General features: G+C 50.1%; 2 protein-coding genes across 2 annotated transcripts; both read right to left on the reverse strand.

Annotated features, from left to right (window-relative positions):
• Nucleotides 1–2,120: 2,120 nt before the first annotated feature.
• Nucleotides 2,121–21,598, reverse strand: E2F2 (E2F transcription factor 2). Its single transcript, XM_069477457.1, has 7 exons — nt 21,347–21,598; nt 15,832–15,937; nt 13,508–13,727; nt 12,537–12,695; nt 11,352–11,466; nt 9,000–9,192; nt 2,121–2,416 (listed from the first exon to the last, which is right to left on the reverse strand). The coding sequence occupies exons 1-7, from the start codon at nt 21,596–21,598 to the stop codon at nt 2,121–2,123; spliced, it is 1,341 nt and encodes a 446-aa protein (XP_069333558.1).
• Nucleotides 21,599–40,228: 18,630 nt separating this feature from the next.
• ID3 (inhibitor of DNA binding 3) lies at nt 40,229–41,760 on the reverse strand. Its single transcript, XM_069477459.1, has 3 exons — nt 41,421–41,760; nt 41,230–41,312; nt 40,229–40,704 (listed from the first exon to the last, which is right to left on the reverse strand). The coding sequence occupies exons 1-2, from the start codon at nt 41,718–41,720 to the stop codon at nt 41,253–41,255; spliced, it is 360 nt and encodes a 119-aa protein (XP_069333560.1). The 5' UTR covers nt 41,721–41,760; the 3' UTR covers nt 40,229–40,704; nt 41,230–41,252.
• Between the last annotated feature and the right edge of the window lie 28,720 nt (nt 41,761–70,480).

The raw sequence follows: 70,480 nt of genomic DNA on the forward strand, positions 1-70,480 counted from the left end.
CGGCTGCTCAGGACATAGGCCGTGGGCCTGAGGGCAGCCCCTGTCTAGCCCTGTGGATGGGCATTTGGGGAATGCGCTTGAATTCCAGCCAGACACCAGCATTAAACTCATCCCCAATGGGTCCTGCAGGCCTCTTCTCCCTTTTCTCCAATTTCGTTCTAGGAGAAAGCTCCAGACAGAGCCCAAGGCAGGGGAGTCAACCATCTCCGTCTTCAGAGATGGCTCGTGGCTAAATGGCAGCCCAGAGACCTCAGAACAGCAAGGCCGTCTCCAGCCCCACTCGCCCAAGCAAGACCCCATGCAGAACCCCCAGGCCCCACTCAAGGACCAAGGTGGTCCCAGGACTTCAACATGGGCTTCTAATGAGTCCCCCATGAATATCTGGGGAGGGGAGACCAAAGGCATTTCTGTGAAGTGTATAAAAACAGGGCTACTGTTTACAGAGCGGGGGCAGCTGTGACCTGCTGACTGTCCCCGGGAGGGGGCTAACCTGGGGGCCCAGGAAGGTAAGCAGATATCCCCAGCTGGGCATTAGCTCACATGGGGCCCCACCCCAAACGAGCCCACCTCACAAACTCCAGATACCAGTCAGCTCAGGAGCAACCCAACAAAGCCAACTTCGTATCTTAAACCAACTTAATGCTATAAACTTTAAAAAAAAAAAAAAAATAGTGCTACCCAGCTGAGCCCCTGAGGAAACCTAGGTCCCTGAGGGCGGGTGGCAGGCCTCTCAGACCACCACCTGCTGCCTCTCCCCAGAAGGCACAGTGTTGGTTCAGCCTCGCACACCCCCAGCCCAGGCTGGGTGGGAGAAGAGCCGACCCCCGGCCCTGCTGGGCTGCAGGGACAATGTGGGATGCTGAAGACTCTGGGGGGACAGGGTGAAGCTGACAGACCTTCTCGGGACCCCGGGCCTGACAAGGTCACAGGAGCCCATCTCCCCATTAGCTGCCAAGAGCTGGTCTGCCACGAAGACCTCTCCCTGTCACCCCTTCAGCGTTCTAGTGACAAAAGAAGCAAACATGCCACCAAGCCCTGGTCACCTCTGTCCTTGGGGTCTGAGTGAGAGCCGGGGGCAAGGGGAGGTCCTTAAAGAATCATCCCCTTCAACAAACATGGCAAAAAATCCTCCCAGGGAAGCGGGGAATGATACCAGCAACTACAGGGGGGAGGCTTTCAGAAGTTTCTGGTTTTAATCTCACCCTTCTCTGTAACGGAGCTGCCTCTGCCTCCAGGACCAGGGCGAGGCAAAAATTCTGAGGAAAAGTGCCCGTGGCAGCCATGGCCGCTGCCTCCACAATCCGCCTGCGTTTTCCTCAGGACCTCCTCTCCGCCGACTGCCTGGAGGATCATTTTTACGTTCTAAGGCGAGGGAGAGGTAAGAAATTCCACAGGAGCCTCAAAGCCGGCCGCCCTGGGCTGGCTCCCTGGAACCACCTCCGGGACGAGGAGACCAGGGAGAGGCTGGCGCCTCAGCGGGCGACGTCAGCCGAGAGCAGGGGAGGGGGCAGAGGGCCCACAGCTGCCGCTAACTCGAATCAGAAGTCCTAAGTGCAATTAATAATTAGCATCAGGCAGGCTGATGGCCCTCGGTGACCTGCCCCCACCTCTGGGGGGAGGCCCTGGGATGGCAACAGTGACAGGTGTCCACGGGCCTGAGGACAAGTCTTGGTAAAAACTAGAACAATCTCCCTGCTAAAACTCAGGGAGGACAAACAAAACTCAATCTAAAATAAATACAAAGGCATTAAGTGCTTCTTGGTAAGTCAAGGGTCCTAATTACCCCTCAAAAGGAGGTAGCAGGGCCATTCCTTGGACTTGGCCACCTCACCTGCCATCCTTCCTTCACTGAGAGGTCAGAGGTCAGAGGTCAGAAGACTGGAGGGGTCTTCCCAGGCCCAGGTTCTGTTGGAAGGACAAGACCCAACCCCTGATACGTTCCTCACTGTATCTTCCACATCCCCCCAGACAGCGTCTGTCCGCAGGGAGTCGGGAGAGGAGAGGAGACCCCATGCCCCGAGGACAGCACCTGGTGTCCAATGTCCCTGAGCGGGCAGAGGGCCTGCCAGTCTGGTCTGAGGAGGTAGAGACAGGGGCGGGGCTGCTAGGGGTTGATTAACTCAGTTAATCAACAGGTCCCCAAGGTCGTAGGAGTCAAAGAGGTCGCTGATGCCCTCGCCCCCGTCCAGGCCCCACAGGTAGTCATCCTGGTCCAAGGGCGGGGAGAAGCAGATCAGAGGGGAGCTGCATGTCATGGTCGGGGACAGGAACTGGTCCTCAGTCTGCTGCAAGAGTGGGTGCGGCAGCTCCAGCATGCTGTCTGTGGCCTCCAAGGGGACAAGGGACGGCGGTGGTGGCGGGAGTGGTGGTGGTGGTGGTGGCGGCGGTGGGACCTGCTGGGGAGTCAGCTCTGGCACTGGAAACAAACAGACGAAGGTCATGCCTGGCCCTGGTGCCCAAACCCCGCTGGAGCTGAAGCCGGGCCTCAGCGCGACTTCCAAGGACAGACTTCCCGTTCTCCAGACAACTGCGTGCCCTTCTCCTCTCTCCTCAGCCTGCCCCACACAACGGCACAGGGACACGTCCCTTTCCCAGCACCAACTCCAGCAACCTCCCCCATCCTCCCTGCTCCCCTCCCACCTCTCCTCTTACAGTGGGTGGATGTCCTGCTCTCAAAATCCAGCTCCAGCTTCTACACCCACCCCCGCCTCTTTTCACCTTCAAGGCCCTGCCCCTCAAATACTTTCCTCTTTTTCCTGTATCATCCATTTCTCTCACTCTACTAGATCATTCTCATCAACACACACATACGCTAATAACCCATGTCTTTAAAAAGCATCCTCCCCTAAAAGACAGTCCTTTCAACAAATGGTGCAGGGAAAACTGGACATCCACATGCCAAAGAATGAAGTTGGACCTTTATCCAACACCATACATAAACATTAATTGAAAATGGATCAAAGACCCAAATGTAGGAGCTGAAACTAAAAATCTCTTAGAATAAAACATAGAGCAAAAGCTTCATGACGTTAGATTTGGCAAGGAGTTCTTGGATATGACACCAAAGGCATAAGTAACAAAAGAAAAAATAGACAAATTGGACTTTACGAAAAAATTTTAAAATATCAACAGAGTAAAAGGAAAACCCATAGGGTGTGAGAAAATATTTTTAAATCACATCTCTGATAAGGGACTAAATATCCAGATATTATAAAGAACTTCTAAAATTCAACAACAAAAAAACAAACAACCAGATTCAAAAATGGGCAAAACACTTGCATATACATTTCTCCAAAGAAAATAAACAAATGGCTGATAAGCACATGAAAAAATGCTCAACATCACTAATCATTAGGGAAATGCAAATCAAAACTACAATGAGATACCATCTCACATCCACTAGGATGCTACTACCAAAAAACCAGAAAATAACAAGTGTTGGCAAAGATGTAGAGAAATTGGAAACCTTGGGCACCGTTGCTAGGAACGTAAAGTGGTGCAGCCACTATGGAAAACAATATGGCAATTCGTCAAAAGATTAAAAATAGAATTACCATATGATTCAGCAATTCTACTTCTGGGTGTATTACCCACAAGAATTGAAAGCAGGGTCTCAAAGAGGTATGTGTACACCCATGTTTCATAGCAGTGTTATTCACAATAGCTAAAACATGGAAGCCACCCAGGTGTCCATCGACAGATGAATGGATAAGCAAAGTGTGCTCTATCCATACAATGGAATATTATTCAGCCTTAAAAAGGAAGGAAATTCTAACATATGCTACAACATGGATGAATCTAAGCTAAGTGAAATAAGCCAGACAGAAAAAGACAAATACTGCATGCTTCCACTTTTATGAGATACTTAGAACGGTCAAAATCACAGAGACAGAAAGTGGAACAGTGTTTGCCAGGGGCGGTGGGGGAGGGGAGTGAGGAGTTAGTGTTTCCTGGGGACAGAGTTTCAGTTTTACAAGATGAAAAGAGTTCTGGAGATGGAAGGTGGTGATAGTTTGCACATTATGAATGTATTTAATACCACTGAACTATACACTTAAAAAGAGTTGAGATGGTAAATTATGTGTTGTGTGTATTTTACCACAATTAAAAAAAGTGTACCTGACCTCGTGACCCTCGCCAATTACCGGCGCCTTTTACTGCTCCTTTCATAGTGAACTTTCTCGGGAGCTGCCTGTGCTTGCCCTCTGCCTCCCCATTACTACCCACTCTTCAACCCACTCCAGCCTGGGGTCCGTCCCCACTGTGCCACTGAACCAAGGATCCCCACGCTGCTAAACCAATGGTCAGTTCTCTGGCCTCATCTTATTTGACCTTTCGGCAGCACATGATACAGTTTTTCATGCCCTTTTTCTTTTTTTTTTTTTTTTTGAGACAGAGTCTCACTCTGTTGCCCAGGCTAGAGTGAGTGCCGTGGCGTCAGCCTAGCTCACAGCAACCTCAAACTCCTGAGCTCAAGTGATCCTCCTGTCTCAGCCTCCCGAGTAGCTGGGACTACAGGCATGCACCACCATGCCCGGCTAATTTTTTCTATATATATTTTTAGCTGTCCATATAATTTCTTTCTATTTTTAGTAGAGATGGGGTCTCGCTCTTGCTCAGGCTGGTCTCGAACTCCTGAGCTCAAACGATCCGCCCACCTCGGCCTCCCAGAGTGCTAGGATTACAGGCGTGAGCCACCGCGCCCGGCCGCATGCCCTTTTTCTTGAAATGCCTTTTTCACTTGGCTTCAGATGCAGAGAGCCTCCTGGTTTTCCTCTTACCTACCTGCTTCTCCTTGGTCTCCTTTACTGGTCCCCCTCCTCTTCCCAGCTTCTAAACCCTGATGGCCCCCGGGCACCATCCTCAGATGCTTCTCTCCTCTGGCTGTACTCCTCCCCAGGTGATCTCGGCTGGCCCCGTGGCTTTAAATCCCTCTCTAGACATGCTGCTCCCAAGTGGACGCCTCTGGCATGGCTCTCACCTGTGAGCTCCTGTCCTGTAGCATCTCTATGGGGATGGCTATGGTGGATCAGAACCCAGCACGTCCAAACCAAAATCCTGGTCTTCCCCTAAACCCATGCCTCCCCTATTCTTCCTCCATTGTGGTTAACGAACTACCACCCGCTCAGGTGCCTCAGCCCAAAGGCTCAAGAATCATCCATAATTCTGCCATTTCCCCTGCATCCAACCGGCATCCAATCCAGGAGCAAGTTTGGGCATCTCCATAACCAAGTAAATTCTCCAAGCTGCCCATTTTTCTCAGGTTCCGCTACTGCAATCCTGGCCTAGCCCCGTCCACCCTCACCTGGATCACTGCAGGAGCCTCCTCACCTGCCACTTTGCTTCGACTGTCACCCCTTGCAGCCTGTGCTCCAACTGAAAAACCTTCATGTCTTCCCACTGGCTTAGAATAAAATCCAGGTCTGACGAGGGTTGAGAAGCCCTGCGTGATCTGGCACCTGCCTACCTTCCTATCCCCTCTCCCACCTTCCTCCCACAGGTCACCGTCAACTTTCCAGCCATGCTGGCCATCAGCCATTCTTCTGCACTCCAAGCTCATTTCCACTTAGAGGTAAGACACTGATTTTCCTACACAGGCACGTGGAATGGGGCACCAGAAATCGCCTGCCAAATATGTCCTGATGCTCAGAATGCCACCATTTGAGTCATCCCTTAAGCCCCAATCAAGCATTGTTTTGCCTTTTTTTGTTATTCATTTATTTTGGAGAGACGGGCTCTCACTCTGTCACCCAGGCTGGAGTACAGTGGTGTCATGATAGCTCATTGCAGCCTCGAACTCCTGGGCTCATGCAATCCCCCTGCCTCAGCCTCCCGTGTAGCTGGGACTGCAGGCACACACCACCTTGCTGGGCTCAAGCACTGTTTTGAAAATCCAGCCGGGCAGGGTGTGCTAGACTGCCGGATGGACTGCGGGCCGTGTAACTGCTTGATCAGGCTGGCTGTGGAACCATGGGCAAGTGGCTTCATGTTTACGTGCCTCCATTTCCTCACCTCTAAAAGGAAGATGATAACTTTGCCTACCTCAAAGGGCTGTTGAGAGGATTACATGGTAAGTGCACGTCAAGAAACCCTGTTGGGTCTGCACACTGCTCTTGCTAATAACATGAACTGCCCCCATTTACCACGGGCCAAAGCAGAGCAGGGGAGGCACGTTCATCCTCCTCGGATACTCAAGCAGCCCTGAGGGAGACGATGCTATTACCCTTATTTGCAGATGAGGACACTGAGGCACAAAGAAGTCAATTAAACATATTTGAATGAAAAAAAAATCTAACGTTTGTTTGGCACGTTGCTGGTGTTACAGTAAAAGACCTGGCGTGGGAGCGAGGAGGACGTGGGCAGAGCCCGGCCCCACCTCTCAGCTGCTGTAGAACCTGGTGCCTCGGTTTTCTCATGAAGGAAAAGGATCCACCTGGCTGAGCTGCTGGAAGCAGTAACTGATAAAACACACGTGGAAATAACCGCTACAGGTCTCTCTCCCGCCAGTGATCACGTCCAGAATAGAATCACCTTTTGCAGTGTCTGTCTCTCCACCACCCTCTGAGTGGCTGTTACAATTTCTGTATTTCCAAAACCCACATCACACCTGGCACAGTAGGCGCTCCGTTCACATAAACTTTTTTTTAAAAAATTACGTTCATGCTGTATTAGCTCCTGTAACCCACTCAACATGCATGGGAAAATCTTAAGTGTACCCATTTTAGAGATGTGGGACCTGAGGCTCAGAGAGGTTAAAGTGACTTGTCCACAGTCACCAAGTCACTAAGAGGTGAGGTACAGGCTTGAACCCTAAGCCTCCCAACTTCAAATCCTGTGCCATCAGCTACCTCAGAATGTCAGAGCCTAGAGGGACGTTAGAGGTGACCCTTATTCAAACCCCTTCCATTACAGATGAAGAAAACTAAGGCCGCAAAGGGTTAGCAATTCCCCTGGTGATGCCAGAACCCAGGCCCCAAGACAGCAGTGGCCTCCTCTGCGGGCCTGGCCTCTGGCACTCAGACCTCAGAATGGCTCGGCTTCAGGCCAGAACATGGAACGTGTGTGTATACTTTCAGGAAAACTCCCCCCTCCCCCCTTCAGCAGGGATGACACTATGAGGCCATGTGGCAAGCATGGAGGGGGCAGCCATGGCACGAGAGCTGGCTTCTGGGCTGGCCCCACTGACTGCTCTGGGAGCCTCTACTCTCTCTGGGCCTCAGGCTCTTGATCTGCAGAACGGAGGTAAAAACTTCGCCCTTGCTTTCGCTGTGGGTCAGCCACCTCTGCCCAAGGTCTCAGAGGACAGCACAGCTGAAGTGAAAGTGGTTCTAACTTTGGAGAGCAGTGTACATGTTGACAGTTCAGTGAGGGGGCAGAGCAGGAGGAGGAGGGGCAAGAGGGTGGGGCACAGGTCTGGGATGGGAGATAGGCACCGGGGAGGTGCCCAGAGGCACAGATGGCTGGCACAGGGAGAAGCCCTGGTCTCTGGATGAAGCCAAAAGACACAGAAGTCACTAGAAAAGAGATGGGAGTCTGGGCTCTCATCCCGGCCCTGCCATCAACTTGCTGTGTGACCTTAGGGAAGCCACTTGCCCTCTCTGGGCCTCAGTTTATTCATGTGTAAATAGAAGGATTGCATTAGATTAGGGGTCAGCAAGCTTCTGTAAAGGGCTGGACAGTGTTTTAAGCTTTATGGGACACTTGTCTCTGTCACACAGTTGCCTTCTTTTTCTTTCCCTGAACAACTCCTTAAAAATGTAAAAACCATTCTTAGCTCATGGGCCATATAAAAACAGGTCAGATTTGGCCTGCGGGTAATAGTTTGTCAACTTTGAGTTAAAGAAATAGAATCCAGCCGGTGTTCTGCAGAACCCCCCACCAAGCCTCTTCCATCCAACCAGTTTTAGCTCTGCCTTTGTTTAGATGCCAGGGTTCTACTTAAAGCAATTCTGCTGCTAAGAAAACACGAAGTGCAACCACAGGCCTACCCGGCCTTGGAGAATCCTGTTAGTCTAACCCAACGTGTGATTCCAGCACACGGCAAAAACCCTTCTGGAGGAGGCGCCCTTACAGGCTTCCTTTCCTCTCCTTCTGGACTCCTACCCTCCTTGGGAAGCTCTCAAGGGCTTCTGCCTCTTGGCTCCCTGGCAACTCCCCCGCACTGCTTCCGGTCAGGTGTGGCCAGCTTTGAGCTGCACCAACCATCGCCCAGCCAGGAGCCCTTCCTTGATTTGTTCGGTGCCCTGTGGAGAGAGCACTGGGCTAGGAGCAGGTAGACCAAGGTTCAAGACACGGCTCTGCTGCTCCCAGCTGGGAGACTTGGCAAGTGACATCACCTCTGTGCCTCAGTTATTCATCTCTCAACTGGGAGTAGTAAGACCTACCTCAAGAATTGCTGTGAGGAGTCATGTGATCATGGATGTACTTGGTACACGGTCGTGGTTCAAAAAACCTTAGTTATTATATATATCCTAAGAAAGTTTTGAGCCCTCCTCAAAAAACATATAGTTTCCGTTTACCGAAGGTTTACTGAGTGCCAGGTGCTTTGCTGAGCAGTTGTTCCAGAAGTAGCAGTATCACGGCCATGGCAGTAATAGTGACAATAGCAGCCACCAGTTACTGCCAGGCACTGTTCCCAGTGCTTTATCCATGTTAACTCATCAATCTTCACTACCTATGAGTTAGGTGCTGATAATTACTCTATCCATCGTATAGATGAGGAAATTGAAGCAAAGAGAGGTGAAGTCCTTGTCCGAGGTCCCATAGCTGGTAAGTGGAAGAGCTGGGATTCCAGTCCAGGCCCTGCTCTGCCCCAGAGCAGCACCAGCCTCCCCAGCGAGGCTTTATAAAGCATGAAGTGCGATGCACACATGTGGGCAGGATGAATGTACCCCCGGATGCTGGGTAGACAGTAGGTATCCAATAAATGTTGATGTGGAAGAGAAAACTAAGGCCAATGGCTCTCCCCACCTCCTGTCCCTCTGGACAGGCGGCCCTACCTGAGGATACTGCGGGTTCCGTGATCTCAGCATGGGTGCTGCTGCTGGGCTGGGCGGAGTCTGGGCTGGGGCTGAGGGCGGATGTGGAGGGGAGAGGCTCCTTGGCAGGACTGTCCGGCTCCTGTACCTCCTCTGGGCACAGGTAGACTTCAATGGGCCCTTGGGTGCTCTTGAGATATATCTGCAGGTTCTCCTGGAGGAGGAAGAGAAGCCAGGTCATGGCTCTGGGCAGCTGGACACTTCCCTGTGGGTTGGTGTGTATGGATGGACACAGGCGGCTGCTGCTGTCCAGGTGCACAAGCTCAACCCCTGAACTGGGCACGGGCCTGCTCCAGCTGGCCTGCGGTGGACTCCGCTATTGCTGCTGTCTGGCCCCATGTCCCCTTCTTTTAGGGAGAACACCTTGATGTTCCTTTGGGAAATCACTCCTCCCCCGCTCCCAAGTCATGTAGTTTTGTGGGGCAGCACCCTTCCCCAACTCCTGCAGGTAACTTGTGATGCAGCTGGCAGAGTCAGAGTGACGTGAGTGGTTCAGGGTGGCACATGGCTCAGGTTGATCCAACCAGCATTAGGCCCAGGACTTTTGCTGGACTTGTCGGAAAGGGAAGCTCCTTCCCACTGGGGTTGTTGAGCTGGTATCATAAACCTAACTCTGTCACTGCAAGGGGAGAGCTCACCTGGGAACAGAGTCAGCACAGAGGAAAGTAGAGTGAGATGGAGAGTGTGAGATAGACCTGAAGTCACAGTTCAAGCACCTACATCCAGCCGCGCCTCCAATCTCCAAATCTGTCCCCCACCCCCGCCCCTGGGACTTGTCACTTGGTTCCCACCACCCCTTAAGCCAGATGGACTTGGCTTTCTACTTGTAACCAAGAGTCCTGATACTTGGCCTTCCCACCCCTGCCTCTTCCCTACCGCATACCTACAATTTAAGCCATAACTGACTATACACATGCCATCCCGGCACACACCTGTGCGCGTGCAGTACTACACCTAGCAAAAATCCTATTCATTCTTTAAGACCCAGTTTAACTGTCACCATCTGGGTTGCCGCCTCTAACTATTCTTTCTCTGTGCTCTTGGAGCACATCTTCAGCCTGTAAATGGTAACATCACTGTTTGCTTGAGTCTTTTTTCCTCTAGATCCTGAACTCCTCCAAGGAAGGGAGGGCCTTAATTATCTCCACAGCCCCAGTTCCTGCTTTAAACAAATTATTTCTTAAGCCCTTATGATGTGCCAGGCCCTGGGCTGGGGATACAAGGTGAGCAGAACATTCTCCTGTGAAGCTTACACTGTAATAAATCATATAATTGTGTAACCATACCAAACATATCCCAGCAAATGGAAATCAGTGGTGGAAAAGCACAGGTAGTTAAGAAGTCTAGGGGTGATCAGGGAAGGCTTTCTTGAGAAAGTGACATTCAAGTTGAGACCTGTAGGATGAATAGCAGTAAACCAGGCAGAGAGAGAGAGAAGAGCATTTTAGCTGGAGGAACAGCATGTATGAAGGTCTTGCACAAGGAATGAGCTTAGTGTGATGGGGAGACTGCAGACAGGTCAGTGTTGGCATGGGGCATGGGACAGCATGGAAGAGGAGGTTGTTAAGGTCAGCTGGGGTCAGAGCACCACAGGTCTTATAGGAAGTGTTAAGAATTTTGAACTTCAGGCCGGGCGCGGTGGCTCACGCCTGTAATCCTAGCACTCTGGGAGGCCGAGGCGGGAGGATCGCTCGCGGTCAGAAGTTCGAGACCAGCCTGAGCAAGAGCTAGACCCTGTCTCTACTAAAAATAGAAAGCAATGATCTGGACAGCTAAAAATATATATGTAGAAAAGAATTAGCCGGGCATGGTGGCACACGCCTGTAGTCCCAGCTACTCAGGAGGCTGAGGCAGAAGGATTGCTGAACCTGGGAGTTTGAGGTTGCTGTGAGCTAGGCTGATGCCACGGCACTCTAGCCCGGGCAACAGAGCGAGACTCCGTCTCAAAAAAAAAAAAAAAGAAAAAACAAAAAAGAATTTTGAACTTCAATCGGGAGAGCATGGTCAGCATGAAAGGCTTGTGTGGGTACTGACATCATTGTGTGTGGGCACATGTTTGCATGTGCACAGGAACCCAGGGTTGGTGGGATGCAGAAGGAAACCAAGAACAGAGATTTTCTCAGGCCAGTACTCAGTCTCCATTGCCTTTTCCTGTTTCTGCCATTTCTGCCCAAGTTTGAAGGCCACCAATATTGCCAGGGACACCAGAATGGACCCAGGAAGCTTGGGGCTGGGCAAGGCCAGGAACAGAGTCTGCAGAGCTGCCCAGGGATCCTCCCAAGCCTGCTTTTCACCAAATACTTCCCCTCTCACCTCAGGCTTGTCGGGCACTTCCAGTCTGGTCTGCGGAGGAGCCTTGACAGCAATCACTGTTTGCTCCTTGAAGTTGCCAACAGCACGGATGTCCTGGTAAGTCACGTAGGCCAGTGTAGGAGCAGGAGAGTCAAGAAAAGGGACTGTCTGGTCAGAATTCAAACCCCCAGCCTGCCAGGCGTGGCCTTCACCACCTCTCCTAAGCCTCTGAACATCAATTCCTCACTCCTTGTGCATCTTAGACGTAACTGGCATCTGTAACCTGTTCTTTTAATATAAACTAACCTTGGATCCCTTCAGAAAGCAAATGGAGGTATAAATCATTAAAAAAAAATGCTGCCTTCTATAAGCTTTTTATGTAAAGGCTTCATCTCTCAAACTAGATCATCAGCTCTAAGAAGGCAGAAAGATGTTTTATTTCTTTATATTTCTGACAAGGCCTAGCATCTTTCCAAAAATACAAGGTCAAATCCAAAACCCAATTAGACATGAAACCATTTAGGAAAATGTACAAAAGAGCCTTAGTAAAGTCCATGCTCGTTGGCCTCATCATTTCAATCCTAGGAATTCAAACTAGGAAAGTAAGTAAAGATAGGTGAAAATGTTCTATATGCAAAGATAGTCATCTCTATGCTGCCTATAAAAGCGTTATCTTGATCTAAATAACCATTCTAGGCCTTATCAACAAACCAGCGTACAGCCTGAATAGGACAGCCTCAAACCATTAAATATGAGGTTGAACCATATGAAATTGCTTATTTGTAGGTAAAACGTGGTCAAATATCAGCAATTTCATGTGGTCAACCAAGTGGTTAGGAAAGATAGGTAGTAATAGAAAAATGTCTATGGTAATATACTAAGTGGAGAAAGGCAGGATAAAAATGTTATGTTCAGCGGGCACACAACTGTATTTAAGCGACACACACCCTGTGTCTTAAGGTGGTAGCTCATTGTTTCTTTTTTCTCCATTTTCCAGATTTAAAGACACGTACTTGGCTCATTTTTAAGTAGAATGTAACTTAAATAGACTTGAGAGGAAAACCCACTGAGGAAGGAAGAAACAGAGGTGCCAAACCCTGAGTGTGAGTTAGTCCCTACAGGGAAGTACTGCGTCAACTCAGGATGGACATAAACAAACAACAGGCCCCTGGCTCCCAGACCCCCTGCCCCCGCCAAGGAGGATATCTCTTATTGGCGTTGTCCTCAGTCAGGTGCTTGAAGTTCAGGGAGCAGCTCTGGATGAGCTGGTCCAAGGCCTGCTCCGTGCTCATCAGCTCCTTCAGCTCCTGCCCCAGCTGTTGCTGCTTCCCGGGTCGAGTGGGGTCTTCGAATATTCCCCTGCCTCTGGGAACAGAGAAGCAAGCCCCTCCAGTGTCAGTCTCAGTCCACATCCAGCAACCCCAACCCCAGGGCTGCTGTGTAGAGCTGAACAAATGCTGTGGGTGAGACTCCAGGAGGAGGCCCTTAAAATGGTCTGTGAGGGTGCCCCCCCCCGCCCCCCGGGGTCATGCAAATCGGTGGTCATGCTTAGCTCCTGGGGAACTGCCAGGGCTTGGAACTTGAGGTTTGGGGGTAGGGCTAGGGAGAAGAAACAAGGCCTGAACCCCACTTCTGGGGGGCTCTCAACTCTGTCTATCCCTATGCCCCAACCTCCCCTAGATAGGAGGGAACTGGGGTGATCTCAGTCCTGACTCCCCTGCCTGCATTCTCTTAGGAACCAAGCCAGGGGCTGCAGGTCTGCTGTTTAAGACCTTGCAGAAGTGGGGAGAGGAGGCTGGAGTACTGTATCTCAGAGCTGGAAAGAGTCCGGGTTACTCCTACTTAGCTCTCAGGGGACTTTCCTAAGCTAAAAGAGGGAATCTTGGGATCCCTGACTCAGGAGGAAGAATCTGGGGTACTCTTAGGCCTTTACATCTCCTAGAAATCTTTCTCCACCCTCTCTCCAACCCACCATTACTCCAGCAGGTACACCCGCTCTTCCACCCCCTCCTCCACCCTCCAGAAAATACATCGGCTGCGCTCCCAGCACATAAGCCTACTGGATGTCTTCGCTCTCAGCCCCACCCCTGACACTCACACCCACTGGCTATTGCCCCTGGCCCCGCCCACAGCAAAGCACCCATTGGACGGGGCCACAGGCCCGCCCAGGCACTCACACCCACTGGATGTTGTTCTTGGACTTCTTGCGGATGAGCTGGATGCCCTCCAGCACGTTGGTGATGTCGTAGATGCGCCGCTTCTGCACATCCAGCACCTCGGCCGCCCAGTTCAGGTCCAGGACCCCGTCCTCGGACTCACTCAGGAGGTAAATGAACTTCTTGGTGAGCAGCCCCAGCGACGTGTCATACCGCGTCTTCTCCCCAGGAGACTTGGGGGCTGAGGAAGAAAGGGGCCCAGTCACAGCTCAGGGACTTCTTCCACTGACCTGGACCCACTAAGTACCACTCTTCACTGCCCTTCACCACCCACTTTCCAGTTTACAGAACTGTGAGGCAGGTGTAGGTCACCACCATTGTGCAGGGAGCCTGATACCTAAGAGGCAAGGTGACTTGCTTAAGGTCTCACAGCCAGGGGACAGTGTCAGAACCGGAAGCCCAGCGTCCTGACTCCTGCTTCAGAGCACCTCTCCACCACAGCTTAGGGCAGCCACACCACCACCCACAACTATAACTGCTTACTGTGTGCAGGTCACTGTTCTAATGTTTTCCATACACTAACAAACTTAACACCCTGCGTTAAAGATGGTATACAACCATCCCCATTTTATAGATGAGAATACTGAGGCACAGACAGGTGTAACTTGCTCAGCTCATTCAATTAGAAAATGGCAAAGCTGGGATTTCAAATCCAGGCAGTTTGGCTCCAGAGTCTTCTTTCTTAACCATTATCCTATCCTGCTAGTTATACGTCAGGAATTTGGAATGAGGGTGGGGAGAGAATGACGAGCCTGGATTCAAGAACACTTATAGACACACACTTGCTTTTTCATGTTTAGCCCAGTGATTATCTGAGAAGCATCAGTCCAGCAGGGTAGGTTCATGAAAAAGCTCCCTTTCTCAATGAGGTCGATGTTGCAAGACCTCATCTCAGCTGCAGCATCTTTTTTTTTTTTTTTTTTTTTTTTTTTTTTTTTTTTGTTGAGACAGAGTCTCACTTTGTTGCCCAGGCTAGAGTGAGTGCCGTGGCGTCAGCTTAGCTCACAGCAACCTCAGACTCCTCGGCTTAAGCGATCCTACTGCCTCAGCCTCCCGAGTAGCTGGGACTACAGGCATGCGCCACTATGCCCGGCTAATTTTTTCTATATAGATTTTTAGTTGTCCATATAATGTCTTTCCATTTTTAGTAGAGACGGGGTCTCGCTCAGGCTGGTCTCGAACTCCTGACCTTGAGCAATCCACCCGCCTCGGCCTCCCAGAGTGCTAGGATTACAGGCGTGAGCCACCGCGCCCGGCCTCAGCTGCAGCATCTTAAACCACAAGGAGACTTTTGCAATCATGTGACTTCCAAGTCATATAGCAATTTAGTGGCCAAATAGTTCTGGAACCTCAGTTTTAGAGAGTCTCAGATTCCTCTGGAAGGGGACTTTAGAATCCCTTAACACATAGATGGCGAGCATTTGGCATACTGCTTTGTCAGGTTTTGCACCCATGGCAGACATTACTAATCGATTGGTGTACTTTTTTTCACAAGCCATCATGAACCTGAGGATCCTTCAATAAAGTGATCTGCGTGGCCTCTACCAATCAAATGGAAAAGAAACTTCTTTGCCATTCCTAAACTAGCTGTGTCTCCTTTTACAGATGAGACAACTAAGGTTCACAGGTGTGAACAGTCCGGTCAGGGCAGAGCCTTCTTCATTGTCTCCAACCCCCAAAACTAGTGCTCCTCCCAAACACAGCTGATTACACTCCCGCCCTAAGCAGGACAGTGACTGGAAATATGAAGAGGCACCACCTGGGCAGCTTCTGGATCTTAAACACCTCTGAGGTGGCACAGGCTGGATTAACCCAGGATTTGCTTCCCTTTAAATCACTTATTTAGCTCTGTCTGCATGTGGGAGAAAGACCCTGGTTAGCCCCTGCTCCTCTGATCTGGATTTTCTCTTTTACAAAAGTTCACATTGAACTAAAATGTGAAAGCTTTTTAAAACTAGTAAGCTCCCAAACAGAACTCTGGTCTTCACGTTGAGATCACGAGAGCAGTGTATGGCATGGTAGCAGTGCCGGACGTACGTGTTAGTAAGTAGTGCCTGATTCTACTTGCTAGCTGTGTGACTGGGCAACTCGGGCTGAGTCTTAAATTGCCTCATCAGTAAAAGGGCGACAGTCCTACCTACCGGGCAGGATCAAGTGAGAGGATACCCAGTAAGCATGTAAACCAGAAAGTGACACAAATATTACTCCTGACGGCTTGGGCAGGGCTACTGCCCTCTGCGCCTGCCCTGCCCCCCGCCCCCAGATGCGCCATCAGCACCGCTTACTTTTGGGGCTAGGGAGGCCATCCATTCTGATGCACTTCCCCTTGGGAGTTCGGAATTCAGGGACTGCAGGCCTCCCGATCCCTTCTAGGTCCAGCTTCCTTTTGGCCTTGGAGAGAGCGGGGAGAGAGAGGCAGAGTTTGAGAACCATTCTTTTAGCCTTTCCCTGACCTGGGGACCAAAACACAGAGGCCACGGGCAGCCACCTGTGCTTCAGTTGACTACCAGACCTGGTGCAACACTGCTGTACTTGATAAGGAAATATCAGTGACCTGAGAAGTGAGCTTTCCAGGGGAGGAAGTCCTGTTTTCTGAGGGGCAAATAAAACTCCCATCCTTGGGCCGGGTGTGGTGGCTTATGCCTCAGGAGGCTGAGGTGGGAAGATCACTTGAGCCTAGGGGCTTGAGGTTACAGTGAGCTACGATGGTGCCCCTGCACTCCAGCCTGGGCAACAGAATGAGACTGTCTCAAAAAACAAAAACGTCATCTGAGGCCCAGGCACTTGAGACTCTACCAAAGCCATTCTGGCCAAAGGCTCAGGGTTCCTTAAAGACAGGCTCCCCACCCCCAGCCTACAGGAGGATGCAGAGAGGAAGCAGTGGGCGGGGCCTAAGCCACATCAGTCTGGAGAAAGGCTCCCCACACAAGCAGCTGGCCTGCCAGACCCAGTGCCCATCACAGCCCCACAGCTGGCCCTTATCAGGGTGGGGCCAGGCATCCACCCAGACTCAGGGGACTTCCTGGCTCAGTGCCACACCCCAGGGAGGTGCCCACATTGAGAAGCAGTGCAAACATCCCCCACCCCCATGTTTGGGCTCCAGCTCAAGGGCCCCAGGGCCTCCTGAATAGACTCCATTTGCCATTCTTTCTATGCTGAGAGGGGCAGACAATGAATCCTTCCCCTGTGTCTTAAGGACAAGCAGCTGAGGCCCCTCTTACCCTCCCCCTCCCTGTTCCCGCCAAGCTTGGGAAACACCTGCTGGGGAAATCAAACCACAGACCCATCTGCTCCTCTCCACCCATCGCCACCCGGCCCCAATTAGGCTGAGAGCTGCACTGGCCCGGAAAGGGCCTCTCTCACGGTTAGGGCGGGGCCGGGCCGGGGCACTGGGTCACAGGTCAGAGACCTGGGCTTGGGTCTCCAGCTCCTACGCAAGCTCACCATGGGACCTGGGGAAATGCTTCACATCTAGGAGCCTCAGTTTCCTCTTCTGTAAAATGGGGCAGAAAATACCTACCTCAAAGGGCTACTGTTAGGATTCAAGGTCGTAATGTCTCAGCCTGTGGCTCAGCACACAATAGGTACTCAGGAAATGCAGAGTCCCTTTCCTAAAATCCAATCTCAGCTCCTCCTGGATACACCCTTCTGGAGGTCATTGAACCCATTTCCTTCCCTCCCCCATCCCCCAGTCCCCCCAGACACCCCTACCCTGACTTGGACAGAGAGGCCTATTTTGACACTTGGTGGTGAGGTCATGCTCGGCAGGGCTGAGACTTCTAACCGCTGCTTAGCACAGCTGGGCTGACAGGTGTGAGGGTTGGTGACAGCTCTTCCTGCTGTCAATTCCCCTCCCTCCACTCCTGCCCTCCTCCAGGAAGTCTTCCTGGAGCGACTTGAGGATCCTGAATATAACACTCCTCTCCTCTACCCCTACCCAGACCCAGACAGATCCAAACACCTTCCTGCTCATTCCTCTAGAAGTCTCTCTTCAATATTCCTTTTCTGTCCTCCCAGCTGGTAAAATCCTAGAATCTAGGGATCTGTCACTAAAAAAGGCCCAGTCACTTGCTGAGACCTTCCAGATGCCCTGAGCCATGCCGCAACATTCATCACCTCACTGAATCTTCCCAACACCACTGATCCCCATGGTGCAGCTAAAGTAACTGAGGCTTGGTGAGCTCCAAGGCCTTTATCAATCCTGATCAGGGGTGTCCATCCCAGTGTTCTTCATCCAGCCCTCAGAAGGAACGCCAAGGGCAAGGAGAGGAAGGGAGTTCCACCTGATGCCGAGGTGGGGCAGCCCAGAGTCTCCCCAGCCACACCCACCTCCCCCACCAGAACACACCAGGAAGAACCTCATTACCTGGGAAGGACCTTGAACGGAATACCCATGCTGGGCCTATCACATAACAGTCCTGCAATGTCAGCATTGGCAATCTCTCTTGGCACACAAGAGTGGAGACTCAGGGAGGTTAAGCAGCATGCCCAAGGTCACACAAAGGGCAGAGCCAGGATTTGCGCCCAGGTCTGTCTGACTCCAAAGCCACAAAGCAGGCTGCCTCAGCTCTGTCCCACACACACATTTCCCCAGGATTTGCTGGAACTGAGGCCAAGGCCTGAATGTGCCCACCTGCCCCCATCACTACACATATACATACACACAGCCCTCTCCCTTTTCTCTCTCCCTCACCCTTATCCTTTGCTCCCAGGGTCCCAAGGCAGCAAAGTTTGCCCCCAAAGATGCCTCCCTGACACCTTTGGGCACTGCCCAGAGGAAAGTCGGCCTATGGATTGGCTGAGCCTGCAGAACTGAGGTGGCAGAGGACAAGCCCAGGAGGATAAGCATCACCGAGAGGCTGAGCACAGGCCTTGGAGTCAGACCGGCCTGAGTTCACATCCAGGCATCCCCCCTTCTTAGCTGGGAAGTCAGCTGACCTCTTGAGCCACCTGTAAAATGGTTACGATCCTCTCCACCTCTGCTGAGGATTCAGTGAGACTGCAGCCCACAGCCAGTGCTTCTGCAGGGGAGCTGCCAGCACAGGGGAAGTTCAAGGGTAAGCAGAAAAGAGACAGTGATGGGCCAAGGAGAGCAAAGCTCTGTGGCCACACCCAGAGGCTGGGTGGCTCTAACCTGGACCCTCTAGGCAGCCCCTTTGGCTGGATCTCAAAGGTCTGGTTAGGATTCAGGCCCACCCTGCCAAGCCCTCGGGAGAAGAGCACAGCTCCTGCCTCAGGCAGTCCCAGGAGGGGGGTGGGTCAGAGCTCCCCAGGCACAACCCCCTTACAGGCAGCAAAGTGAGGAACCTGAGGCTCGGAGAAGGGGAAGTGACTTGCCCAGGGTCACCCAAAGAGTGGATCAGGTCTCTCCTAAGCCTCAAGCTAGATGGTGGGGGCAGGAGCAAACATAAGAAGTGAGCATCACTTTCAGATCTGGGATTCTGACCCTACATTTCCTCATCTGACCTACCTCATAGAGTTGTTCATTAAAACGTTTATTTTCTTTCCTGGTTCTCATAAGAAATTTGGAGAATATAGACAAATTAAAAGGAAAGGAGAATGAATGCTGAATCCCACTATCTTTGCAGGTTCTTGCCAGGATGAAACAGAATAATGCTATGTGCCTGGCCAGAGTAGGGACTCAACAAAACCGCATCCCCTGAGCCTTCTCCAGAGGGTGCTGGAAAGAGCACTGGACAGGGAGAGAGGAGGCCTGGGTTCTGGCCTTCATTCTGCCATTGAACTTGGTTGCCATCCCTGGACAGTGCCTGAGGTACCTTTAAACAGTAGCTCCCCAACAAATCCTGCTCACCCTGCACTTTGCAGCCTGGCCACAAAGCAAGCAGCCACACCCAGGGTTGGGTTGGGGCTGCTCCAGGTCACACCCTTATAAAATGAGTAAGCAGAGGGCAGGTCTGCCCACGGGGCTGGGCCCTGGGAATCTGGGGGACTGACAGGAAAGGGAGCTCTGAGCCTGGCAGATCTTTAGGGTGGTCTAGTACAGGGAGATTCCCCTACTTCTTGGCTTGTGACCCGGGCAAGTGACTTTACTTGTCTACTCAGTTTCCTCATCTGCAAGATGCCTCATCCTGGGCATCTGGACCAAGATAATGAATGTGAAGAGTGCCAAGCAGTGCCTGGCACACGAGAGGCGTTCAGTAAAAGAGAGCCATTCTTGCTAAGATCACTGAGCCCCTCTGGGAGGGAGGTATGGACAAATGCACTTGGGCTCCTTTGGGAGAGTTCAAGGCAGTTCAAAACCACAGCTGTCACCGAAACTTCATGTCTGAAAGCAGCTGGCCAGAGGAGAGATTGGGCCTGCCACCCAAGCCCTCTTCCCTAGGGCAACCCAGCTCCTAAGTCAGGCGGTATTGGGGAAAGTCAAAGCTGCCTAGAGAAGAGACTACTGATTACTTGCCTTGGGGGGAGGGTCACTCCATCCCATCTTCCTGTCTGACCTTAGGTTGCATACCTTCCCTGAGCCCGCTTCCTCCTGTAACATGGAGCTACTAGTGCTGTCTACTTCACAGGCTACAAACATATTTTTGGCTTTAAAATGCTGAACACAAGATACCCAGTCCCAGTTATCCTCAACTGCTTGACCTGTAAAATGGGGATAACAGCACTCCTGCCTGTTGCCCACCTAGTTGGAAATAATGTGCAGGAAGGGCCTCTGGGAAGGTTAAGGCTTTCAACATGGGCAAAACCTGATTCCAGTGGCAGGGCGTGGGGGCTCTGCCTGAGGATCCGTGCTTGCTGACTGGCACAGGTCCCACCAGATGCCTCTGGGGTGGCGGGAGGGGGGTGATCTTATCCATGCACCCAAACTTATTCACCACACCCACAACTAAGCAAATCAACAACATCCCCATCTCCCCTCCCTGGAGCCTGAAGCCTGTTTCCAAAACCAAAGACCTGGACCTGGAAGTGACCAAGATTAGCTAGCCCCACAGCCACCGCCTGCACACATGCATTTTCAAGAAGAGGAAACTGAGGCCCAGTCTGGGGCCAAGTATTATCCAAGGATACACAGTAAATTAGTGGCAGAGTCAGGACCAGAAACCAGGTTCCCCGATCCCCCAGGGCTTTTCCCACTCCACCCCCACCCTAAAGTTGTTTCGATTCACACAGGCTCCCGGAATTCCACTCCCACAAAACACACCCTGTGCCAAGGTAGGCAGCCTGGTGCCACCACACTTTGGGCCCTCTCTGGCAACAGGCCTGGGGGCTTGAGGTGGGGATAGTCAATCTGAACAGAATCCCAGGGGGCTGCCCACACTTGTATCTGCTACTGGCTGTCTGGGAAGGAAGACTGGGCCTGGGAAGGACCTGGGGACAGATACTCGGGAAGGAGTTGGCTAGATGGGCAATTTGGAGTCTGTCCAAGCCAGACTGGACCTGAGAGACCCACTAGACCCCTCCCTCTGTCTTAAAGTCCCACAGTATCCCCAGGCCCATCCCTGTGCCTGGACAATAGCAGGTGCCCAGTACTGGTTTCTGGGCCAAACAATGAAGGAATGAATGAATGCCGCAGTTTGGCTACATGGACTTCCCCAAGGTCACATCCAGGAACACAGTCCAGTGCTCCTTCTAGTCCATTCCAAAGTGGATGAGATTATTTCATCCAAAGTTTGAAAATGAAGGGGTCTTCTACTCAGATATTGGGGGCAATGGGTCATTCTCATTTCCCCCCTCCTCAAAACTCTACCTGCTTCATTCAAACTGGGATTCAGGCGCCCCTCCCTCCTTTCCCATACCCAGAAAAGCACAAGGGGATGCAGTAGAGGTTCCCAGCATTACCGGCAGCCGGCCTGCCGGCACGCATCGCACAGCTTGGCTCTCCGGTCCGTGGGGAGTGGCGTCGAGGCAGATGCCCGGCGCCGCTGCGGGAGGCACTGTCTGCGGGTACAGCGTGGTGTAGTAGGTGGTGGTGGCCGGGCAGAGCTGGGGGCTGCTGAGGCCAGACGGCCACGGCTCGGTGGGGCTCATCGCGGGCACCCCCTTTGGGAGCTGCCCAGCAGCCGGAACCAGGACCCGGGGCCCTCGCAACATGGCGAGTGCGGCGCCCCTCCCCAACCCGGCCTGGCGCGCCCGCGGGCACCTGCCGGCTCCGGAGCCTGCAGCCGCTCACACGGCCCGCGGCATGGCGCGGAGGCCGGGGAAGCCGCCAGTGACCGCCTGCGGGGCAAGGCCGGACCCTCCCCTCCTGGCCCGGGGCCGAGCTGAGCAGCGCTTGGAGATCGCCGGGCGGCTGCGGTGGCGGCACTGCCAGGGGCTGTCCCGCCCTGAGGGCGGCCGCGACCTGGGACGGCCCCGCGCCCCCGAAGGCCTCGACGCCTGGGGTCCGGCCCGCCCTGAGAGGGGGTCTCCGGGGTGTCTGCGAGCTCGGCGGAGGCACGATGCGTTCGGATGGGGAAGGGGGGTCCCGACTGCACCGGCTCCCTCTCGGCTCGCTATCTAGTCTCCGAGCCTTTCTCTGCCTCTTTTTTTTCCTCTTTTTTTTTTTTTTTTTTTAGCGCCAAACTGCGTGCCGCGAAATTCGGATCTCCCGCGGAAAATGCCGCGCTTTGGTTGGCTGCTGCAACATGTACAGGCTCCACCCCCCGGAAAGGACCCGTCCTCGAGGCGGCGATTGCAACACGAGCTTCTCTCACTCCTTAAAGGGGCCGCCGCACCTGCTGTCAGTGTTGGCGACCGTCCCCTGGGACTAGCAGCTGGGGAAACTGAGATGGGGGTGGTTCCAGGATGCACAATGCAGAGGCGGTCAGAGCAGTGCAGAGTGCGCTGATGACTGGGCCCAGGTTCCCTGGGGGTCGGGGGAAACATTTTGGTGTGGAGTCCTGACCCGAGCTCAGACCCAGCATTGCATTCCCCAGGCCACAGAGCCTTTTGTTAGTTTGCTTTGCTGCTTAGCTAGCACATAGGCATTGATATCCCTTTTCCCGCTAAAATGAAGGCCAGGAACCTGTTCCCTTTCTTGGCAGGGGGTCAGGGTGGAGCCTAATATTTATACCTCTTCCTAGGGAAAACTAGCATCTATTTAGCACCTACAGTATGCCAAGCACCCTGCTAGATCATTACATATGTTGTTTTATTTAATTTACTTCACCAGTCTTGGGAAGAGGATGGTGACCCCCGTGGTAAAGATGGAGAGTATAAGAGGCTGGCTAACTTGCCCAAGATCATAAAGATCCCCTGATTTGAGATCTGGCAGTCAAATCTGGGACAGTCCAGCTCAGAGCTCTTGTTCATTCCAGTAAAGTGCTTCTCCCCAACACTCACAAGTGGTGCCCTGCCCCTTGCAGGCACAGCAGGGGTGAGGGTCCAGAGTGCAGAGCTCTGCCTTGTTCACAGTTGTATTCTTAGGACCCAACACTCAGTGAATATTTGAACATCTCCAGGTTTTTCCTAAACACTCTTTTTGTCACAAGAGTCTTCCTGCCTCATTCAAAAACCTTCATTGCTGATAATCCATTTACATTCCTCATCTCTCTAGTGTAGAGAGGCTCAGCAAAGCCACCTTGAGCAGTGAGTGGCAGAGCTGCTTAAAGCTGCTGCTAGATTCCACGTCTGCCAATTACCTCCCGGTGCTGTGTGATTTTTATGCAAGTCTGAGCCTTGGGATTCAAAGCCTTCCAGAGTCAGCCCACAGCTTAATACCTCATCAGATCAATCGTTGACAAGGTGGCAACAATGCATTATGATTAACCAACAGCCCTGGATTCACACCCAGGCCCTGCCCCTTTTCTATTAATAGCTATGTGACCCAGGCAAGTTTTATAAACTCTCTGAGCCTTGATTTTCTCATCCTAATAACTCTTTTCTCATGGGATAGTGGGGAAATCTCATGAAGTAATAATGCATGTAAAGCTTTCAGCACAGACCCTGGTTCGTAAGGAGCCTCCAGAATTGGCAGCCGTTGTTACATCTCTGACCTTATCTGGAGTGCATAGACACCTTTATTCTAGTCTACATGTCTCACTGGTCCTTTGAGGCCCAGTTTAAACCTCATCTCCTCCAGGAAGCCTTCCTTGCCTGCTTCCTCTCTCAGCCAGAGTAAGTACCTCTTGGCCGCTTTGGACCCTTAGTGTGTTCTGCCTCAACAAACAAGGCTTTGTTTTCATACCTTGTTTATCAGTTAGGTTCTAAGCTCCCTCAAAAGTCTAGGTCAGATGCCTCTTTGAATACCCCTCAGCATCTAGGGCCTGGCTTGGTATGTAGAAGGTGGGTAATAAATATTGATTATGAATCACTCATCTGCCTAGAAAAGAGTAGCAGAAGTTAACCAGCTCTGAAATCAGAAAGTCAGGAGGCCCCGATTAAGTTGCTGTCTACTTCGTAGCTGAGTGACCCTGCGAGGCTGCTGCTCCACCTCCCTTAACCTCAGTTTCCTCAACCATCAAATACAGATAATGCTACCACTCAGCCTATTTCACAGGACATCAAAGACATTATTAAAATGACAGTGGTGATGGTGATCACTAATATTCACTGAGAATCTATCATATGCTGGGCTCTAAGCACTTTATCCTGAGCATCTCTTCTGACCCTCACAACACTGCCCTGAGACAGGCACTGTTATTATCCCCATTTTACAGAGAGGGAACCTGGAAGGAATTGTGGCAGAGCAGGTTTGGGGAAGGAGCAGGGCCCTAAGGCCAGGGAGGGAAATGGGGGTGGCAGGGTGGGGCTAGGAGAAAAGAAGGGAGCTGGCGAGGGGGCTGAGAGCCAGTTCTCCACGGTTGAATTTCAGGCAGCTGGGGCCGGCTTTCGAGTTTCACTGCCTGGGAACTAATTCCTGCAAGGGGTGTGGGGCACAGATCTGAAGTCTGCTTCCCTGAGCTTGAGTTCCTGCCCATCCATTCCTAGCGTTGTGATCTTGGTCAGGTTGCTGGACCTCTCTGAGCCTCGATTTCCTCATCTTTGAAATGGGGATGGCAAAATGACCTCTACTGTGAGAACTCAAGAAGGTATTAGCTACAAAGTCCTTAGAGAGGTGCCAAGTGCACAGTGGGAACTAAATATATTTTAGCTAAGGTTTGTGTGAAATGGCCCAGAAGATGCTTTCACATGGAACCAAATTAAAATACTTGCAGCTTTCTCTGTACATGCTGTATGCTTTCTCATCTCGCAGGCTTTGCTCACCTGGCTCCATATCTTCTAGGCCCCCTCCTCCCTTCCACCCCTCGGTGCCTAAATCTGATCCATCCTTCAAGGCCCAACTTGAATGGGGGGGCAGGAGCAAAGAAACCTAGTGAGATATCCAACAAAGCTTCAGATTCCTTGGGAGCAGGACCTAGGCTTTGTTGTCACATTTGTATAGTACCTTCCCCTCCTGAGTGCCAGGCAGATAGACAGTGGGCCTGCAGTAATTGATAATAGCTCACATTTCATGAGGACTTCCTAGGTGTATACATCCAGCTAGGTACTTTCCATGCATTATTTTGCTGAAACTTCCCAACTACCTGTAACACAAGTACAGTTTGGACAGATGAGGAAACTGAGATGGAAACATGTAAAGGGACTTGACCAAGAGCTGGTTAAAGATGAAGTCAGGATCTGAACTCAGATCTGTGTCTCCCCAGGCACTGAGCTATTCTGAACAAAGAACTCAGCCCTAGAACCTCATGTGAAGGAGGGTACATTCTGCCTACGAACGGGGGGCTCCAGTGCTGCAGACATTTTGAGAGGTGGAAAGAGTGTGCCCCACAGCTGGATGAGTTAGGGATGGTGAGTTCTATTTTCCAGCTGAGGAAGCTGCAACCTGGTTGAGGCAAAGATCTGGTTAAGTGAGGATCCCCCATTCCAGGCAGGCCCAAACAGTCCTTTCTGGAAAAGTCCCCAAACGAAAGCAAACTTTCACATTCCCTCTGCTCAAAGTCTTATTTATCAGAATACAGAATGCTTGATAGAAGTTTCCTGAAGGCACAGACCCCCTGTTCTAGGTTTCCCATGTCACATGAATCCCAAATCACAGAGAACTCAGATCAGAGCTGTGGGAAAGCAGGGAGAAAAATCTCTGCTCCATCTTCTTTGTGCTTCTCCTATTCTACAATAAACAGATATTACTTTGGTAATTGGAGGAAAAAAGTTATTTATTTATTTATTATTATTATTATTATTTTTTTTTTTTTGAGACAGAGTCTCACTCTGTTGCCCAGGCTAGAGTGAGTGCCGTGGCGTCAGCCTAGCTCACAGCAACCTCAAACTCCTGAGCTCAAGCGATCCTCCTGTCTCAGCCTACCAAGTAGCTGGGACTACAGGCATGTACCACCATGCCCGGCTAATTTTTTCTATATATATTTTTAGCTGTCCATATAATTTCTTTCTATTTTTAGTAGAGATGGGGTCTCGCTCTTGCTCTTGCTGGTCTCGAACTCCTGAGCTCAAACGATCCGCCCACCTCGGCCTCCCAGAGTGCTAGGATTACAGGCGTGAGCCACCGCGCCCGGCCTTATTTATTATTTTTTTTGAGACAGAGTCTCACTCTGTTGCCCAGGCTAGAGTGAGTGCCGTGGTGTCAGCCTAGCTCACAGCAACCTCAAACTCCTGAGCTCAAGGGATCCTCCTGTCTCAGCCTCCCAAGTAGTTGGGACTATAGGCATGCACCACCATGCCTGGTTAATTTTTTCTATATATATTTTTAGCTGTCCATATAATTTCTATTTTTAGTAGAGATGGGGGTCTCGCTCTTGCTCAGGCTGGTCTCGAACTCCTGAGCTCTAAACGATCCGCCCACCTCGGCCTCCCAGAGTGCTAGGATTACAGGCATGAGCCACCGCGCCCAGCTGGAAAAAAAAAGCTATTAAAAGGAAACAAGATGTTGTTTCAAAGACATTCTTGTAATAACACTTTTACTGGAAAACTGTTAGAAGACAGGATTCGTGGACTTTCTAACAGTGACTGGCACATAGTAAATACTATGTGAATGTTTGTTAAATAAATAAAATTCCTGACCTTGACACTCCATAAGCTGTGTGCTCTTGGGCGTATCATTGCATTACTCAGGGCCTCAGTTCCTTCACCTGAGAAATGGAGCTAATCACGGCTGTCTCATAGAGTTACTCTGCTGTGAATCTGCAATGGGATTCGAGTGTGCTCTGAGTGTGTGTGTGAGTGTGTGTGTGTGTACCAAAATTTATTTATTGAGAAGGCAAAAGATTTGGATGGAAAGTTCTCCAAAGAAGATATACGGTGACCAATAAAGAAGCCGGTGAGCATATGAAAAGATGCTCAACATCACTGTCATTAGGGAAATGCAAATTGAAACCACAATCAGCTACCATTTCACACCCACTAGAATGGCTGTAATAAAAAAAAAATGGACAATAACAAGCGTTGGCCAGGATGTGGAGAAACTGCAACTCTCCTATGTTGCTGGTGGAAATATAAGTGGGTGCAGCTGCTTTGGAAAACAGTTTGGCAGCTTTTTAAAAAGTTGTACACAGAGTTACCATGTGACCCAGCAATTCCACTCCTAGGCATATACCCAAGAGAATTGAAAACATTATGTCCACACAAAAACGTGTACACCATAGTAGAATTATTCGAAATAACCAAAAAGTAGAAACAACCCAAATGCCCGTTAACTGATGACTGGATAAACAAAATGTGGTACAGCCAGACAATGGAATTTTATTCGGCCATAGAAAGGAGTGAAGTACTGATACACCACGGATGGACCTTGAAAACACGCTAGGTGAGAGAACCAGACACAAAAGGCCACATTGGTATGACTCCGTGTATGTGACATGGCCAGCATAGGTAAATCCACAGAGACAAAAAGGTTAGTGGTTGCAGGGGTGGGTCAGTTTCATTGTACAGAGGAGGAAAGTGAGGCTCAGAGAAGCCACCATGCACATCTACCTGTGTGACTTTGGACCAGTGACTTCACCTCTCTGAGCCTCAGTTTTCTCAGCTGTGAAATGGAGCTAATGATGTGCACCTGACAGGGTGGTTGTGCCACTCAACGACTGTGCTGACAGCACCCGGCGGGGTCAGCCGTGAGCCCTTGGTGTCTGCTAGCTCCTTTCCCCTTCTCTCAGACCTGTGGGTGGAAGCTGGTGGGGTCTGAAGGTTAAGGCTGCCATCTAGAGGTGGACTCCAGCACCAGCAAAGCCTGCGAGGTGTCTGTCTTATCCACAAGGTAACTAACCCCCTAGGGGGTTGGGGAGGAGAAAAAGGATGTGACAGACTCAGCCCGGCTGAGAAGACCAGGGCTACCAGATTGGCCAGATTCTTTCCAGATGTTTCCAGGCCCTGGAGATGTTTTTCACGGATGTTGGGTCCTGTGGAGGTGGTCCCACGTGGGAGGGGGGCCATCGGATTCAGGTCCCAGTAGAAGTATCCAGGGCAGCTTGGGGAAGCGCCACCTATAAATTGTTTAGTCCCTCCTTTTCCTGAGGGATCTCTTTACAACGCACACCTGACCTTGTCACTCTCTAGCTTAAGGTCTGGCAAGTAACTCCCCACCCTGGCCTGGCCGCCCCCACCATCGGGCCCCTCCAATCTTCAGCCCCTTCACGCGTGGGTCTTAGGTTGTGATCAAACACTTTTCTAATTCCTCCTCTGACCTCTCTGCTCCGCGTGTCTGCCCACGCTGTTCTCTCTGCTGGACATGTCTCCCTCCACCTCTTCCACCAGGAAAAACTGTTCTGCTCTTAGACACAAGTTTCTTCCTTCCTTCCTTTCTTTCGACCAGATAAATAAGTCATTGACAATGCTGGGTACCCCATATCCATGCTTGATCTCTAACAACACTTAACCCATCAGACTAACAGAATTGAAACCTGGGACAGCAAAACCAAGAATCCAGATCAATTATTAAATTGAAAAATAAGACTCAGATCTCTTTTGAAATAAGCAAGACACTCAGTCTTCGGAATCTAGGTGGTGCTGGCCACAGAATGGGTGGTGATATACCATCCATCTTTCAGAAGCTGACTCTGAGCCTGCTCCCCACCTCCTGTTAGGAATCTCAATCCATCATCATTTTGCATTACAGTCACAGTTGTTTTTGTGTTCTGTCCTCCCCACCAGATTCAAGCTGCTTCTTGTCTTCTTTATCTTCATACCCCAATATCCAGCCCAGTGCCCATCGCAGAGTGCGAACACAAGGATAACTTTTTATTGTTGTTGTCTGAAATAGAGTCTCGCTCTGTTGCCCTGGGTAGAGTGCAGTGGTGTCAGCCTAGCTCACTGCAACCTCAAACTCCTGGGCTCAAGCAACCCTCCTGCCTCGGTCTCCAGAGTAGCTAGGACTACAGCCACTTGCCACAACACCCAACTAATTTTTCTCTTTTTAGTAAAGACCGGGTTTTGCTCTTGCTCAGGCTGGTCTTGAACTTCTGAGCTTAAGCAATCCTTCCACCTCAGCCTCCCAGAGTGCTAGGATTATAGGCGTGAGCCACCACAACCAGCCAAGGATAGCTTATTAAACTAAATTCAGTGAAAGGTTTTTGGAATAGGTGAAAGGCCACTCACAGTCCCTTCCCAGGAAAGTCTCTGGCCACTGTCAGTCTCTGTGTAACCCTGCATGGAGGGAAATGCTGAGTTGGGGGCCTCGTGAGGCCAATGAGGTCATCACAGGACCCAGAATTCTCACATACCTCTTCCAGTCTCAACTTCTCCTTTTCTAACCCACCTGCCCCCTGCACTACCCCACCACTGTGATCATTCCTCCCCCCCAAAGGCAGATCAAAAATGAGCCTAGGAGTTCAAGACCAGCTGGGCAACATAGTGAAATGTCTCTTTAAAAAATAAATAAAGTAATAGCAAAGCAAACACATTCACATCCCAGATCCACTTCAGTTATCACAACAGCCCTATGAGGAAGCCACCGATTAGCCCCATTTTAATAAAGGTGAAGGAACTGCCCACTGCCCGAGTGTTTTAATTATATGCCTTAAGGCACGTGGAGTAAGGAGTGTCAGGGCCCTGAATTTTATTTACTACGTGTGGGTCTCCTGTCTGAAGGCTTACAAACCTTCACGCATATGTTCCTCTAACACCACTTATGAGCTATGTGTTATCCTCACTCCCATTTTACAGTTGAAGAAACTGAGACTCCCAGCATTTAGGTAATTTGCCCAAGGCCCAAAGGCTAGAGATGGTAGTGCAGGTTTTGAGCCAGGGCTGTCCGGGTGCACCCTCTAGGCCACTCTGAAAATTCCCTGGAGGCCTTGGCTTCAGTGTACGTAAGCAAGATAAGAACACTCACCTCACACAGAGGTTGTGGGGATTAGATCTAATATATGTGGGTCTGTGGAACACGGTAGATACCCAGGAAGAGGTCATTTTTGTTCCTTCCAGCATGGACAATTGCAGCAACTTGCCGCCAGAGGGAAGTCACGCACTGAAGACGGAAGCCCTGCCCAGGCGACTGGTTGACCATTCAACCGTTAAGAATTCTGCTGAGTCCTGTTTTCCCTGTGCCCAACCCTGGGATCAAGGACATACCTCACCAGTGCGGAACCCCAAGGAGCTGACCCTTGCAAAAGAAATAAGGCTTAGCCTTAAAGCCATCCAAGGCCCCTTTACCAACACCAGATCTGGGACTTGGAGGGTGGGGGGGAGACGTATGTGGCCCAGCTGTATCCCATTTGGTCGTGGTAGTGGTGGGGGGTGGCAATTATCAGCAATTCCCCTCCTGCTGGAGGCTCGGCTTCCTAGAGCCACAGCTGCAGGGGGAGGGGGGGCCGTGAAAGGGAGGGCTTTGGAATTGTCTCCCTAGGGGTTTCCATGGTTACAGATTGATGCAGGCAACCCAAAGGCTGGGTCCTTTATCTGTATTGTCTCTTGGGGAAACAATGGGCTTTGGGGAGGGGGGGGACACTGTGCGTATCATTGCTTCAGCAAGATGGCCTTGTGTGCCTGCTCTGTGAACCCCCTGGACCCCTGCTGCTGGGGCTGAGGGGGTTGGATGCGGGGCTCAGCCTTCGTAATCACTTCCCTGGTTTAGGGCACAACGCTACGGCTATGGAGGCTCAGAGAGGCTGTCCACTGGGCCACTTAAGCAAACCCAAGACTCCAAAACAGCAAAACTGCAAAGGCCTTCAGGTATTAAATAAAAAGCACACGTTTTGGAGTCTGATACGCATGATCAAATCATGATTCTGTCCCTTACTGGCTGTGTGACTTGAGCAAGTTATTTTACCTACCTGTTTCCTCATCTGTAACGTGGGTGAGGAAGCACCGAGCACAAAGCCTAGTGCCAAAAAGGTGCTCAGAGAATACTCGAGCTCAGAAGAGTTCATGGCATGTTTTGGGACGTGGGACTGGCTCTGTCACTCAATCTGTGACCTTAGCTGAGGCCCTTCTTCTCTCTGGGCCTCAGCTGCCCCATCTGTGACTTAGGGACTTTGCAAGGTTTATAAAGGATCCAATGAGATGACGACAAGAAAGTGCTTAGAAAAATAGAAATCAAACCACTAACACACAACCCTGCCTTCTAGGACTTAAATCTAGTTGGAATAGGCAACACATGATCACAGGGGCATGTGGTATTTGTATAGGTAGACTCTTTGGTGCTATGGCAGTTAAAGGAGGTTTTTCCTGAAGGAGGCAGGACTTAAGCTGGGCCTTGGAGGGTCTCAGAATAAGGGAATTATTCCAGAAAGATCTCCCACACTGTGCCAAGGAAAAACAGAAGCCCAGAGGGGTGAAGGGACTCAGCTGTGTGTCACCCAGCTTTTTTTTTTTTTTTTTTCCCCCTGAGACGGAGTCTGACTCTGTCGCCTGGGATAGAGTGCCGTGGCGTCAGCCTAGCTCACAGCAACCTCCAAGACCTAGGCTCAAGCAATCCTACTGCCTCAGCCTCCCAAGCAGCTGGGACTACAGGAATGTGCCACCATACCCAGCTAATTTTTCTATTTTTAGTAGAGACAGGGTCTCGCTCTTGCTCAGGCTGGTCTCAAACTCCTGACCTCAAGAGATCCTTCCGCCTCGGCCTTATCACCCAGTTTAATGTGTTGCCCGGTCACCACCTTCTTCTCCAAGGAAGGGTGTGTGTAGGTGGGGAAGAAAGGAAAGAGGAAGGAAAAGCTATTGTCATTTATCGTCCATTCATGAGACGCCTTTACATGAGGCAAGTTGATCATTAGCTCCATTTTATAGATAAGGAAACTAAGGATTGCTACTATTGTCATCCACCTGATTTGGCCAAACAATGTATAAAGCCCAAGAATAAAATTAATTTGTCTGCAGAACTCACCCAAGGGAAAAGTGAAACAATTCCTTCACGTTTACATAATCAGCAGAGAGAACCAAAAATTTTAAATATCTATTACTTGTCCTTCCATTATAAGGCACTTAAAGCAGCCTCACACACAGTGTTCAGTAAGTGAAAGTTCTTATCACCATCACTGTTATTAAGTTTATTACTACATGTTCAATGCTGAGGTCAATAAAACTCACCCCACCACTCCCAGTCTTTGAGAAATTCAGCCTTGTGAAAGGGAAGGGGTTGCAAAAAAAAGATCTCTCACTTCAACACTTTCATACACACCATGTCACTGAATTCTCAAGACAATATTGTGAGGAAGGGTTTTTTCCTTCCCATTTCAGAGAGAGGAAAATTGAGTCTCAGTGGGCTTCAGTGACTTGCCCAGACATTGTAAAATATGAATAAAATATGAAATAACTAATTTTAGGGGGAAACACCTCTATTGGAGATACGTTAAAAAGCAATAAAGTCTATTAATTACGTAAGGCACAAAGACTATAGCCCCAATTTATTAAAGAACATAGAAAAGATATCTTTTACTGAGTTACGAAACAAGTGAGGCTTTCAGAGCTCTCATTTATGGAGCAAAACTATGTGCCAGACACTTTCCACGTGTTTCTCAAACACTCACAACAAACCCTGAAAGGTAGAAGAAACAAGTCAGCCCCTTTCACGAATGACAAAGCTGAGTCTCCAAGAGGTGCACAGCAGGGAGGGCACAGAGCCAGGGCTGGGACCCAGGCTCTGACACTCAGGCTGGGAGCTGGAGCCAAGACTTTCTCCAAGGCCAGGTTTGCCAAGAAACACGCTGCTGCTATAAAGCAATCATCCTCTCTCACCTCCCTCGGCAAAGCGTGAGGAGTGGACAGGCGGTTCTTCAGGGTAAGAGGGCCTGTTTCAGCCCATTTGGGAAGCAGTGCAGCGTGGCATGGCCTTCTCCAAGTGTGTGTGTCTGCGTGCCTGTGTGCTCACAGACGCACACATGTGACTGTGTGTGCAGCTGGCTGGGCGCCGGGTCTCACAAAGCCATGTGATAAAAATCTGGTACATCTTCCTGAAATGTCAATTTCTACTCAAAAAATAAAAAAGAGAGACATCATGATTTTACATTAAAACACAGATGGCTAGAGCATGTAAGAGAACACAAACTTCTCATGGTATGCTAAGATAATGAATGACAACTAGCATTTGGGGGGCATTATTAGGTGCCAAACCCTAATCTAAGAATTCTATATGTTAACTAATCCTCACAACAACCATCTGTGTAGGGACTGTATTATTATCCCTATTTTATAGATGCAGACACTGAGGACAAAAGAAGTCATTTGTTCAAGTTCACACAGCCAGTAAGTGGGACAGTGTGGGAACACAGGGACATTTCAATAACCAAATAGTAGAACATCTGTATTATCCATTGTTTGTTCAATTAAAAGTTTACAACAAGATTTACACTTGAGGATGAAGAAAGCAGCAGCTGGCTCCCCCTCAACTCCCTCTTGCTAAAACTAGCAGGGCTGCCAATCGTGAGCAGCTCACCTGTGCCAGGTACTCTACCTCCATTGTCTTATTTAAGTCCCACCAACAACCCTATGAGAGAGGTACCACTTCGAGTTTTACAGATGAAAAACTCAGGCTCAGAGAGGTGGTATTATGTAGCTCGGTCACACAGCTAAGAAGTGGCAAAGACAGGATTTGAAGGAAGGTCTGCCTGCTGTCAAAGCTGCTGCTCTTACCTACGATCACACCACCTCTGGCCTCCAAGTCCTCTGGGTCATGTTCCCTCTCCCCTCGACTCCTGTTCTCCTCTAGAGAGGGCAGTTTTGTGTGTGAGCTGGTTCCGGGTCAGGCTGAGCCTGGGCAGACTCACAGGGTTGGAAGCTCTCTCTCTCCCCCAGCTGAAAACACCCTTGTCATGAAATCATTACAAATCCCAATGAGAAAGAAGTAGCAAGGCACTGACTGGAAGTGTGAAGACCTGGCTTTTTATCTCCACATTCGTAAGGGAATCTTTGTACATGATCTTGTCTGAGGCACTTCCCCACTCTGGGACTCAGTTTCTCCATCTGTGAAATGGGACTAGGAATGCTAGCTATCACTTCTGAAGTACCTGCGACATCCCGGCAGGCTTTTAGGTGCTTCGCATCCAGTAAGTCCTCACTATGACTCTGTGGACAGGTTCCAGGATTCTCAGTCTTACAGGGAGGAGGAGACTGAGGTTCAGAGAGGCAAAGGAGTTTGTCCAGGGGGGCGGAGCTTGGGAGTGCAGGTGCTGGGCCAGAGTCCTGCTTTTAGCCCCTGCACTATTTATTCCTCAAGGAACCGAGCTGTCCCGCTGATGAAAGGGTGGCGGCTGCAAGTGAAAGGGCTCTGAAGGGCACCCACGCTGGACAGGTGGTCCTGGGATGCCATGATTGAATTACGCCAACTACACTGCCACCCTGGAAAGATGAGGAAGGAATTATGTTAATAATTTGACACTAAGCCTGGCAAACTCTGTGGCGGGGGTCACCTTGGGCTTACCAAGTGTCAGGCAATTTACATATGTCATCTAATTTAATCATCATATCAATCATGTGAGGCTCAGAAAGGGTACATACGCACCTGTGAAGGCACAGCTGGGCAGTGACAGAGCTGGTATTTCAGCCAGTGTCTGTCTGCTTCCCCCACTCACAAAGACAAAGTACCAGCATTGCTGCTGTGGCTGGGAGAAGCCAAATCTGCAGGATCCATCCGTTTGTACAAAGTTTTAAAAGAGCAGCAGACATCCGATGCACTGGATGAGGAGGCTGTGTTGGAGACCTGGGCTCTGATACTTATTCCAGGGTGACCTTTGGCAGGTCCCCTAATATCCACAATGGGCCTTTTAGGGGTGATATGGAAGCAGCCCTCCCAGGACCATGTTACCATGTAGACTGTAGAATGCTGCCCATTAGTGAATTGCCTCTTTTGAACACTTTCTTGCCACTCTCTTTGTATATGGCTGCGGTCCCCAATGCCCAGGCTGCAGACTGGTACAAGTCCGTGGCCTGTTCAGAACTGGGCCGCACGCAAGAGGTGAGCAGCGGGCAACAGCAAGTGAGCGAAGCCTCATCTGTATTTACAGCTGCTCCCGGTCACTTGTATCACCCCCTGAGCTCCACCTCCTGTCATGTCAGCTGCATTAGATTCTGCATTATGGTGAGTTGTATAATTATTTCATTATATATTACACTGTAATAAAAATAAAAATAAAATGCACAAGAAATGTAATGTGCTTGAATCATCCCGAAAACCATTCCCCCACCAACCCCTCTACCTCCGTCCGTGGAAAAATTGTCTTTCATGATACTGGTCCCTGGTGCCAAAAAGGTTGGGGACCACTAGTATATCGAGTCAAATCTGCAGTGGAAAGTGTGGTTGACAGGATGTGGGACCAACATGCAGGCTCCTCAGGGCCCACCTGGATGAACCCTCAGTGGAAGCTGAGATCATGAATGGTGATCAACACTTCACACATCTGGACCCACTGTAAGACCTACCAGGCCCCCTGGCCCTTAGGTAGAAGGGAGGATGGGTGTGGGGCAGGGAGAGGGGTGCAATATGGTGTCTGTCTTGATGGTCCCCAAGCCTTCATCTCTTCCCTGAGTAACCTCCAGTGGCATATCTTGAAAGTCTTGTTTTGATGCTAGAGATGGCACAGGCTGGGAACAAAACAAGGCTCCGAAGAACCTGGATCTGCGAGTTGGCAAGTTATTCCGGAGAGTCTGTTGGGCCTTGGGTACCCTCATTGCCACACAACACACACTTTTAGCCCCAAACCAACCAACCGCCAGCTGGCCAGCGACCACCTCAACTTAGGGTAATGAATTCCATATGTTTCCACAAGAACCCAGCTAAGCTTTTCCCCAGCAGTTCTTACAGCGTGTTCTCTCCCTCCCTGGCTTCCAGCTATGCTTGGCCACCCTTGTTCCATGTGCTCCTAATGAGGGTGGGAGGGAGGGGGCTGGGTGGGCTAGGACAAGGAGACAGTGCTTTGGGGCGTCACCATTCCCTGACTTTCCTTTTCCAGACCCTCAGGCTGGGGGGCTATGCTGTCTGCCAGCCGCTGACAGTCCCTCTGTAAGAGCTATGGGGGAGGCCGTCAGCCTCCTGGGGCCTCAGCTACCCTGTCTCTAAAGTGGGAATAACAATCCCTGCCCAGACTGTCCCTCCTGCCCAGGAGGGACAGCATCATGAAAAGAGCCCTGGGTCGCAAGGCAGGAGTGTGTTCCAGGCCTGTCTTGACCACTAACTTGCTGTGTGTCCCTAAGCAGGCTGCTGACCCACCCTCTCTGGGCCACATTTGTGACCTCCCAGTGTCCTTCAGTCCCTGACAGGCTTTAACCTTACAAACAAATAACAGAAGGCACATGGACTTGCCTATTAAACATGAATAGCTCCAGTGTGGGGATCCCCAGGAAGCCTAAGGCCCCCCTATCCTGGCCAATGTTACTGCCAGCCTGGGCTCCTGCCTGCAGCATCTGGCACAAAGTAGGTGCGGGATGGAGGTGAGGTGGAGAGGCGGTGTTCGCGGATGGAAGGCCAGCTCCACAGCTTGTGTGGTGAGGGGGTAGGGTTATCGTTAGCCCCCAGCCTAGGAGAAACATAAATCTGAGTTCAAAGGGCTGCAGAGAACTCCTCCCTCCTAATCTTGTTTGTCCAAGGCAACTGCCAAATCCTGATCTCAAGGTGACCCACTACCCTGATCCCGACTGTTCAGACTGTTCACTGACCTCACCCGAAGACTGGCTCCCTAACCGTGGCCACTGACACTAATTACGTTCTCACCCCTACACCCTATTCGACACGGGCCACGACTGACTACTGCCAACTTCTACCCACATTTATCCCCAAACCCCGCCACAGCCTGGCGAAACCCTAATTCTGGCCACACTCTGACCCCTCATCCTGCTTTCAGACCGACCCCTGATCTCAGTCACAAAGGGACTCCAATGATCTTGCCACTGACAGACCCTTAACACAAGAAATAATCAGCGAACAATGAAATACTGAACTCCACGAGCGAAAGGGAACATCACGGAGGAGAGAAGGAGCAGGGGCGGGGCAGGGGGGGAGACTGAGGGGGATACAGGGTGGCAGAGGCTTCCCGGAGGAGCCAGGTGGGCCCGGGGCCACACTCGAAGGTTGGAGAGGCCTTGTGCAGGGCACGTCGCAGGCGCTCGAGGAATGCGAGTTGCCTGAAAGAATGAAGGAAGGAAGGAACGGGGTGCGATCCAGGGCGGCCGCGCGGCCAGGGCAAAGCTGCCGAGGCAGGAAGCGGGTGGGGGCGCGCCGAGGCTGCAGCAGCCCGAGCGCAGCTGGGGGCAGCGGGAGAGCAGCGGGGTCAGCGACTCCGCTGGGTGGGGGGGCCCCCCAGGCCGGGAGGCTGGGAACCAGGAGGCCGTGCTGCTGGCAGAGCGGCGGGGGCGCCGCGAGGCTCCGGATGGGCTGCGAGCCCCGCCCGCGGGCTGCGGAGGGAGCCGGAGCCAGAGCGGAGCCAGAGCTCAGACATCCGGGCGCCAGCGAACACCTGCGAGCGGCCCCCAGGGCCCGCGGGGGGAGCGGGGGCGCCGGGCGGGGGCGGGGCGAGGGGCGGCCCCGGGGCAGCCCCGCCCAGCCGGGCTCCGAGCCACGTGGGCGAGGCCCCTCCCCTGCCCGGGCGCCGAGGAGCCGCCGGTGGGGAGCGGCCGTCTCCCGGGAGGTCTGGGGCGGGCAGAGGGGAACCCTGGAAGGAGGTCTACGGGAAAGCGACTGGAGGATTTTAGGGTGTAGCCTGGGGCATGGGGAAGAGTGGTGGCCGTGAGAGTGATGAGGCCGGGAAGATAGGGATAATTGAACGTTGTCCCGCGCATCCACGGCTCGTGAGCTTTTAACTGGCTTTGTGGAAAGGGCCTCATTTCTGGTGTCACAGGCACGAATTTGAATCCCGTATTTGTTACTTAGGAACTGTGTGGCCAAGGGCAAGTTACTTCGCCTGATCGGAGCTTGTTTCTTTATTTACAAATACCTCCCAAACGTCTGTATTTCAGAGCTGATTGTAGATCGCATGCAATAATGAGCCTAAGACACTCAGTTAACAGTGGATGTTGGAATTTAGGAACCACCTAGATTTTATGCCTGTTGTCTTTTATACAAACCACACACCTTGAAGGGAGGTACCATTATCCTCCTTTGACCTGGGGTGGCCTTAGGTCTTTCATTCAACAAGCATCCACTGGGAACCAAATATATGCCAGGCTTAGGGAATGGCGAGGGAAAAGAACCTATCTGAAGTGGAGGCGAGAACATGGGTTTTGAAGCTAGAGGAAGCTGGGGTTCCTAAACCCAGCGCTGCCACTTCCTTGCCTGTGACCTGGATCCAGTTTTTCAGCCGCTCAGTCTGTTTCTTTGTAAAAGAGGAATGATGATACCTACCTTGTTGGGCTGCAGTGAGGATTAGAAAAAAAATTAAGATAAAATAGAGTCTGGCACCTGGTAGGCACTCCATAGGTGGTTATGACTGAAGACGCTATTCTCTCAGAGTTTTCTAATCTAGGGCCAAATTGCTTTCACTTTCTAATGACTAATGGATTGGCGCACTGGTCTATCTTTTGTCCTGGCCACCTGAAAAGCTCAGTGCTGGGAGTCCTGAACAGGCAATCTCCTTGGAATTAGCTTAATAATATCTCGTAGGTGTGTGATGCATTTCAAAGAACTTTCCCACCATTATCTTCTGTCCAGGGAGGCAGCAGGGCAAGAAAGGAGAGAGGCTCAGAGAAGTGAAGTGGCTTTGCTCAAAGTCACTTGACAGAAGGCAGCTGCAGCTTTCTAGCCTTCCACAGTCCTGAAGATTCTGAGCAAGCTGGAGGCAGCATGCTGTGGAGGAAAAGAACATGAGTTCATTAACCGACTCTACTGCGATTAATGGTGTGATGTGGGGCCAGGCACCTCAACTGCTTCCTGGAGATCAGCTCCCTTTTATAGATGCAGAAACTGAGGCTCAAGAGAGGCAAAGCCTGCAGTTATACAGCTAGTACGCGGCAGAGCAAGGATTTGCACCCTTGTATGGCTGTCTCCAGAGCGAGCACAGCACACCCAGGAAACAACCCAAGGTAGACCCAGCCCAGGTCTTGCACTTGCTTTGGGGCAAGGGTTCCTCAGATGGGGATGGATAACTTCCAGGGGGATTGGAGGTTTGCTTTTGCTCTGCAAAGTTTGTGTGTGTGTGTGTGTGTGTGTGTGTATTTTCTGAAGAGAGTGTTTGTACCTTCCATCAGAGCAGCAGAGACCAGGACAGCTTGGGAACCGCTCGCTCGTCAGGCTGGGAGGATGGTTAGCAAAGACAAGTTGTCCCCCTCCCCCATACCCCTGTTCACCCCAGAAAGCTCACCAGGGTTAAGGCATGAAAAGTGATGATGTGACCTGTTTGTTATGAAATATTTAAGTAACTCATGCCAGGGGCCAACACACAGATGAGATCATATCATAAACAGGAATCTAGTGAGGCCAGGGGCCTGGTGAAGCACACCTGGGGAGCCACCAGGTGGAGGGGGGTGGGGGGACAGGAAGGGGAAGGCATGGGTTGGGGCCTGGCCCCATGTAATGGCCAGTCCCTGCCCCTGCTCCTGCCTACCACATAGTCACTGTAGTTAAGGTTCATTTATTTCATCTCTGCCTCCCCAGGGGCTGAGAGAACCTGGGTCAGATCCATTGCCCACTGGCCTCACTTTCCCCAGTTTTGAAATAGGGATAGAGATGCTTAGAGTAGGTTCTCAATGGAGATGGTGTAGAAATTCCTAAAGGAATGAGGTCTGTGGAGCCTCTTCTTCCAATTTCCTGTTCAGGGTCAGCGTTTACAACCACCTAGTGTTTGAGGGATTAGTATCAGTACTCCCCAACCAGTATCCAAAGACCCCGCTCTTCTTTTCCGAACTTTGGAAGCCCACAAAGCAGCCAGAGCAGAAAGCACTAAGAAAATGAAACCAGGCCTCGTGCTAAGTTTATTCATTTCTGAAATGGGTCTATCAACCACCTCCCATGCCTGGGCACCAGGTGAGACCAACTGGAGGCTCCACTCTTACCACATCCCCTGCTAGAAAAGCATTATGAATAATTAGTGACATTGAAAAGGACAGCCACTGCTAGGTCTCAAGGGATCTGAGAAATGAATTCTCAATTTGCCTGAACCTAACTTGCTCTGGTCTTCCTTCATCTGTGAAATGAGGGAGCAGAGCCAGGATGTCCTCTGCACCCAACATAAGGAGCTCCCATCACGGGCCCACCTCCCCCCCTGGCCTGTTTCAGGGCATTTTTTATCTCCTTAAGGGAATTAAGTTAGCTTCCCAAAACTCCAAGAAAGGTATTTATTTCCCTAAATCCAGCAATGGGAGAAAGAGCATTAGCACTTAAGGACAGACAAATGTCTCATTAAATTATATACACAACTGTTTAAAAATCGTTTATTATGTAAAATGTTAACTTTTATAAAAAGTTTAATATACATAGCATTGTTACAGAAAGTCACCTTCCTGCAAAAAAGGTACAAAAGCTATATACTCTATTATAGAGTTCATAAATCAGGGCAACAGAGCCTTTCTCCAAGGAAACCAGAAGACCAGCTCTACCGCCACCTTGGCAGAGTTTGGAGAGCAGCCACTCCCCCCCCACACACACACCTCCACACTCTGAAAAGACAGTCCTTAAAACTTGGGGGTGAGGTGGGGGCAGGGTGATGTTGCCCAGCTGGAGGCCAGAACTAGTTCTGGCTCTTCAGGCCACCCAAGTTCACAGTCCACTCCCGGGCACCAGGTCCAGCCTCCAGGCAGGGGTTTGGGGAAGTCAAGTGGGCAGGGCGAGGTTGGGGCCCATCCATGCCCTCGGGCTTCCGGCCGGAGAGGGTCCTGGGGTCCCAGGCGGAACGGGCGCCAGCACCTGCGTTCTGGGCGGGGGAGGAAAGAAGACCAGGGAGCAGTCAGTTTCCGCCGAGCGCGCCGAGGCGGGGGCCGTCCGCAGACTGGCCGGCGCCAGGGAGGAAACTTGGTCTCTACCTCCAGCTGATAACTCCGCGCCCCACGCTGCCCCCACCCAGTTGGCGCCAAAGACCACAGGCGGAGCTTGCACTACCCCTCCCCCTTGGAATTGACACTCGTTGGGAGGGGGGTGAGGAAGACACAGCTCCCTTTACAACTCCAAACAGAAAGACTATTTTATTTAGTCGCACCCGCGCCTACTTTTCCGGATCTTTGGCCACTGGGAGAGGGCAGGGGCGACGTGCGTTTAAGGCTTAAATGCACATTAGATGGAAACTGATTCTGCCATTCATTTGATGTAACTATGGGCAAGTCACTTGTCCCTTCTGGCTTTAATTTCCCTAAACCAAGGAAGCGGCAATCCTTTAAAAGGTCTGCCAGCTCTTGAATTTGGCGTTTAAACCTCCCTCTCCCCGGGAGGCGGAGACACTCACCTGGAGGTGCCAGGACGGCCGGGTCAGTGGCAGAAGCTCCTCTTGTCGTTGGCGATCACAAGTTCCGGAGCGAGCTCGGCTGTCTGAGAACGCAGAAAAAGAAGGGAGAATTACGCAAGGCAATCGGGAGCTCTGGGGTCCCGCAGCATCCCGATCCACGCGTTCAGCCCCGCCCCGGCTCCCAAGCGCACCTGGATGGGGAGATGCGGGCCGTCTGGGGGCCCAGGGGCCGGCTCGGCCAGGACCACCTGCAGGTCGAGGATGTAGTCAATGACGCGCTGCAGGATTTCCACCTGGCTAAGCTGAGTGCCTCTCGGGACTCCGGGTACCAGTTCCCGCAGGCGCGAGTAGCAGTGGTTCATGTCGTCCAGCAGGCTCAGCGGCTCCTCGGCCGCCGGGCCTTTGCCGCGGCCCCGCGCGATGGCCAGGCTGCGTTCCGACAGGCAGCACACCGCCTCATAGCAGCCGCGCACCGGGCTCAACGCCTTCATGCTGGGGAGTGATGCTGAAGGTGCCCAAAGGACAAAAAAAGGCACAAAACCCCTAGAACAGCTTGCAATGCGCGCACGCTGGACTCCGCGCGCTCTTATAAATCCTACCTCGAAGGCACGCCCCTTTATGCAAAACGGCCCGCCCAGGCCCCGCCCCCGACCCTGGGCGTTCACAGCCCGCTTAAATTGCAAACAGCCGTCCTCCGGCTGGTCTGACGCCGGAGACCGCGGAGCCGCGGAGTCAAAGAATGAGGAAGCGCTGATACTGGGGAGAGGCGGGCCTCTTCGCCAGCAAGGATTTAAAAAATCACTCCAAACCATTAACTTTAAGAATTTGACTTTTCCTGGCAGCGCCCCAGATCTTTGAGCTCCCCTGCCCCCTGCCAGTCAGCCCTTAGCCCAACACTGGTTCGAGCCCACTGCTCCTCCGAGGTCGTAAATCCCTGAACAGCAAAGAAGCCTTTTTTTTTTTTTTTTTTTAGGCAAAAGATTTTTCAAGGGAAACTTGTAAGGAATTAGTGCCGCCTTGTTCCCCAATTTGCTGTTCGTCTGACCTCCAGACTCACTGGCGTCAGGAATTATCTTGTGACCAGAGGGAAAAAAAATTAATTGCGGTGAAGCTGAGGTTACAATGAAGAAAACAGATTTGGGCTAGGCGCTGAGATTGCAGAAGGAGGAGGGGAAGGGGGTTTGAGCAAAGAACACTTATTTAAGCAACAGGGGAAAAGAAAAAAAGGAAGAAGCAAGCAGCCTGAGTCCATGCCTTTTGCATGGGGAAAAAAAGAGCTCAGACCTTCCACCCCATGAACTCCATGAGGAATCAGATGTATGCCCAGTTGTGCTTTGGAAATGAGTTTGATTATAATTTTGGACAGGGTTTTAAATATAGGGGAACAGACAGAATGATTTCTATCTAAACTTTTTTAGGAGCTCCCCATTAGGTCAGCAAATCTTTTTTAACACCCATCCCCCTTCCACACACCTCTGGGCAGAAAACAATGCAATCTCATCGCTCTATTGTCTGTCCCTTTCTGCTTTGGAAGGGCAGGCCACCTGGACTTGATTATTCTTAGCCCTGCCCCAGCTCTGGGACACCAGGAAAGGGACCAGAGTGCAGGCAAGCTAAGCCCTGTATTGCAACAGGACCATTGCGCTCAGTATTTTTGCTTGTCTTCTTGTCACCTGCTAAGACTTTTGGGAATCTGCAGTTCCAAGATGATGCTATCCATCCTGGAAATGACCCAGTGGAATTCACCCCAATGGTTGCTTTCTTAATCAATCAGTTAGTAAATATTTATGGAGTCCTTCACATAAAACAGTGGCTCCTGCTTTCAAGAATCTCACAATTTGGGGAGACAAGATTAACACAGGAAACAATTAAGAGTTCAGTAGTGTGTGGCGCTGATTAACAGGACAATGGGAACGCAGAGCTAAGGAGAGTCTCAAAACAGTTGTATCAGAAAGAACACTGGCCTGGGAATCAGCAGCCATGGGTTCAATATGCTAACTTTGCCAATAATTTGTCATGTAATCTTGATCGAGCCCAGGTACCCTGGCTTTAGTTGCCTTGTGAGTAGAATGAGGAGAGGGTGGTGATTATTTTAAATGCTTTCCAACTCTAGAAGTCTAAGGCTTTGTGAAATTTGGACAGGCAAGTGTGGGATGGCAAAGGGCCCTGAGAGGGGATATAAGACATGTCCAGTGTCACACCATAAGTAATAAGAGCCAGTCCTGAAGCCTTGTTCTTTTCCATCATACCTCAGGGCTTTGTGTCTCAAGAAAGAGGTTTCGAAAGATTTCTTCCTGGAATATTAATGTTTTCAAGAACAGCCTCCTTAGTATAAGAAAGAGGAAAATAACCTGTGAGCAGACAAGTCAGTCTGTGTATGCTATAGAAGTTAATTGCCAGCTCTTTGGTCCTGAGAAGGGAAAATGGTGGCTGTGAGGACTCCTGAATGACTGACTAGAACATCCTTTTCTATCTTACAGACTTCAGTGGCTTGTGCAAAATGGTCAAGCCCAGGAGGTTCTGGAAAAATCATGGCTTTCAGGGCCAGGCAGATTTATTTCAAATCTCCATTCTTCCTTTTTACTAATTGTGTGAACTTTGGGTCACTGCTCTGTGCCTTAATTTTCCTATCTATAAAATGGAACTAATTGGATCTGCTTCCTTCCTTCAATAAATAATTATTGAATGCTTCTTCTCTGCAAGGCGCTGGTCGTGCTCTCTCCATCTAATCTCTTAGTTTTCTTTGGTGCCTGGGGGGGAGGGGCGCCCAGCATGGGGCCAGGTGTGTGGTAGGTGCCGGGTTCACCCAGATTCTCCTAACTCCTTATCCCTTCTCTGTTACTACCATGATGCCCCAGGCTGTCATAACGGTTTGTTTGCAAATCACCTTCACATTTATTATTTCCCAGGATGCTTCCAGTCTGAAATGCCTACGGGCTGTGTGACATGAGACAAAAGGATGCAGTGGGATTAACAAGCAGAATTCTGTCCTGTCCACACCAATAAATTGCAGTGTGCCCTTGGACGAGTTTCCTTCTTCCTGGGCCTCATTTGCTGTTAAAAAAAAAAAAAAAGAAAAGGAGGGGAGAGCTGGAGGGGCACCAAATAACCTTTAAGGATCCTCTCCAATCTAAGATTCTAATTCTGAAAGAAGCAGGTTACGGTTGGGAACACTGAATAGAGTTTAAACCCAAGAGACTTCTTTTTCCCAACAGCGGACTGGACGGGCTAGCTCAGGCCTTCTGCAACTTGTTTAGAGGTGGCGGGGGCCTCAGCCTCTTATTCCAAATGCCTCTGAACTTTCTGTTCCCAGTTCTGCTCCTTTTACCAGCTTTTTCCCCCCTCTTGCATTTTTTATTTTTATGAAAGGATGTCATTAAGGCTTTTGTCTGCGCTGTTTTTGTTTCAGAACTTTTCTCACAATCCTATTTTTTGTTGAGGAATCCGCTCCTTTGCCCAGCTGTGGGTCCCGGTCCCACAGCTGTGTTGATCTAAGACTCAGCCCCAGACAGCCTGGCGCCAGGGTGGGACGTCATGCGTTCACACAGGGATGCGTGTCCCAGGCAACCTTTCCTCGGGCAGTCACCGGCCGGCGACTGCCTCCCCCGCCAATGAGCGCCCGACACCCGAGAAAGGGGCGGGGTCTGCGCCGCCCCGACCCGCGAGCGGCTTGTGAATTGCAGATGCTGAGAACTTGATAATGTTCCTTGAATTGGGGCCCTTTAAAGTCTTTTTCCCCCCTTTCTCTTTTAGTTCTTTCTTTTTTTCCCTTTGTTTATTCCCTTTCTTTTCACCTTCTTCTTTTATCTATATATGTATATAATTTTTCTTCTTCCTTTTTTTTTCCCTTTAACTATCTCCTCCCAGTGTCAGGAATCATTTTGTAAGCATTTCCAGGAACTGAATCTTCCTCTGCCAAAATTAAAAAAAAAAAAAAAAGACAAAGAAAAGAAAGAAGAGAAACAAATTCAACGTTGTGCTGAGTTTTTGAAAAGTTGGCAGAACTATTAAGTTATACTGTTTTGTCTTTAAATTTTTTTAAAGTGGTGATAGTGGGGTCTCTGAGTTGTTGATTTCTAAGCCAAAGTAATGATGATGAGGATTGCAGATGTCTTTTTGCAACTGAGCGTCTATCTATCTTTTTCCCATTTATGCTGTAGAAGTGGGGATCATGGGGACCTCGGAAACTTGCTGAAGCTTACTTGGGATGTCACTGGCTGGCGTGTGGCCAGGACCCAGACCTCCCCTTGATTTGACTCCCTGTCCACTCTGCCCATTAACTCTCATTAGCATGAGAGCAGTCTGCTATGGTCTTAGAACATTCCCGGATGCTGCATTTCCTAATGTGTACCTGTTTGCTCACAAGGTGCCTGCAAAAGTGTGCTGAGGACTTTGCAGCCATACACATAGAACATGTCCCTTCACCTTCTCCCCTCAGTGAATCTGGACCCCAAAGTACTGCATGAGACTCAGGTGACACAAGGAAAGCAGAGGGAATTCAGAATCAAGACCAGGCTCAAATCATTGCCCTGACTACCTACCCTCACTCTGCCTCAGTTGTGTGCTCCATTAAATTGGGAGGAAATTAATATCCATCTACCTCACAGCTGGGAGGATCAAAGGGGATAAGGGAGGGAAAGTGCTGTGGGAACCAATTAGTTATTTTTATGTGCTGTGATGTGATGCGGCACCTGTAGAGTAGGCTAGGAGGTGCCAGGTGAGTTTAACTGTTCTCGCTGAAGCTATTCTCAGGAATGTGGGCAACACTGAGAAGAGGGATGTGGGGAGCATCTGGATCCAAGGCACAAGTCCTTACACGGGTGGGAATATCAGGGCCTCCAAGATGGGCTACTCCACAGCTCAGAATCACCATCATCATCATCTCGGTCCATTGAGTTGTGTTTGCCAAATCCTGTTTGCCTTCTCACACATTTTCTCATTGGCCCATTTTATAGACAAGAAGACAGAGGCTCAGAGAAGTTAATGTGCTTGGCCAAGGTCACATAGCTAGTAAGTGGCAGGCAGATCCAAGTTTTGTACCCAGGTCTGCCTGTCTCCAAAGCTTGTGTCCTTTTGCACCTATGCTTTCCCTCCTGCCCTTCTAAAGGACCTCCTGGGAAGGTAGGTAGCTTGGACGTGTGAGGGCTTTAGTCTACCAGACAGGGAAAAGCAAGGGGGGATCCATTAGGTAGGAAGACAGACACTGAAGTGTTGGTTATTAAGGGAAAACACTGTTTTCTATGCAGAGAAACTCAGAAAGCGTTAGAAATTTGTTGGAAATTTAAAGCCCCACCACCGCTACAGATACCTTCCTGTCCATGCTTAGGAGATTTTTATTCTTAAAGTACAGAATGACTACTCCTGTTTTTAGGAGTCAGCTTTGGAAGTGAGTTCCTTCTTTCCCTCTGCCAACCCAAAGTCCACCTAGCTTCATCCAGCCACACTACCCTGAAGTGAACTAACCCCTTACTTCAGCAGATAGCGGTGACCATGGGATGTCCAAGGGCTGGCTTGGCATCTGGGGTGGCAGGGGGAGAAGTAGGAAGGGAGTTTATTTTCTGAGGACCTCTAATATCATGTGCTCAGGGCTTTATAAATTCTATCTTGCAGAATCTGCTCTAGAGTTTTCTGGGGTAGGTATCATTGTGATCATTTTCTAGACAAAGATACTGAAGTTCAAAGAGATTTGGCCACAGCTGGGGAGGGGGGAACCCAACAATCAGGATTTGAACCCAGGCCTGTGGCTCAACCATTGATACACACAAAGACAGAGACATTCAAGCTGCTCACAGTGTCCACACACAAAAGGACCATTTCCTTTAGCCTACCATTTCTAGGCTAATGAGGACAGACAGGGATAGCCTTTGCCTCATTTCTCTGTTAAGGGGAAAGTTTGGAACGTCTAGACTTAGGAGAGCAGCAGTTGGTTATGTGGGAATCTAACTCGGACTTAAATAGCAAAAGGAAAAGAATTATGAGACTATATTGCAGAGTATTACTATTTCCAAAGCACTTTCATTCATGGCTTCATTGAACACTCCCAACCACCTTAAGGGGCACAGAGCTCATGTGCTTTAATAATCAAGTTTTATTTGTCTTCCTGGTCTCAGTATCTCTCGAAGTGCCTGCCACAGAGTAGGCATTTAGTAAAGATGTACTGAGTTAAGTTCCACTCCAGTAATCACTTTTGGGAGACCACTTCGAAGGGGGATTTAAAACTCAAATGTGGGTTGTGCTGGGTGACTCCCTGATTCTATGACTCCCAGGCATAATGTTCTTTGCTGCAGATAGATACTGACAATTGGATTTGGACCCCACTAATGGGGGTTCAGGAAAGGCCTTAGAAAGATGATGAGGCCCAGGGCAAGAAAAGACGAAGGCAATAAAAGGCCTTGGAAAGCAATTTTCACCCTGCCCAGATATTGTCTTGTATTGGCCTAAGTCCCGGCAGCAGTTCAAAAGGCTGGGAGGGGAGGTAATCTGGCCTAGGGACAGAGCTGACCCTGCCAGAGAGGAAAGGGCTTCCGCACCCCCAACCAGGCCAGTGCTCTTCAGTGGGCTGGAGATGCAGGGGTGCCAGAAAGCTAAGGCAGGGGCTGCAGCTCAGAGGGAGCCTCCTGCTGGCCACAGCTGTCCCTCAGTGTCCTCATTACAGTGGCCCAAGCAACAGCAGGCTTTTTTTTGCTGAGTGCCAGCCATGAGCCAGACATTTTACATGTATTATCTCCTTCAATCTTCTTATCCATGGAGGCTCAGAAAGGTGAGGTGATTTTTCCAAGGTCACACAGCTATTGGGAGGCAGAAAAAGGTTGCCTGAGTCCAGAACTAAGCATGAGCGAGGTCACCAACCTGAGGGAGAAAGGAACCAAATGCTGGAGAATGGGGGCTGTCTTAACAAGAAATTAGGAATGAGAGAGGGAAGAAATACTTGAAATTCATTTTGTCCCACAGAACTTTATGGTGTCAGGCAGCGTGTGTGTCTCAGTCTCTTAAGTGTGCTCCTCCCTGAGTGTGTGTTGTTCGCCCTCTCTGGGTGTGGGCCCTCTCTGAGTGTTGCGTGTCTGGGTGAGAGTGTGTGTCTCTCTCCCTGAGCGTTGCATCCTGTTTCAATGTGTGGTGTGTCCGCCAGAGTGCTGTGGCCCCGGGCCTGAGTATGCGATCTTCCCTGGGCTTGCGGCCGTCTCTCTCTGCGCGCTTCAGTATGTGCCCATCTTCCTCCAATCTCCGGGCCAGGTGCAGAACAGGGCCAAGAGGACAATGGGCTCAAGCGCCCGGGTGGCCTTTTCCTCCCCTCCCTCGCCCGCCGCAACCCTCCCCTCCTGCACCCCGAGCCCCGGCTGCCCCACCCCGGCCCTGCGCGACCCTCCCCGCCCGCGCCCCTGTGGCCCCCACCCCGGCCCTGCGCGACCCTCCCCGCCCGCGCCCCGCGCCCCGCGCCCCGCGCCGGGCAGCCCCCACCCCCGGCGGTCCCGGGCGCGCAGCTGCGGGACACACAATCGCCGGCGCCCCCTCCCCGCCCCCCGCGCAGCCCCTCGTCCAACAAAAGCCGCTTTCTTTCCCCACAACAGATTAAAGACCAGGAGGGGGTGAAAAATAGCTTCTCCAGCCACTGGCGGGGGAGGGGCGCGGGAAAAGCTGGGGCTTTGGGGACTCTTTGATTGCGAGTGTGTGGGAAACCCGGAGGAATGTGGCTGCTTGGACCGCCGCGGCGGGGCCAGGCTCCGGGAGAAGAGTCCGCCCCCCCCCCGGGGACCCCCCCAAACCTCTACGGCGTCCCCACGCCCCAAGCCTGTCGCCGCCAGCGCGCTCAGCATCTCTCTCCCCCACCGCGCCCCTGTTCTGTCTGTCTCCAGTTTCTTCAAATTCTAATTTCTCTATGTTCCTACTCTCCCTTCTCCATCCCTTTTGCTCAGTCCTGTTCTCTTGGTCTCTCTCCCCTTGTCTTCATCTGGATCTGCACAGTCTTTCTCTTTGTCTCTGGGCCTCTTTGTTTCCATGTCTCTGTTTCTTGGTGGCTCCTTCTCAGTGCCTCTGGCTGGGACTCTCGTGGGCTGGTTCACAGGTTCGGCGGATTTAGCACAGACTCGGTCGCCCTTTCTCCCACCTATTTGAAAAGTCCGGGAGGAGGGAAGCTGGGATGTGGGCAGTTCGCTTAAATGTCCCTCTCCCTCCACACACTGTGAGTGCAGATGGGCGCTGAGTAGGGAAAGTCTGGGGGAGCCCAGGAAGACTGCAAGAGGAGCCTTTGGGGATGCCCGGCCAGCTAGAGTAGAATAGAGTAGGCATGGGGGCTCTTGGAGGCCTGTTTTCGGCCCAATATAATTCAGTCTCTGAAAGGAATTCTTGGTCCCAGATGGTGGCCTTGGGGCCCTTATGGGAAATGGGCTGGGTGTCCTGGCCCCCTCCGCTCTAGTCCTTGGGACAGGCTTTGGGGAGGAAGGCGGCTGGTCCAAGACAAAGGGCTTCCAGGTGGCGGAGGGTGGAGACCTTCCCTGGAGGACAGTGAGGTACTGGGGGAAGCTCAGCCTTGGATCCTGGAAACCCAGCTTTTACACTTGGCTTTGCCACGCCCCAGCAACCCTGGGCAAATCCCTTCTCTCCGGGCATCAGTTTCCCCACCTGTAAAATGAGATATTTGTTTAGATCAGTGCTCCTCAGCCTTTTTTCCTATCCACAGATCTCAATATCTGATTTATTCCAAATGCATTGCTTATATTAATTAATCTGCTTTCTCATTTTGTATTTATGAAAGGCAAGCATTCAGTCAGAGTTTCTGATCAGCATGATTCATTACCATGCAGAACTAGTCTAAATCAAAGAACAAAGACACCCCAGCCAAAGATACACCAGACCCCCAAATAAAGATACCCCAACTCAAGCCAAAGACACCCCAGACGGACCCCCAAAGCTTTTGATGTTTTAGTAGTCTGTGCAGCAGAATTCCATGGAAGAGCATGGGCTCTGCAGTCAGACAACTTGGGTTTGAATTCTGAATCTGCTAGTGTCCAGCTGTGACCTTGGGGAGGTCACACCCTCCCTCAATTTCCTTATCTGTAAAAAGGAGATATTCATAATATCCACCCCACAGGAGAGTGGTGAGCATTATGTCAGATAACAAATATCAAAATGTAAGAAATAGTTGCTCAATTAATAGTAACTATTGGTACACCAATGCTGTCCGATACAACTATAATGCAAGCCACAAATGTGAGCCACACACATAATTTTAAATTTTCTGGAAGCTACATTTAAAAAAAATAAGAACAGTGAAATTAATTTCAATAATATATTTTACCTAACCCAGTTTATCCAAAACATTATTTCAATGTGTAATGAATACAAAGAAATCATTATTTTAAAATTATTTTTCATACTAAGTCATCAAAATCTGGTGTGGATTTTACAATCCAGCCCATCTCAGTTTGGACTAGCCACAATTCAAGTGCTCAGTAGCGACATGAGCAATCATGGCTAGTGGCTAGTGATTGGACAATGCTGATCTAGCAGGTTAAAGAAAGTCAAGGTAGACAGAGGGGAGAGGATGCTCTAGCCAAGCCTGGAAGCCGGCTGGGATTTTGATACACGAAGAGGAGGCAGGAGGAGGACAGGAGGGAGAGGGCAGAGAATGGTGTGGCCAAGGTGCTGAAGTGCTGATCAGCTTGATGGGGCAGAAGGGAGGGGCTGGGATGGAACTAGCCAAGATTGGATAAGTAGATGGAAGTGGGGTGTCTGGAGAGCTTTGAATGCCAGGCTAAAGAGCATAAGGAATGTGAACCTACTTCTAGGAGAATAAAAAGAATATGGTCAAATAATTCAGAACGACTGTCTTTATGAGATTCATTTTTTTCAGGGAAAGAGGCAGCAGCAGTCTGGGTGCTGTAACAATACCTGAGTCTATTGAAACCTCTGTTAGACTAGCTACCACTTATTGAGGATTTACTGTGACCAGGCACTGTGCTAAGCACTTTATGTTAATTATCTCATTTAATTCTTTCAACAAACCCCCATATGCTGCTGATGGGAATGTAAAACTTTGGAAAACAGTTTGGCAGTTTTTAAAAAGTTAAACATAAATTTACCATATGACCCAGAAATTCTATTCCTAGGTATCCACCTAATAGACCTGAAGACATATTTCTACCTAAAGACTCGTACAGGGATGTTCACAGCAGCATTATTCAGAATAGCCAAAAAGTGGAAATGAGTCAAATGTCCATCAACTGATGAATGGATCAACAAAATGTGGTAATATTCATGCAAGGGAATATTATTCAGCTATAAAAAAGAAATGAACTACTAATACATGCAACATCATGGATGGACCTCGAAAATATTATGCTAGGGAGAGGAGCAAGACACAAAGGAACACATAATGTACAGTTCCATTTATGTGAAATTTCTAAAAGAGGCAGATCTATAGAGACAGAAAGTAGATTAGTGGTTGCCTAGGGCTGGGGAGGGAAAAGGGGAATGACTGCTAATGGGTACAGGATTTTTGGGGTAGTGAAGAAAATATTGTAAAATTGATGTGGTGATGGTTGCACAACTCTGTAAATGTTCTCAAAATCATTGAATTGTATACTTAAGGTGGGTGAATTTTATGGTATGTAAATTATACCTCAATAAAGCTCTATTAAAAAAAGAATTCTCCTAACAACTTTTGTGATAAATGCTATTATTATCCCATTTCACAGTTGTAGAAACCTCAGAAAGGTGAAGCCACTTACCCGAGACCACTCAGCGACAAGTGGCAGACAGAGCCAGGTTTCAAACCCGCAAAGCTTTGCTCCTGACCTCTGGGGCCCTCCTGCTTCCTGGGAGTGGCTTGGACAGTGCCCTCCGTCATTCTGGGGCATTTAACCCACAAGTTTGGAAACAGCCATATATTTTCAAGCTGCAACAATTGCTTCTTGAGTGATGAGAGTCGGGGGAGGCAGCAGAGGGCCAGGGGTAGATTTGGGATGCTGAGAGAGCCTCCTCGTGAGAAAGCTCAGGGAGCAGCTGGGCCAGGGTCATTTGCAGCAATCTCCAGCCTCTGACACCCCCTCCCCAACCCTGTGTGCCTCCCAGGGGAGAGAGGAACTTGGCTCCAAAGCTGAGGCCAGAATATAACCCAGAGACCTGACCTGCCCCTGCCCTGGAATTGACTGGATCTGGGGCCTTGAAGTGAGTGGAGCTGACCCCAAACGAAACAAACCCCATCCACCCCTGTTACTTCATAATCATCCCATAGGACGGCCTCAAGTTGAAAGCCATGGGATCTGGAGTCTTGCAAACCTGGTTCAAGTCCCTGTCTTTTCTATTTCCAAACTGAACGTCCTTAAGCAACCCTCTCACCTTCCCCAAGCCCGTTTGCCTCTCTGTGAAATGGAGACAATGATACTCCCTCATAGGGTGCCTGTAAAGATTTGGGGGACCAGAGGTTACATTCACTTCATTTTATCTACATTACGTGTCTTGTTGTTGTGGTTTTAATAATCCCCCCACTCAGACAAGGTTAAGAGAATAGTGAAAATAATTAATAATATGAGTCAGTATTTATAGGCACTGACTTTGTGCTCTTTCAAGTGTTTTATACATATTAATCTTTGTAGCAACCCTATGAAGTAGGTATTATTATCCCTCCCATTTTACAGACGAGGAAACTGAGGCTCAGAGAGGTTAAGTATGTTGCTCAAGGTCACACAGTGTGGAAGGGACAAGCCAACTGACTCCGGAGCCTTAGCTTTGTGCCATTCAGAATGGAGTAGAACTCAAGAAGACACTAGCCTGGTTTATCAAGCCCTGGCATGTGAGGACGAGGAAAAGCAGCTGTCAGTTTAGATGACAGGTGGATTGGGCCAGAGTAATTGGCCAAATTTATAAACATGTCACCATTTCTAAACCATCCTGCAATGTGACCACGCATGCCATCTTCGTGGAAATGCAGTAGCATCGCCATGACACCTGCATTTGTGCTTTTACCTCTAAGGTAAACTATTATATTTTAAAATACTTTTAAACGAATAAAAGGGTTTTAATTTAATGTTTTAAATAGATAATACTTTCACCTGGTTCAAAATTCAGAAAGCATGAAAAGACATAAAGTGAAAGGCCTCCTTCCACCCCCACCCCTGCCATCCCCCAGACTGCCGGTCCTCTCCTCGCAGCCAGCCAATGGCGCTGCTTTCAGGGTGAGGGGAAGAACTGATGCCTTTTGAAATTAGAAAGGGTGTGCTTGATTTGTTCTGAAGTCACGAGGCATAAAGCCCACCTTACTCTGGTTGATTTCTTCAGGTTGGCCTCGGTCTGATTTCCTGTACCCTTTGATGCGCCACTGCTTCCTGCAGGTGATGGTTGGGCCCTTAGGGAGATGGTTGGTCCCTTCTCCCTCTGAACTGTCCCCTGAGGCACCCCCTTCAGTACCTGCTGTGCTCCTGACCCCATTCTCTCCCACCTCCGGGCCCAGCTGGTTCCTTATCCCCCAGAGCCTGCAGAACCTATAAATGCCAGAGAACATCTCATCCTCTCACCACGGCTGATGTGGCGGAGGTGGACCCAGAGGTCACACCTGGATGGCTTCAGGGCAAATCTAGCCCATGAGGTTTTTTCTTTTTTTTTTTTTTTTCCGGCCTGCACAGTGATTTTAAAATTGGAAAGCTGATTTTCCAGCTTGACTTGAAATATTGGCAGACCCAGCCACACTGAACCCATATTCATGCATGATGGCATCAACTGGAGCCGAGTAGCAAGTGCCCCCTTGAGAAGGGACATGTGCTCTCTGGGTTGTATGGTCTTCCCTCTCCCTGTTGGTTAATGTGGTAGGCAGAATAATTGTCTCCCCCAAAGATGTCTACGTCCTAATCCCTAGAACCTGTGAATATTGTTATTGTACATGGCAAGTGGAATTAAGGTTGCAGATAGAATTCAGGTTGCTGATCAACTGACCTTAAAATAGGGAGATTATGTGGGATTAGTCAGGTGGGTCCCATGGAATCAGAAGGGTCCTTAAAAGTGGAAAAGGGAGACAGAAGAGAGAGAAAGAGATGTGACAATGGAAACAGGGTTGGAGAGATGTCATGTTGCTGGCTTTGAAAATGGAGAAAGGGGCCACAAGCCAAGAGAATGTTGGCAGCCTCCAGAGCTGGAAAAGGGGAGGAAATAGATTCTCCTCTAGATCATCCAGAAAGGAACGGAGCCCTGCCAACACCTTGATTTTAGTCCGGTGAGATTAGCTGGACTTCTAACCTACATAACTGTAAAATAATAAATTTATTTTACATTTTTGTTTCAAGCTACTAAATTTGTAATCATTTGTTACAGGAGCAATAGAAAACTAATACAGTTCATATGGGGCCTCTTAGGGATGGAGGAGTGGGGCACAGCTGGTGAGAGCTGTCGTGTGTAAGACACTTAGCTTAAATGCTCCGTAAGTGGCGTATAGGCTTACAAGGTGGAACCCAAGCAGGGTGGAGACGTGGGTGACTTGCTTTGGCGTTTCCTCCCTCCACTCTCTCTAACACCCCTCTGCCCAGTTTCCTTCAGAGCCCAGGTGCTTGCCCAGAGAGCTGGGTCCGGACGTTAGGCCTCGGGGACTGTGTATGGTAATCACTCAGAAAGTGGGCAGGTCTCAGCAGCCGGTGGAGGAATCCGATCTCTGACTGAGGACAGGATTAGAGGGTCAAAGTGGAAAAGCAGGGAACAGGCCCCGGACTGGGTGAAAGGGCCGTCAGAGCCAAAGGTGGAGGGGTGCACGGCTGGGCAGGGCGGAGGGTTGGCCCAGACCGGCGGCCTGTTTTAGGTGGTGCTGGCTGGTGTGGGCATGACTGATGGCCTGGCATTACTGAGGGCCACTGAGCACCTGTCAGCACCGCCCTAGTCCTGCCTCCGAACACTTACTAAGCTGCCAGCCTCGGCTTGACTTCCGCTCCCACCATAACCTGCAGTTGCCCTATTTGTTGGGAGGGAGCTGAAAGACTAATTTACTCTAAGCTGTTATTAGTGACTGATGGTGGCTTACTGTGTCAGACTTGCCGAGGAGATGCATGTTTAACAGTGCATATCACTTTAACCTAAAAAGATGAAGTTGCACTTAAGGTAGCAGCGTCTGAGAAGGAAAACCTAAACCTCAGGGGTGGGGCAGGGGGCGTGGAGGCTGGAAGACATATGATGCCATGCGGATAGCCACATGCCTCCCTGCTCACAGGGCCCTACACACCCAGGTCTCTCCTCTTCCAGCCCCTGTGCCCTTAAATGTCCTTAAATTTTTTACACCTGAGCTTTCATTATAATTCTTCCACTTATTTTCTGTGTATCCTGGGCAAATTAGTTTGTTTATTTATATATTTTAGCAAACATTTATATAACACTATGTGCCAGGCACTGTTCTAAGTGCTTTACAGATATTAATTTATTGAGTTGTCTTAACTATTGACAGAGGTACTGTTGCCTCCATTTTACAGATGAAGAAACTGAGGCACCGAGAGATTAATTTGCTTAAGACCACACGGCTAGGGAGTGGCTGCACTTTCTGAGCCTCGGCTTTCTTGGCTGTTAAACTGAGATGTGTGTAAGAGTGCCCTCCCAATAGCAGGGTTTCTCAGCCCCAACACTGTTGACATTTTGGGCTGGAAAATTCCTCGTGGTGGGGGGCTGCCTTGCACATTGTAGGATGTTTAGCAGCATCCTTGGCCTCTACCCAAGAGATGCCAGTAGCAACCCCCATCCAAGTTGTGACAAGTCAAAATGTCTCCAGACCTTGTCAAATGTCCCCTGGAGGCAAAATTAACCCTGGTTGAGAACCATAGCTTAATAGGATCCTGGGGAGGATTAAATGAGCTATTGCATGTTCTAAGTGAATTCTGACTCCTCAGAACCCTCTTGCTCTTTTTGTTCCTTTACTAATCTTAGAAAAGTACTCGCCTTTGGAAACTGGGTGCTCGAGAGCTTCTTGCAAACCTGAAGCTGGCTCCGGGAGTTAGACTTGATTCTAGTCCTGTCACTTCCACGCTGACATGCTGTGAGACCGGCTGAACCACTTTCCCTCCCTGAGCCTCAGTTTCCCCATGTGTGCAAAGAGGGGGTTGACCTAGAAGCTTTCCAAAAAGGTCTTCTTGCTGCAGAAATCAGTGACTGGGTGATTCATACCAAATACAAACAAATTCCCCTCACAAAGTCCACATTCTTCCAGAGACTTAGTCATCCCAGGGTTTGAACTTTCTCGCAAAAACCATTCGAAAAATCCTTCCAGCTTAAAAAAAAAAAAAAAAAGCTATTAAAAGAAAGTAAAAGTTTCAAAACCAAATCCTAAGCAAACAACCCTGAAAACAATACACACACACACACTCATACGCACACACACAGAGCACCCAAGGTAGCTCCGAGAACAGGATATGAAACCTTGCAGGCCAGTGCTAAGAAATGATTCACAGGCCTTTCGAGATGCTTCTATTTCAAGACATGATCCGCCCACTGGATCTGGTGGCTCCAAAAACAAAATAAACCTTAGAGAAGCTGCTGTTTCTTATCGCGATGCAGTTAGTCTACCCTGCCAACATCCTCAGGTCTCAAGGGCTCCAAACAGAGGACAAGGTTGAGTCCTGTGAATTCCCTTTCTGTTCTATTTCAAGCCTCAAGCTGCTGGCTTGTTTAAAGAAAGTCTTTTGCATCCACCTTTGGTTGGCTGACCCAAGTTTAAAGCAACATAGGCTAATGGGTTGACAGTGCAGCCTGAGTTCATAAGTTTAGTGCAGCAAGGCCTCTGCCTGGTCCTGTCCTGCTAGATTCCAGGCTCTCCTTCCTGTAGCTGTCTCCAGCCAAACAACCCTGCCTGGCTGTGGCTGTGCATATCAATATTATACTTGCCCCACACCAGGAAACATGAATTTAGCACACTATTCAAAATGTCATGCTCTTATGTCAAATAAAAATACAAAAGTCATTTATTCATGCAATGAAATGCTTATTGAGTGCTTACTATATGCCAAGCTCCAGGGATGCATACATGGGTGATAAAATATAGCCCCTGCCTGGGGAGCCACGCTGAATAGGAAAAGCCCAGACAAGTTCAATACAATCTATGTAGTAGACATGGATGAAACTATTCTCTATGGGAAATGCCCTTCATAAAAAGTGATAACAAAGTTGGAGCAAAATTTAAAGAAATGCAAATGCTTGTGATACGGGTAAGTACAGTTTCAGCTATACTTACCCTTGATTTTTTTTTGTTTGTTTTAGATTTAGAAAACCTCGAACTTTCACTGATGCTTCATTTGCCTTGCAAAAGTCTGGAATCTTTCAAAAGGGTCACTGTCTGGCCCAAGCCTATTTTTCTTATCCTCTAATTTCCTCACCCAATCTTTCGTCCATACCACCACCGCCACATGGAGTCTTCCCTCCTGTCCTTATCTGTCTGCCAGGGTCTGATTCAAAGGCTGCTTCCCCTAAGAAGCATTTGCAGACCCATCTGGCCACGTCCTCACCATTCTCGAAACACACAGAACTTGTGCTCCTTACTCAGCCTTTTAGCCCGTCCTGCCTCATGACCTGTCTTGTAATACTGTGCTGAACGTTTACCTAACTTATGAAATGGGGGTAAGAGGACAAGAACTGACATTTGTTAAAGTGGCTTCTTGGTGCCAGGCATTTTGCTAGCTCCTTACTGTATGTTATGTGCCTGGCGCAGAGAAGATGTTCAATAAATACTTGTTGAATGCTTGGGTGATTTCACTTAAGCTCTGTGAGGCAAATGCTATTTTATTCCCATTTTACAGATGAGGGAATTGAGGCACAGATGGGTAAAGTCTGTGTTTGAGGTCTTTCTCTCTCCAAAGCTGAAGTTCAGGCTCTTTCTTCTACTCTGTGTTGCTTTTTCTCAAATATATATTTTTCCCTAAAGTGTCCTGTACATGATAAGTGCTTAATAAATAGCTATTGATTAATTGATGGGATGCACATCACACTCCCTGGTTTACCCCATCCCAGGCATTATGACTCTCTCTCTCTCTCGTGAATCCACATTCTTTAGTTTAAAAACCACCCCACCATTACCTGTGCCTGCCTCCCTCTCCCCCTAGCCTGTAGGTAGCACTGATGCAAGGTGACTGCCATGCCTCTGGCTGCCCCACTGTTTACACTCAATGAAGATTTGCTGAACCGGGGTGGTCGTGGTGATATAGTGGGTGGACTTACGTCTCCTACTAGATCTGTCCAAGTTCTAAACCCCAGTACCTGTGAACGTGACCTTATTTAGAAATAGGGTATTTACAGATGGAATTAAGGATCTTGAAATAAGATCATCCTATATTTAGGGTGGGCCCTAAATCCAAAGACTGGTGTCCTTATAAGAGAAATGAAAGTAAGATTTAAGGCACAGAGACAGAGAGAGAAGTAGTACAAGTGAAGACACAGGCAGAGATTGGGGTTACGAAGCCCGAAGCCAAAGAATGTCAAGCATCGCCGGCAGCCACTGAAAGCTGGAAGAGAGCCTGGAACAGATTCTCCTTCAGAGCGTCCAGAGGAAACCAACCCTGCCGACACCTGGATTTTGGACTACTGGCTTCCAGAACTGTGAGAGAATAAATTCTAATAAATTCTACGACACCAAGTTTGTGGTAGTTTTTACGGCAGCCCTAGGAGACTAACACAGAGGGTGAACAGGACGGTAATCCTGCCTGTGGAATTCAGGGCTTTGGGGTCTTACAGACCTGGCTTTGGCACTTTCCTATGGTCTTGAGTAACTGACTTTGCTCCCTGAGCCTCAGTTTCCTCCTTTGTAAGCGAGAGAGCCAGAGGAATAGCATTTGTAGAGTGCCGGGCAGTGTGCTAAGCCCTTTATTGCATCCTAAGACCAAGCCTGGATGACAGGCCAGGAATACCATTATAAAGAAACTGGATTTGCAGTTGACCTTCTCACATTGCCATGAATGAAGAGATCTCCACCTGGCGTTGTTTTGCGTTGAATCTGACAACGCGATAATTCGTGGAAAGAGCATGGATGTTGGGGTCAGACAGAACCAGGTCAGAGCCTGGCTCTAGCGTTTCCTAGCTCAGTGGTGTTGTGCCACCTGGCTTGTAGCTCTGAGCTCTCATCGCCTACGCAGTGAGGATGGCACTTGTTCCTACTTCATGCTGATGTGACGATTAAATTCAATGTCGTTTTAAAAAGCACGCGATTATGAGCTGTGCCGTAGAGGGTAGCACAGTTCCCGCACATAGTAGGTCACCAAAGAGAGGACGCTACTCTCTGAAGATGCTACTGCGGAGGGTGCCGGTTCAGGAGGGGACAGCCCAGGAAGAGTGAGTAAGAAAAGGACCGCAGCATCTGGGGGCTGATTTTCCCAGAGGAGGAATGAGAGACAGTGAGGGCCTCTTGGGCAGCTGCTTCCTGGGGTTGTGATGTCACCAGCCCAGCCAGCAGGCTGCAGTACCAGCGCCTGTGACTGCCTTTCAGCTGGCCGGCTGCACTTCCTGCGCCCTGAGCCTGCCCTCGCCTTCTTTCTCATGACCTTCCGGAGGCAGCTGGACTGCAGCTCAGAGAACAACGCTCATCTGCAAACCGGGAGAGCAGGGGCCCTTCCCCACTCCTCTGGGCTCCTGCACCTTGGGAGGGACCCTAAAGAGTAACTCCTGTCCATGGTTTCCAAACTGGGTTCCTCCGAGCCCTGGGGTTCTGTGGAAGTGCCTCAGGGACCCCTGAGGGTGGTGGGGAGGGTGGTGCAAGGGGCCCTCTAAGCAGGCCGAGTTCTAATGCCGCCCCCTCCCCTCCTCAGAGCAGCGCCATTTTAATCTCTTGTATGTATTGGGTCTTCATATCAAATTTAATTTGGGGAGAAAAATTCTGTGACAAAACTTTAAAAACCTCCAATCTTATATGGTATGTGAATTAAATCTCAATTTTTTCTTAAAAAAAATCCTCAGATCTATTCTACCTCTTTCGTTTTCTGGAGGGGAGAGACAGGCCAAGAGAGGAGAGGTGGCTCCTTTGTGGTCACCTGGTGAATCAGCGTGAGAATCAGGACCAGGCCTCCCGCTAACCCAGATTCTGTTTCTACACCACGTGGTACCAGGAGTGGGGTGGGAGACAGACAACTCTGATTCCCACACCTGGCAGTCACCACCTCATTCCTGTCACTCGGTGGGCAGGCTCAGATGAAAAGTGGATCCAACTCTGTGACTAAGAAAGGTGAGGGTGAGGCTAGACACCCTGTCCTCTCACCTCTCTGAGCCTCAGCTGCTTTCCTCTGTAAAAAGAAGACCGGTGCCTAAAGAGGGCTACTGGGAGAACCTAATTTATTAATTTTTGTACATTAAATGTACCAGATTTAAATATTTTGAAAACACCTACTGTGTGTTAGGCACTGTGCTCAGCTTTCAGAATCCGGGTGGGACCAGGATGTCAGACTCCCTTGCTCATGGAAACCCACATTTTTACGGGAGAGGCCGATAATATACAAGGAATCAAATAAATCAATGAGAGCATGTCAGAGAATAAGTTCTATGATGAAAATAAAAAGGGTGGCGAGATAGAGTATGTTTCTGATTAGACTGGGCAGTTGGAGAGGAGTCTCTAAAGAGGTGATATTGAACTGGGACCTCAGTGAGGTGAGCACCTAGTAAATTAATGCTAATTAACGCTAAATGTCAGTGCTGATGAACAACACGTGAAGGAGAAAACTGCCATGAGTATTCATTTGTATCACAATTAAATTATTATTATAAATATACATATGGAAAGTGTATGGATCACATATTTGTTTCTCCGCTTGAGTTTGATGATGGTAACAACTGTTAACATTTTTTGTGCACCCATAAAGTGCTGTGTTGTCTTCTAAGCATCTAGATGTGTTGCTTCATTTAATCCTCATAGCAACCCTGTAAGGTAGGCACTAATATTTTACCATTTTATAATTTTTTTAGCATTATTTATCATTTTACAAATAAGGCAATTGAAGCTCAGAGAGGTGAATTGACTTGCCTGAGGTCACACAGCCAGATAGTGGCAGGGCTTGTCTTGAATTCAGCCAATCCAGGATGTACGGTTTTAACCGTTGCCCAACTTTGCCTAGTCTACTGTCTGCCCACAGTATGCGCTTGATGAAGGGGATGTCTGCTTGTGTTGGGAGAGAGGGAGATCTGACCATGCCATTTAGGGCATTCCGGATCTTTGGCATGACCGCCCTTTGAGTGGCACATGAGGTCTGGTGCTCACCTTTCCCTGCCTGGCTCCCTCCAACCTTCCAGAATAAATCCCTGATGTCCCGGAGGCTGGAGGAGCAGGGGATAATGACTGTTGAAAATGTGCTGGCATGAGACACGATGGCGTCTGCAATCATGTGGATTGTGAAATCTAGACAAGTTCTGAGACTGTGACTCACAAATTGTACGTCAAAAAGGAAATTACAAACGAGGAATAACTAGGAGCATCGTTTCAGGGAGCGTCCTTCCCTGGTTGTGTCACCCTGAGCCCCTACCCTACTCTTTAGTCACAGCAGGCATCTGGAATGCAGATGGGAAATTGCACCTCCTCCCCCAAGCTCAAGGCACCCTCCTCCCAGGCCCTCTCTCTCTCCCAAGCTGCCTCCTGATCCTGCTGTAGTTTCCTAAGGTGATGGCTCCAGCTGAGAAGCCTGGCAGGTCTGGGTTCAAATCCTGGCTCAGCCACTTACCCCCTGGTGGCTCTGGTAAGTTTATGGACCTCAATGTCCTTATTCAAGGACTGACTAGGGCTACAAATGCCACCCTAGGGCTCTTGCACAGAGCGTCAGCTGCAAGAGGGCAGCATCCTTGTCTCTGTATTTACTGCTGTATCCCAGGGCCTACAATGGCACCCAGCATATAGTGGACCCTTGATAAATATTTGCTGAATAAGTGAATAAAAGCTACCGTCTATGGCATAGCTCATAATCGCATGCTTTTTAAAACATTTAATTTAATCATCACATCAGCATGAAGTAGGAACAAGTAGTACAGTGCCTGGCACATAGTAGGAGTTCAGTATCTGGTCACTGCTAATTTCTGAAAGAGAACCTCCTGACCAGCTGGCCTCAGAATTCCTGCTGCTCCGCCTCCGTCCCTCTCAGGATCAATTAACAGACCAGTTTTTGGTGCGCAGTTTTTGATCTTCGGTGGGTTGCTCCTGTGAGTCACAGTCCCAGAGTCTGGACACCTGGGCAGGTGGGAGACAAGACCTGATCTTACAATGTTCAGGGGCCGGGCGCGGTGGCTCACGCCTGTAATCCTAGCACTCTGGGAGGCCGAGGCAGGCAGATTGTTTGAGCTCAGGAGTTCGAGACCAGCCTGAGCAAGAGCAAGACCTCGTCTCTACTAAAAATAGAAAGAAATTATATGGACAGCTAAAAATATATATAGAAAAAATTAGCTGGGCATGGTGGCGCATGCCTGTAGTCCCAGCTACTTGGGAGGCTGAGGCAGGAGGATCTCCTGAGCCCAGGAGTCTGAGGTTGCTGTGACCACTGACTGACGCCACGGCACTCACTCTAGCCCGGGCAACAGAGTAAGACTTTGTCTCAAAAAAAAAAAAAAATTATTAAAAAAACAAAACAAAAAAACAAACATTCAGGAGGAGGACTGGGGCATCAGGGCCTTGCTGATGGCCGCCACACCTCTCCAGGCTGCTCCTCCCAGCTGGGGTCTCACCCCACACTCCTGGAGACGTTCCCCAAGCCTTCTCTATCCTTCAGGATACAGGGACCTTCTTTCTGCAGCTGTGCTGAGGGACAGACAGAGAAAGTACCTTGATAAAAATAGGCAAACTGACTCCTTGCATCAGTCAAGATTCAGCAGGAAAAAGATAGTTCACTTGAAGGGCCAACTGGAGAGAGAGTTGAATGAAGGGACTGAACCTACAAAGGGATTGGCAGGGGATGGAGGCGGGGCGCCCAGGGACTAGTAACCAGGAAGTCCTGCTTACCATTAGCCTGAGCAGGAGTGGTGAAGGCTGGCACTGGGCAGGGAGGAGGGGGCCAGGGCAATACACACCCCACCCCACTGTCTTCCTTGAGACACCAGTGTTTTGGCAGTGCATCCATTGCCCAACCGAAGTGGAAGCCAGAGGCCAGAGAAGCCCAGGTGCTTCCCCAGGTGGAGAAGGAGGGGCAGTCTGGAGGGGCAAAGGGAGAATACAACACGCTTTCTGTGTGTGAGGGGCTTTACCCACATTATTCTATTATTTTATATAGTACACATATTCCAACAGTTACTCTGGGAGGCCAGGAACCAAGGCTCAGAGAGGTGAAGTCATTTGCCCCAGGTCACACAGACATGTCTGTTCAAATCCATGTTCAAATCCAAATCCATGTTCTTTCCGTGCAGTGTCACCCTGGCAGAGCGCACACCAACTTTCTGGCGGATATATTCTGCTTTCTGGGGGAAATCCCTCTTGGCCAGGTGGTGTGCGGGCTCACATGGGAGGAAGCTCAGGGCACAGGGTCACCTGATGACTGGGAAGATGTTTTAGGCTGTGGCGCCTGTGTGGTGCTTATCAAAGCAGAGGCGGCTCCTGGGGATGGCTCCAGTTCATTCTCTGATTCAATAGCTGTGAAACCCACAGGGGAGGGGAGCAGAGGCTGGACTTGGGATCAGTAAATAATTGGGTAATTAATTACCAGCTTAGCATTTTCCTCCTAGAGAAATACCCATGTGTGTAAAGACGGTGGGTGCAGCTTTTGCCTAACGGGAAAAGTTGTAAACCTCCAAATGTCCATCATCCAGTGTTTTAATTGTGCCTGGGATTTAGTTTATAGAGTTGATGACGCAGTGAGGTCAATGCCATTGAAAAAAGTCATATTACTAATAGTTCCCAAGAAGAGAGGGTCACATCATGTCACTCAGGGGCCCATGGGGAAGCACCAGGGTTGGTCAGGAGGCAGGAGCGGGAGGAGAGCATGGCCTGGAGCCTTTATTCTGATTTCTGCAGAAAGGAATGGGCAGGAGGGTAGGCGAGTTTAAGAAAGGGTAGGATTGGGTAATTTGAATATTGTCAGCAGGCTCTGGGCCTCTAGCTGTCTAGTACCTGGCCCTGGGTGATTTAGGGCTGGGGAAATATTGGCGTGGTGTGTGAGAGTGGTTGGTTAGTATATGAAAGGCATGTACCCAGGCAAATAGTCTACTATCTCTAGGAAACAGCTAGCCCTGAGAGGGCCGTCTCTCCAAGGCCCCAGGATGTCAAAGCATCACAAAACGCAGAAGATAAAAAACATGATTAATACATTCAAGTATGACTGAAAAACGACAGTACATTCATATATTGGAATACTATGAGGTAGTTAAAAATAGGAAGGTAGATCTTCAGGGTCTGACCAAATGACCCGGAAGACATTAAGTGGAAAAAAAGGGTTGCAGAATCATACTAACCCATATGATTCCATTCACACGTGGGAAAAAACCCCAAATCAGCTTTACATTTCTGCACATCTATATGTACGTGTGCAAAGCACCAAAGAGCGTATGAATGGACAGACGCCAAACTGGCCTCAGTGGTTGTGTTTGGAAAGGGGAGTGGGATTGGAAAAGAATGAGAAGGAGGTCTTTTTCTGTATCTATATGTTTGAAATTTTTATTTTTATTTTAAAAAAATTAATTCATTAGTTAAATTTTTAAGGGACAGGGTCTCACTGTCGCCCAGGCTGGAGTTCAGAGGCATGGTCATAGCTCACTGCAGCCTTGAACTCCGGGCTCAAGTGATCCTCCTGCCCCAGCCTCACCTTTAGCTGGGACTACAGGCACGGGTCACCTGACTCTATTTAAAAAAATTTTTTAGAGATGGTGTCTCATGTGTTGCCCAGGCTGGTCTTGAATTCCTGTCCTCAAGTGATCCTCCCACCTTAGCCTCCCAAGTCCTGGGGGTTATAGGCATAGGGGTAAGCCACACACCCAGCTTGAACGTTCATGTATTATCTGTGTAATGTCATAGCAAATAATTAATTTAGAAAACACTCCTCTTCCTCCAGACAATGTTAAACCTATGCGATGAACACTATGATGGGGAAGCACGGGGGCTGGCTGGGGTGGAAGCAGTGGGGCAGAGTCCCTTACCCAGATTGGGCAATCAGGGAGGGCTTCCTAAGGGAGGCAAGTCCTGGGTTATGTTTTGAAGAATGGGTGAGAATTAGCCAGGTGAAGAAGTGGAGGAAGAGTATTTTTGATAAAGGGAACAGCTATATACAGGGGTGTAAGATTTGGGAGGGAGGAGGGTGAAGGATGAAGGTGGAGAGGTTCATGGAAGCCGATCTCGAGGGGTCTCATTTGCCCATCTGAGAGGGTTTGATTTCACCCAGAGGGTAATGGGGAGCCTTGGAAGGGCTTTGAGCATAGCCCTGAGTGGGCCCCGGGCAGTGTAGCAGGGAGGGGAGGCAGGGCCTTGCTGGGACAGGCTGGGGTGAGGCGAAGGCTCAGCAGCTACCGGCCTCACCCCTCCACGCTCCAGCTGCATGGCTTTCTTTCTGAGCTCTAACCGTGACTCTGAACTTTAAGGTGCATCGGAATTACTTGGAGGGTTTAAACCCAGTGTGCTGGGTCCCACCTGTGGAGTTTTTGTATGTCTGGGGTGAGCCTGGAGAGTTCACATTTCTAACAAGTTCACGGTGAAGCTGATCCTGCTGGTTGGGGGACCCCAGTTTGAGAACCACTGCTCTAATATTCCTTTGCTTTCCCACCTTAAGGCCTGTGCACCTGCTGTTCCTTCTCCTTGGAATGCTCTTCCCTAAATCTTTGTCATCTCCTCAAAGAAGTCTTCCCTAACCACTCACTATAAAGCGGCCACTGAGTCACGATCCGCTTGCATTATCTTGTTACTGTTTGTTGACTTGTTTGTTGTTTGTTTGCCCTATTAAAATGTGAGCTCCAAGAAGGCCAGGATCTACACCTGGGGCCTAGGACAGTGCCTGGATGCAGAAGATGCTCAGGAATATTTATTACATTCCCAGCTGCTGGGGTGGGTTCCTGCAGCCTGGGGGAGTCTGGCAGCTGGGGTTTTGTGATGGAGACACAGCTGTTTGGGGGTTGAACTGAGCTGTTGACACAGGTTAGAAAAACTCATCCTCTTTTGGGGGGAAGGGCAGGGTGGGGTGAGAAAGAGTTTTAAATAGGTGACCTTTTCAAGCAGATGCGGGAGGAAGGAAGGGCCTGCTGACATCACAGCTGAGAGGCCCAGAGCTGCGTTGTGGCCCAGGGGCCAGGGCCACCAGAGCAGGCCCCCAGGCTGAGTCACTCCCACCTGTAAGTCAGGCGACCAGGCCAAGCCTGGGGGTGGGGGATGGCCCCGAAAGGTGTGGGGTGGGTGGGAATGGGTGGTAGCTGCTGCCCAAACTGGGTCTCCTGCAGCTGTTCGCTGCCTTCTCAGGTCCTCAGTTTCCCCATCTGGGAAGTAAGGGAAGGGGGAAGAAGGGCTTGGACTTAACGGTCTCTGAGCATCGGGTCCAGGCTTCTCTGCTTGTCGTAGATAACCTCACTCCAGCTATTCACCTCCACTCACTTGCACCCAGGGCTGCCAGGCATTCTGGAACTCCACCTGCCTCTCGGCCTCCATTCTCCTCTTCCCCCGCCCCCGCTATGGCAACACCTCCTCTCCTGAGCGAACACTCTCCACTCTCCGTCCTGCAGGCACAGGAGAGGAAGGAGCCTGACAGCTGGTTCCTGTCCAGATTTGGCCCTGTCCCTGATACCCTTGGTGGGTCTTCATCCTTCTGACCTCAGTTTTCCTTTCTGTAGAGTGGGTGTATATCTACCTTCTAGATTGTGGTAAAGATAAAAAAGGTCCTGTTGTGAAAGTTGGTTTCCTTTGCCTTTTTTCTTTTCCTAGTTCCAGTTACTGCAGCCCAGAAGCTTTTCAGAATTTCTTGAAATGATGAATTCCAGTAACACTGACAGCCCCTGGGCTGGCCCACCATGAAGCGCTTGATCCCAGGCTGGCTGAAAGCGGAGACTGTTTCACACGGACTCTGCCCCAGCCCCTGGCTCAGAGCTAGCAGCAGGGCAGGAAGGTTTACTGAACACCAACCAGATGCCAAGGGCCCTGCTAGGTACTTGTCAAGCATCAGTCCCTTCATCCTCGTCCCCGTGTGGAAGGATTGTCATCCCCACCAGGAAAACGAGGCCTGGGACGTGTCCTGATTTGCCCAAGCAGCAACTGGTAAGTGATGAGGCTGAAGAAGTGAGCAGGGCTCAGTTCTCAAAGGGCCTCAAAATATACTTTATCTTAAGGGCAATGGGGAGCCACTGCAGGTTTTAGACAGGGAGGCAACATGCTCAGACTTGCGCTGAAAGCTGGGCAGGGTTGAGCGAGGTAGGGAGGAAAGGAGAAGGATAATGGTTTGGTTTCTGCTTCCCAGACTGGTAAGAAAGGGAGCTCTTACCTTGGCAAAGAGGGAAGGTGATGTGGGCAGGGCAGATGGGAACAAAGCTGGCATGTGTGACCTGGAATGAGCCATCTGAGCTGGGATTGGGTGAGGAGCTCGGGGTGGGTCCATGTTGCCTAATACAGGGGCTCTGTGGTCTTGGGCAAGTTATTTCGCTTCTCTCAGTCTCAAGTTCCTCATCTGTAAAATGGGCTTCATCACAGTACAACTTCCTGGGGAGCTGTGAGAGTTCAACGAGGTAATTAAGACATGCAAAGCACTTACTTGGGCCAGGGCCTGGCACATAGCAAGTGCCCAAGAAGCACTGAGCTTTCTCATTGTGGGAGGTGAGACACCATCAGGATTTTTCTTCTAATCCTCATTGCTCCTGGGTCAGCCCTCCAGGTGGGCTGGGGGCCTCAACTCCCGGGAGCATTCTTAAGCCCAGCGATTTCAGGTGGGCTCGGTTAGATGCCGTTTCTGCTTCCTGGCAGGGACAGTGGAAACGGCAGCCAAGAGTGCAGGTGTCACCTCCCGTCCCTCCACGGCTATTTCCAGTGTGGCTGCCTGAGGCCACTGCCAGGTGTGGGTGGTGAGTCAGAGCCAGGCTGAGAGGACGGGTGGCCCTGGGGGCCTGAAGCCGCCACAGCCTCCCTCCCTCAGCCTTTCCTATGGACACTCTGAAGGGGAGAAGGCTGGGCCAGCACCAAATGGCCCCCATCAGTGTCACAAAGAGGACAGAGGACAGAGCCCCACTGTGCCCCAAATCTACCTCTTTGCTGGCTGGAGGTGGGGGTAGGGGCCATGTCTTGTTCATCTCTATTGTTGGTATACCTAGGACAGGGCTTGGCACATACTAGGGATGCAATAAATGTGCACTGACTGAATGAACCCACATTTGTACAGGACTTTAGAGAAACAGGGTTTATTTATGTGGACAGAGCATGGGCTCTGGAGACAGACAGATAGGCAGGGTTTACGTGACCCTGAGTAGGGGAATTTGCCCCTCTGAGCCTCAGTTTGCTCATCAGTCAAATGGGAATAACAATGTCTACCTTGTTAACAACCATTGTAAGGCATAAATGAGGCACCTCAGGAAACTGTCTACTGTGTCTCAGATTGCATCTATAATAGCAGTGATCACATTTCATTACAAATATTTATTACCGTATCTGCCCCTCCCTGGATGGTGAGTTCCTCCTGAGTCAGAGCCACATGAGTAGAGGCTTCCAAGACAGGAAGGCATGAACTTGAATCCTGGACCTGCTTTTACTTTGCTGCGTGACATTGGACAAATCACTCACCTCTCTGAGCCTAGGTTTTTTAATTTGTGAAATAGCAGTAATGGTTGTATAACAGAAGCCATGGTGAGGATTAAAAGAGGTGTGTTGTGCAAAGTGCCCAGCACAGTATCTGGCACCTGGAGGCAGCTATAGCATCACGGAAGAGGAATAGGCTTGTAACTGATCAACAAGCATCAGTCACATGACTGGCTGGAATGGAGGGAGCTTGGGCTGGGAATGAAGAGAGTTGGGCTCTGGAACTGACTATGAAGACACTTCCTGGCCGGACATGGTGGCTCACGCCTGTAATCCTAGCACTCTGGGAGGCCAAGGCGGGCAGATCGTTTGAGCTCAGGAGTTTGAGACCAGCCTGAGCAAGGGCGAGACCCTGTCTCTACTAAAAAAATAGAAAGAAATTAGCTGGACAACTAAAAATATATATATTTAAAAAAAAATTGGCCGGGCATTGTGGATAGTCCCACCTACTCGGGAGGCTGAGGCAGGAGGGTCACTTGAGCCCAGAAGTTTTTGCTGTGAGCTAGGCTGACGCCACGGCACTCTAGCCCAGGCAACAGAGTGAGACTCTGTCTCAAAAAAAAAAAAAAAAAGACACTTCCTGAGTGTCCTTGGACAAGTCCTTCAAACTCTCTGGGCTCAGCTTCCCATCTTCCCAATGGCCCAAAGGGCCTCCTGGCTCAGCTTCCTCTGACTGAGGCAGGTGGGCATGGCCAGACCCCTGTGAGCTGAAGGAAGCAGAACGCAGGTGATCCTGGGGTGTCCGTGACATGCCCTGAGGCAGTGGAGGTAGTCAGGCAAGTGCACACTGGCCCTGGCCCCAGCAAGCCACAGGGATGAACCTGGGGCCCCTGTAGGCAAAGAGGATGTGCCCAAGGCACACAGCTAATGAGCGAGCAGGTGCTGGCAGGTGAAGCACACCTGGCTGGCCCCAAGATCAAGGCTCACTGCACTGCTGCCCCCGGCTGCCCACCACCCCACCCTCATGCCTGGTCTGTCCTCAGGCACACTGGGAAGGAGGCATTGTTTAGACAGCCCTCGCTGTGTTAATGCAGAAACAGGCACAGAGAGACGCAGGCACTTGCCCAGCAGCGCTCAGCGGCAAAGGAGGAGCCAAAACTTGAACTTGGTTCTCCTGCTCCCAGGACTTTCCCGCTACACCTGGGGCCTCTCACAAGGAACTTTCTCTCCCTGGACATCACCACTCCCTGCTCTGGCCCTCCCACCCCACCCAATGTCCTCTCCTTGTCCCCACCTCATCTTCCTCCAGGTCATCCTCACCTTGGCTCTGACCACCTCCCTCTCGCCTGATGGCCTTCATTCATTCATTCATTCATTCTCTCAACAAATATTTGTTGAACGGCTCCTAGGTGCCTGGCTCTGTTCCAAGGAACCAGGGACACAGAAAAGATGGATGGAACAAATGCCCTCGTGGGATTCACATTCTAGTGTTGGGGAGGGAACAGACCATACATAAATGAGTAGGATACAAATTGCTCTGAAGATCGAGCAGAGGGCGAGGATGGGGGAATCAGGAATGCAAACACCTAGTTACAATGCACAGTGCCAGGTGCTGACTCAGAGCTGGGTATAAAGTGAGTCGGCAGCTTGAAGGACAGA

The sequence above is a fragment of the Eulemur rufifrons genome, chromosome 8 (assembly GCF_041146395.1).
Source record: "Eulemur rufifrons isolate Redbay chromosome 8, OSU_ERuf_1, whole genome shotgun sequence".
Classification (NCBI taxonomy): domain Eukaryota; kingdom Metazoa; phylum Chordata; class Mammalia; order Primates; family Lemuridae; genus Eulemur; species Eulemur rufifrons.

What these genes read in the sequence shown, in the direction of transcription:
- E2F2 (XM_069477457.1), bottom strand. Translation starts at nt 21,598, where the DNA reads ATGTTGCGAGGGCCCCGGGTCCTGGTTCCGGCTGCTGGGCAGCTCCCA. An exon ending in GAGGACAACGCCAATAAGAG is followed by an intron (nt 11,467 to 12,536) that starts ATATCCTCCTTG and finishes TCCTGCTCCTAC; the next exon opens with ACTGGCCTACGTGACTTACC. An exon ending in AAGTGCCCGACAAGCCTGAG is followed by an intron (nt 9,193 to 11,351) that starts GTGAGAGGGGAA and finishes TTCCTCCTCCAG; the next exon opens with GAGAACCTGCAGATATATCT.
- ID3 (XM_069477459.1), bottom strand. Translation starts at nt 41,720, where the DNA reads ATGAAGGCGTTGAGCCCGGTGCGCGGCTGCTATGAGGCGGTGTGCTGC. An exon ending in GCCCGCATCTCCCCATCCAG is followed by an intron (nt 41,313 to 41,420) that starts GTGCGCTTGGGA and finishes CTGCGTTCTCAG; the next exon opens with ACAGCCGAGCTCGCTCCGGA.